This window comes from Ceratotherium simum, chromosome 2 (assembly GCF_057802395.1).
Source record: "Ceratotherium simum simum isolate JZ-2026a chromosome 2, ASM5780239v1, whole genome shotgun sequence".
Taxonomy (NCBI): Eukaryota; Metazoa; Chordata; class Mammalia; order Perissodactyla; family Rhinocerotidae; genus Ceratotherium; species Ceratotherium simum.
In genome coordinates this window covers 46,841,467-46,902,414 of record NC_141901.1, presented here as the reverse complement: position 1 = coordinate 46,902,414, position 60,948 = coordinate 46,841,467, and the positions used below count along the sequence as shown (strand labels likewise).

The 60,948-nt window shown below is 42.6% G+C and overlaps 9 non-coding genes across 9 annotated transcripts; 6 read left to right on the top strand and 3 right to left on the bottom strand.

Moving 5' to 3' along the window:
* The first annotated feature begins 12,511 nt into the window (after positions 1–12,511).
* TRNAE-CUC (transfer RNA glutamic acid (anticodon CUC)) lies at positions 12,512–12,583 on the top strand. The gene has a single exon. It is a non-coding gene; the product is annotated as a tRNA-Glu (tRNA).
* Positions 12,584–14,559: 1,976 nt separating this feature from the next.
* Positions 14,560–14,631, top strand: TRNAG-UCC (transfer RNA glycine (anticodon UCC)). The gene has a single exon. It is a non-coding gene; the product is annotated as a tRNA-Gly (tRNA).
* Positions 14,632–15,554: 923 nt separating this feature from the next.
* On the top strand, positions 15,555–15,626 carry TRNAH-GUG (transfer RNA histidin (anticodon GUG)). Its single transcript has one exon. It is a non-coding gene; the product is annotated as a tRNA-His (tRNA).
* A 999-nt stretch (positions 15,627–16,625) lies between these two features.
* Positions 16,626–16,698, top strand: TRNAK-CUU (transfer RNA lysine (anticodon CUU)). Its single transcript has one exon. It is a non-coding gene; the product is annotated as a tRNA-Lys (tRNA).
* Positions 16,699–27,147: 10,449 nt separating this feature from the next.
* Positions 27,148–27,221, bottom strand: TRNAN-GUU (transfer RNA asparagine (anticodon GUU)). Its single transcript has one exon. It is a non-coding gene; the product is annotated as a tRNA-Asn (tRNA).
* A 5,775-nt stretch (positions 27,222–32,996) lies between these two features.
* On the top strand, positions 32,997–33,067 carry TRNAG-CCC (transfer RNA glycine (anticodon CCC)). The gene has a single exon. It is a non-coding gene; the product is annotated as a tRNA-Gly (tRNA).
* An 8,704-nt stretch (positions 33,068–41,771) lies between these two features.
* TRNAE-UUC (transfer RNA glutamic acid (anticodon UUC)) lies at positions 41,772–41,843 on the bottom strand. The gene has a single exon. It is a non-coding gene; the product is annotated as a tRNA-Glu (tRNA).
* A 4,498-nt stretch (positions 41,844–46,341) lies between these two features.
* TRNAN-GUU (transfer RNA asparagine (anticodon GUU)) lies at positions 46,342–46,415 on the top strand. The gene has a single exon. It is a non-coding gene; the product is annotated as a tRNA-Asn (tRNA).
* Positions 46,416–52,840: 6,425 nt separating this feature from the next.
* On the bottom strand, positions 52,841–52,913 carry TRNAV-CAC (transfer RNA valine (anticodon CAC)). Its single transcript has one exon. It is a non-coding gene; the product is annotated as a tRNA-Val (tRNA).
* Between the last annotated feature and the right edge of the window lie 8,035 nt (positions 52,914–60,948).

Here is a 60,948-nt window from a genome sequence, read left to right as displayed (position 1 = left end):
GGCCAATTGTATACTTTTCGTTCACCCTCATCCCTGCTATATTGAATATCGCATTTAGTTTCTATAGAACGTATCTAGGAGGTAGCTGACTTTAAGTAAGATCCATAGCAGAGGTGGTTCACAGCCCCTCCCCTATTTTTGCAGAGTATTTCAGGAGGACTAAAAAAGCCAGCTGTCCAGAGAAGAAATCTGAGCTCTGAGTTGTTTAGGATGAGGGTTTGTTTCAGTCTACCAGGTCAGATCCTTGCAGCTGTCTATCACCCTACCTCCTCCATTTTCATTCCCTTAGTTTATACAGCAATTCCCCTTCCCTCCCTCTCACCAATAAACAAAAAAATAAAAAGCTCCTAAGTTGCTGGGAGAGGAGGCTAGCAAAGGCGAAGAAGTGAAGAAAGAGTAGAGATAGAATGTTTTGATGATTACTAATCTACAGGGGAGGGGGACTTGGAGAGACAAACTGAGAGAAAAAGAGACTCAGAAAGGTAATTTTGTGGAGTAACATAATCTTGTGACCTTTTAAGATGTTGCAACCAAGGAATTTAGCTATGTCATATTTTTGCAGCCATAAGCATCTGGGATCATCTCTTAGTACTTGCCAAGTGAAATTAACACAAGGGCTGATTCCAAATAGTGTCAGTGAGGCATCTGCTTTAATTGGCTCTACATTTAATTCAAAATCTAGAGGCCCACACAGTACTCTTCTCGTTATTATACATATGTATTGGACAAATTTAGTTTTTTTCTCTACCACATGAGGCCATATCACAAGGGCTTTTATTACAAAAATGTAAAATGCCCCCAACCAAACTTCAAGTGACTTTAAAGCACAATAATTTGACTATGGCATCCCAAGTGGGATATACTCTAAGGACAAAAAGAAGTGTAAAAATATTGTAAAGTAGTCATGTTGTTGGTGGTTGTGTTGGTATTGTTATTCTGAAACTATTGTGAGTGTATTGTGGGATAAAACAAATGAATAATAATGTTAGTGTCTTTGTGAACCAGGATTTTTGGTGTAGAATAAAGAGATACAGATTTGTGATGGAAGAAGTTAACTAAAAACTGTATAATTCTGGATTTAAATTGGAAGTATAACTGTGAGCTCATGGTGCATTTTATCCTAAAACATTTTCTATCTTTATCCTGAAAAGGCCTAGAAATGATAACTCAGTAGCAATGAACACCCCTAGTGTCCAAATTGAGCTATCTAAATGCCATTTCCCACTAAAAGGAATTCCTTGGAGAAATTTCAGGTATGGGGCAGAAATTGTCCAAGATAAGCAAGGAAGCTTTCAAAGGCTATTAGGAGTGTACCAAAAGGACTCAGAAGCAACTAGAATAGTTCCCACTGGCCAAAGATGGGACAATTTGAATGTGAAAATGGATACTCTCTGCGATGGATTTAAACATATCAAATATATTCAAATCTATGTGTTCACATTGATGCTTAAAAATACAAACTCGTTGGTCATTGTTGGAGAATGCTAGAGGATCAACTCATTATTTTGAAGACTGCTAGTAATTGGAAGGAATCGGGCATTTATCCTGTTTTTCCTGTGGTAATTCAAGACAAGAGGAAAATTTCTCTTTGTAGAAGTTTTCCAGCAAATGAATGAAGAAGGAATGGCATAATTAGAATATCAACATTTCGTAACTCCTAATGAATTAAGGTATCTGGGCAATGATCAACAGCGACTGTTATCCATTACAAAAGGAGATACAAACATTATGTTCTTCTGATCATAAGTAGAGTACACAATTCCACCTATGAAGTAGCCTTGCATTCTGAATCTGATCAACCTCTAGACTAGAGCTAACTACTAATTTGGAGGAAACACAGGAGACATCAAGTGATACCTCAGAGATGCAAATCCAGAGTGTGGGAATATGCTACAGGACAAATGCCCTGGGTTCTTCAACAAATAAACTGGAAAAAAAAGATGGAGAGGGAACCTATAAACTAAAAGAGACAAGAGACATCAAACAGTTGTAGAGTATGGACTTTATTGGATCCTAAATCAAGAAAAAAAATTATGAGACAATTAGGGAAATTTGAATGCTGATGAACACTCACTGAATACTTGGTGATTTATAAGGAATTATTGTTAAAGTTGTTGGTGTCATAAATGGTACTTTTTTTTTTGTGAGGAAGATTGGCAACAAGATTGGCCCTGAGCTAACACCCCATAAATTGTACTTTTTAAAAAACAAGTGCTTATCTTTTAGAGCTACATCTTGAAATATCTGCAGATAAAAAGATAGGATAGGGGGCTGGCCCCATGGCCTAGTGATTAAGTTCCGTGCGCTCCGCTTCAGCGGCCCAGGTTCGGTTCCAAGGCGCAGACTTATACCACTGGGCGGCAGCCATGCTGTAGCAGCGACCTACATGCAAAAGAGAGGAAGATTGGCACAGATGTTAGCTCAGGGTGAATCTTCCTCAGCAAAAAAAAAAAAAAAAAAAAAGCATACCTAGGATTTGCTTTCAAATAATCCAAGATGGGGGAGAAGTGAGTGGGAGTAATGATAAAACATGATTGAAACATGAATTGATAATTGTTGAAACTGGATGATGGATACACAGGGATTCATTATACTAGTCTCTTTCTTTTTGTAAATGTTTGAAAATTTCCGTAATAACATTTTAAAGTCAGAAGTCATCTATGTTTCCTTTGAGATTATTGGAGAAATTTGACCGTCATCCTTGTCAAAGCCCATGGACCAAACACCACTGGGAACAAACCTCTAGTCAAAAAAGTAGGGTTTATTGGGCTTGCTACAGCAAGGGAGAGAATGCTGCAGTGGAATTATGGGACCATTTCAGTGAGGGTGAGCTAGGAGGAGCCTCTTACAGAGTTTGGGTTTCTGTTGGATGATTCTGAACTCTAGTTCAGAATCATGAGGGCCAATTTTGGATTGAACACCATCAGGAAGTGGGGGCATTTCAATGATGGGGTATCTAAATTTTTATCTGGGAGGTGGGAGGATTAAAGAGAGATTGGAGCTGAAATTGGTTAAAACAACAACAAAAAAGCAGCAATTACTCATGTTAAAAGAGGGGATGTTTGCTTATTTTTGTGGCTTCAGAGTGATCTTGTCTCTGTTTTATTCCAGTTTTTGTGTGGGTCTGATAAGCTAAGAGAGAATAATTGTCAACCTTGACTTCTATACTCAGCTAAAATATTATTCCAAAATTAAAAATAAATAAAATATTTCAAACAAACCAAAACCTGAGAGATGTTACCACCAATAAATCCTCATCAAAAGAACTGTTAAAAAGATTTACTATAGAGAGAATGATTTTGAGCAAAGAAGGATATATTAAGATGGGAGAAGGAATGGTAAACAAAGAAATGTGTGGCTAAATCTGAAAAAACAATTACTGTATTTTAAAAATGACTGCTCCTGTCAGTAAAAAATACAATAATAACACATAAAACAGGATGGGAATTATAATTAAAACTATCTGAGATTCCATATTGTTTGGGAGAAATATGTCAAAATTGATTGGATTTGTACTAATTTAATTAAGATTTAAGTGTGCATTGTAAGAGTAGGTACCAAAATAATAGAAAAAAAGTGTGTTATTTCTGAACCAAAAGAAGAGAAAAAGAGAATTAAAGTAACAAAACAAGACAAAAACTTGATTAATCAAAAAGAAGACAAGACAGCAGGAGAAAAAAAGAAAAGTATAAATAAAAACACAATAATAATATCATAATATAAAATTTAAAACCAGGTAATTCTCACTGCTCTATAGAAAATGATTTTGGAGAGAGGGAAGAGTGAAAGTGGAGTCAGCCATTCAGGATTATGACTGTGGCCATGGAAACGTTGAGAAGTGGTCAGCTTCGGGATATATTTTGCAAGTAAATCTATAGGACTTGCTGATGCTCAGATACTGTTCTTGAGACTAATTTTTACTACTTTTGACAATGTCTATTTTTCTGAAGTAGATGAGATCATTTCTCTTACAATTCTCTTCCTTATGAGGCCTTAAACTAGTTTGTTTTCTATAAGACCATGGCCCTTGATAGGAAAAGTTTCCCTACTCTTCTAGAAGATGGTCGCTAACTCTTTGTTGCACCACTCAGGATGATTTGGAGCATGGTTCAGGTCATTAAATCTTTCCCATCCCGTTTACAGACTTGTCTCCTTTACCCCTTTGGAGTCATGTATATTGTAATCTTAAGTTACTGCATGCTCAGTCAGTGTTATGAAACTGTAAAGAAGCTGTGACAGGAAAGTTAGTAGAATGAGCTGGATAATGGCTATAATTTGTATACTGTTTGTACTAGGATAAAAAATCCCACCTGTGGCTGAGGGTAGAACCACCATTGAAAGAATAGACAAGGTTAACTGATAGAAGAAACACAGTAAGAGGGTATTATGTTGGTTTTACAATAAGAGAGAAATGGGTAGGGAGCATTGCCATGAGACATAATAAAATAGATCTACCTAGACAAGAGTAATCATAATAATAGAAGTAGCTTAAAGAATAGCGTTGTGGAATATCTGCTGGTGCCAGATGCTATGGTTAGTGATCTGTATGAGATTTCTAACCCTTACAACAATCCTGAAAGGTAGATTTTATGCCCATTTTACAGATAAGGAAGCTAAAGCTCAGAGACCATCTTGCCCAAGGTTGTCTATTTATCTGAGTCAGATAATTGACTCATGACAGATTTATCTGACTCAGAAGCCAATACTCTTTGCATTATAGTGTCTTTTATAGGTTCATAGGTGGCTGAGTTTAGATGACGAAAAGGAAAACAGAAAAGATACAGATTTAGACAAGGATATCAGAGACAGAACAGAGGAAACAGTCCCTAGGTCTTCAAATTAGAAGGCTGGCTGGCTAAGAGGATGGGCCTATCACTAAGTGGTGAAAAGAGAGACAGGCTGGCATCCAGCTTTTATATACCTAAGGAGTTCAACAAAATTCTAATGTATTTCAGCTCATTTAAACTATATTACTAAACCCCTAACTTCTAGCAGTATGCTGAAAAAATAGAAGATAATCATTTGATTATCTCTTTTGTTTTGTGTTAAATGAAAAACCAACAAGGAAACAAGATGATTTTTCAAAATTTATTGAAGGTAAACCTAATGACAGTCATTGCCATGTTCATTGTTACAGAAATAAGGGCCTACTTGATAACTTCACCATGTAAGAAAAGTGTGCCTTTTTTGGCAGCTTGATATGTTTCCTTTTAAGAAGCAATGAGAATTATATAACTCATTTTCTTTCTCTTTTTAACTGCTTAGAAATTCAGAGGAAAATATAATGCTCAATTTTGGTGTTTATATTAGCTTGGGTTTTTGCTATATATTTTGTATTTTCTATAGCTTTTGAATTTTCTATTTTTATGTTTTTGTTATATTTGTTTTTGTTTACATGTAAGGTGTTAATTTTCTGAAAGTCACTTCAAATCTGTTTTGGAAAAATTAAAGTTCAAATAAAAGCAAATAAAATATTTTTGAAAGTGTGAATTTAAATTTAAATTGAATTAAATAAAAAGACATTCATTTTTCCTAGCTTGAAGTTTTGCCATTTTACTCATTTGCAGCTATTACGTAAATACACATTCTTTGTGCCACCTTTACCCACACATTTGATGTTTTTATCAATTCCTGGAAAGGTGAAGAAAGCAGTGCTTGCATTTTCTTATATTTCTTATATTTCACATATTTCGTATATGACAGTTCCAAAAATAAAGTGTTTCTAAAATCAAAGACTGCTGATGCAGTGAAAGATGGGTTTCCTTTTGTTGAACTGATTAGGATGTTGGCAGAGTGAGATTACTTGGGACTGAGAGTTTATAAATCAATGATTCTTAACTTTTTTGGATCACAAACGCCTTTCGAAAATCTAATGAGATATGAGCCCTGTCCTCAGAAAAATGCTCAAGTATGTGCAGTCGATATTTTAACCATTATTTCTTTGGGGTACATATGCCTCTTATTAGAGGGCTAGAATAGATAAGATGTGACTTCTCTCTACTGTGAAAGCGCCGAATCCTAGCCTCGGGACCACCAGGGAGCCACTTTTCTGTGGATAGGAGTAAGAGCAAGGTAGACGCTTGCTCAATCAACCTTGAGTAAGTCAGTCAATACTCAGCTCAAAGCAGTGATAGAACCGTAGGCAAACGTTCTGCTCTTCCAGCTCCAAGGGTATTTCATGTTGCCTTTGAAGCAATTCTATTCTGGCCATCAAATAGTTCTAAAAAATATTTGAGTTGCTGAAGACTACCCTCTGGAGTATATACCCTCATAGATTTAGTTTTGTTTATTTGGTTTATATTAATCTCTATCTTGAGGTCTTGTAGAGGGGAAAACTATTAACTATTTGGGTAGAACTCAGTTCTGTCGTGTTGCCATAAAGTGTTTTTATGTTCGTTGTTTCCTTTGTGGTCTGTTCAACATCCTGATCATGTGAAGAATTAGGCACACTATTAAAAAGACATTATTATTTTTCATTGTGGTTTTGATTATGTTCATGAAGCCAGCCACCAGAGGCTCCTGGCCTCCATGGGAGCTGCAGATCTCTTGATTGTGAAGGTAAATGTGAGTAACTGATAAGGGTGGAGCAGAGGCAGTAAAAGTAATGAGAGAGAGAGATTAGGGTTCAGAACACATTGAGGTGTGTCATAGGGACCTTGAACGTAAAGTAACTCAAATCTTTCAGGCTTCCATTGCCTTCAGTGTTTCTAAATGGGGCCCTATTGGCATTATGAGAGGGACAATTCTTTGTTTTGTGCGCAGGACATTTAGCATTCTTGTCTCCCTTCTCCTCTCAAGTGCCATCTGCATTCCCAGTCAATGTAAATTTTATTTTATTTATTTTTTTGTAAGGAAGATCAGCCCTGTGCTAACATCTGCCAATCCTCTTTTTTTTGCTGAGGAAGACTGGCCCTGGGCTAACATCCATGCCCATCTTCCTCCACTTTATATAGGACGCTGCCACAGCATGTGCATTGGTACGTGCCCGGGATCCGAACCGGCGAACCCCTGGGTGCTGCAGTGGAGTGTGCAGTGGAGTAAGCGCACTTAACCACTTGTGCCACTAAACGCGCACTTAACCACTTGTGCCACCGGCCGGCCCTGTTTGTTTGTTTGTTTGTTTGTTTGTTTTAATAAACTGCCAAACTGTTTTCCAGAGTGGCTATACCATTTTACATTCCCATGAACAATGTATGAGTGAACCAATTTCTTTGCATTGTTCTCACTAGCATTTGATGTTGTCATTATTTTGAATTTTAGCCATTCTCATAGGTATGTATTGATATCTAATTGTGGTTTTAATTTGTATTTCCAAAATGGCTAATGATGCTGAACATCTTTTCATGTGTTTATTTGCTATCTGTATATCCTCTTTGGTGAAATGTCCCTTCGTATCTTTTGACCATTTTCTCATTGGATGTTTTCTTTCACTGTTGAATTTGAAAGTTCTTTATACAGTCCAGATAATAGTCCTTCATTGGGTGTGTGGTTTATACATATTTCTCCCAATCTTGTTTTTTCATCCTCATAACAGGGTCTTTTGCAGAGTAAATGTGTTTAATTTTGATGACGTCTACTTTATCAGTTTTTCCTTTTATAGATCATGCTTTTGGTGTCAAATCTTTGTGTAGCCCTAGATCATGAAGAATTTCTTCTATTTTTTTCCTAAAAGTTTTACACTTCACATTTAAGTTGGTGATCCACTTTGAGTTAGTTTTCATAAGATATGAGACTTAGGTTGAGGATTTTTTTGTTTGTTTGTTTGCTTTTTATTTGTTTGTTTGCCTAAGGATGTCCAATTTCTTCAGCAATGTATATTGAAAAAGCTATTCTTCCTTCATTAAATTGATTTGAACCTTAGTAAAAAAATCAATTGGGCATATTTGTGTAGGTCTACTGCTGGGTTCTCTATTCGGTTTCATTGATCTGTGTATTTATCCTTCTGCCAATACCACACCATCTTGACTACTGTAGTCTTTCAATAAGTCTTGAAAATGGGTAAGCTGATTCCTCCCACTTAATTCTTCTTTTTCAAAATTTGTTTTAGCTATTCTAGTTCCTTTGCCTGTCCGTATAACTTTTAGAATAATTTTGTCTATATCTACAAAAAATCTTGCTAGGATTTCCCCTTCACTAATTTTTTATTGTGGTAAAATACACATAACATAAAGTTCACAATTTTAACCACTTTACAGTGTGCAATTCAGTGGCATTTAGTACATTCAAAATGTTGTGCAACCATCACCACTATCTAGTTCCAGAACAGTTTCATCACTCCAAAAGGAAACACTGTACCTATTATGCAGTCACTCCCCACCCTCTAGCGATGCCCAATCTGCTTTCTCTTTCTGTAGATTTGCCCATTCTGGACATTTCATATAAATGTAATTATACAATTTGTGACACGTGTCTGGCTTCTTTTATTTAGCATAACGTTTTTGAGGTTCATCCCAGGTGTAGCATGTCAGTACTTCATTCCTTCTCATGTCCAAATAATATGCCATTGTATGTATGTACCACAATTTGTTTAACCATTTCTTTCTACTTTTTGTCTTTTGTGAATAGCATGCTGCTGTGAATGTGCATGTACAAGTATTTGAGTACCTGTTTTAAGTCCTTTGGGATTTATACCTAGGAGTAAAATTACTGGGTTGTATTCTATGTTTAACTGATTGAGGAACTGCCAAACTGTTCTCCCCAGCACCTACAACATTTTACATTCACACCAGCAATCTACAAGTGTTTCAGTTTCTCCTCATCCTTACCAACACTTGTTATTTTCCATTTTTTAAAAGTATAGCCATGCTGGAAAGTGTGAAGTGGTATCTTATTGTGGTATTGATTTGTTGCATTTCCCTTATAACTAATGACGTTGAGCATCTTTTCATGTGCCTGTTGGTGATTTGAATATCTTCTTTGGGGAAATTCTGTTCATATCATTTACTCATTTGTTAATTGAGTTGTCTTTTTGTTGTTGAGTTGTATTCCCTTCATTCTTGAAGGATTCTTTCGCTGGGTATAGGAATCTAGGTTAAGAATCTTTTCTTTCAGTGCTTGAAAAATTTTGTGTCACTTCTGGCCTCCATGGTTTCTGATGAGAAATCTGCTTTCATTCAAATTGTTTTTCCCCTACAGGTAAGGTGTCATTCTTCACTGCTTTCAAGACTTTTTTCTTTGTTGTTAGCTTTCAGCAATTTGACTATGATGCGTCTTGGCATGACTTTGTTTGGGTTTATCCTCTTTGGGGTTTGCTCAGCTTCTTGAATCTGTAGGTTTACCCCTCTGCCAAATTTGGGGAGTTTTCAGCCATTATTTCTTTTAGTACTTTTTTCAATCCTGTTCTTTCTCTCTTCTCCTTCTGGGAATTCAATGACACAAATGTTAGATCTTTTGTTATAATCCCACATGTCCCTGTTACTCTGCTCTTTTTTCTTTCCATTCTGTTTTCTCTGTTGTTCCGATTGAGTAATTTCTATTGTTTTAACTTCCGGTTCACTGATTCTTTCCTCTGTCCCCTCCATTCTGCGGTTGAGCCCACCCATTGAGGGTTTTTGTGTTGTCTTTTTTAGTTCTAAAATTTCCATTTCTTCTTTATATCTTCTATTTCTTTGCTGAAACTTTTAATTTCTTTGCTGGGACCTTCTATTTTTTCATTTGTTTCAGGCATATTTGTAATTGCTTGTTGAAACATTTTTATGATAACTGCTTTAAAATCCTTGTCAGATAATTCTAACATCTCTGTCATCTAGGTGTTGTCTGTTTTCATTTAGTTTGAGATCTTCCTCATTTTTGGTCTGACGAGTGCTTTTTTATTAAAGCCTGGACATTTTGGACTCAATCTTATTTAAACCTTCTGTTTTTGTTGGCTTTCTCTGATACTACTCTGGAAAAGGAAGTTGGGATGGTTGGTGCCTTATTACAGGTAGGCACAGGAGTCCAGGTTCCTCACTTGGGCTCCATTGACACCTGAGGGGAGGGGCTCCTTATTACTGCTAGATGGGAGTAGGAGTTCCAGCTCCCCACTAGGCTTCCACTAATACCAACCTGGCTGGGATAGGTTGGAGTGCCTCCTTCTGCTCCCCACATGGCCTCCACTGACACTAGGGGATGGGGGTGGCCTTGTTATCAATGGGTGTTGCTGAAAGTACTGACTCTCTATTAAGTCTCCTCTGATACCAATCCAGCTGGGAAGGGGAGGGACATCTCCTTACAGGCCTGGTGAGGGTGGAAGTCTAGGCACCCCATTCAGCCGTTGCTGGTGTGGCTAGAGATGAGCCACAGTTCTTTCTGTGGTGTTTGGCTGGAGTAGAGCTGTTATTATCTAAAGTTTTCTATTTGCTGCCTCTTGCCTGGTTCTTTGGCTAGAGAGAGCAGGCTTTTGTTTGTTTGTTTGTTTTGGCTACACCGGTTGGCATTTCCAGGTTTGCTGACTTCTTCAGCTCCAAGTCTGGGATATATGAGGCAAAAAGAAAACCCAGGGAAATCACCATTGTGTGGTTCCTTGGGTTCTGAGGCCCCTAGCTGGTCTGCCTTTTTCTGTCCATCTTTCAGAGTCTCTTATGTTTGTTTTATATGCAGTATCCAGGAGTTTTAGTTGTATTTGCAGGGGGAATAGAGAAAAGTACATCTACTCAATCTTCCCTGATCCACTGTCTTTTATTCACTTTTTTATTTGGTTTTCCATTAGATTGTGAGCTCTTTAAGTATATTTCTGTATCTTTAATACCTAGGGTGGCACATAATCTGTAAATGTTAGAAAAAAAGAAAAAGAAAATAGAATACAGAATGAAGTGAATGAAAAGCACTCCTCCCCTATCCATCCTTAGGTTGTGGTGTCAGGAAGCAGAGGAGGCTTAATCCTGTCCTGAGGATGAGATTTCTCCTGGTGCTTTGATGTTGAGAAAGGTGGCTAAACTTGCAGAGCTCATACTCTCCTCCTAGGTTCTCATGTGTTATGGAAAATTACCAGCAGGTGGCAGAATAATAAAAAAATGGAATGTTGACCAAAACATAAAGAGGCTGATTTCCTCTGTGACATAGAGAAATAAATTCTATTACCTTGTACCCACCCCCAGGTACAATCCCAAAATGTTGCTCTGAAGATTAGATACTTTTTTTCAGCCTCAGGGTACAGGTAGCTGTCCTGTGGGATCAGAGCTGGAGTAAATAAAAAGGAAGTGGGCTCTGTTAGGCTCCTTGGTGACATGTGACAACAGGATTACTTGTTTTCTGTGAAAATAAATGTCTAGTATTTAGTTACTCTTCTCCCTAATTTTTGGCATTTAAACTCATAGGAAGGTGGAGATTGGATGACTGGAGGATTAATACTTTTCTTAAACAACATTTTAACATTGATTTTAACATCTTAACAAAAGCAAAACAAAACAACAAAAAACTCCCATAAATACCCCATATCCTACCACCCATTTTTTGTCAGGTGCTGCTGATATGTACACATCATTGATGATTCAATTTTTGAATTCTCTATTTCATTTATTATCACAAGTATTTTCTGGTGGTTAGTGTCTGTGACGGGGGTGCTTTTAAAAATTTCTGTTTGAACTCATGTGCAGAGAGTTAATCACACTGCAGTCATCTGACCAAAAAAGGCCTGAGGGGGGAGGCTTTTTGTTTCATTTTTGTTTTTCTCAACTTTTTATTTTTAAAAATTTCAAACCAACAGAAAAGTTGAAAGAATGAAATAATGAACACTCAATTACCTTTTGCCCAGATTCATTGTTAATATTTTGCCACCTTTGCTTTCTTTTCTCTCTCCTATAAAGTTAGTTTGCATACATTGATGGGTATAGTTTTAAAAGTTCCGTCAGTCAAGGCATGCACCCTAGTTTTCATTATTTTCTCCTGCCTCTCTCTTTCTTCTTTATATTTAAAAATTTTAAAGCTCCAAAACCCTGCCCTTCTCTTAGTCTCCCATCACTGCCTTATGCTCAGATCCTGCTGACCACCAAGCACCCGTAAACTAAGTGACTTTCTCTTGTCTGTAATATTCGTTTTGGCCAACAGAGCTTGGTCTAAATTCACACGAGATTAAAAAAAAGCTGCTATAGGACCAGGATCTCCTAGTGTTACTCACTCGACGACCTTTATATTCCTTAAGGAAAACTTCGTGGTCAATTTGGCAAAGCCCCAGCTGGAGACCTTTACTTTTCTGCTGATCACAATTCAGGAAATCACTGCAACTACTTGAAGCTGAGAGCTTCCTTACTCAGTCTCTCGCTTTTTACTCCTGACATTCGTCTCTGGTCTTAGGGACTGTGATCGTGTGTACACTATCCTTGCTCAGCTCTGGGAGCCAGGCATGGAAGTTCTCTCGCGGGTTTTCTACTCCAAAAACGAAATACGGGGAAGAAGTAGTTTTGATGTGGGGAAGGCCCAGTGTTCAAGAATCTCAAAACCTAGGTAGTTGAAATATCATGCACAACAGAAAGAGTAAGCGTAAATACACATTCAGTTAGAATCATATATTCTCTACTGCAACACATTGCTAGCTTCCCTGGTGGTCTAGTGGTTAGGATTCGGCGCTCTCACCGCCGCGGCCCGGGTTCGATTCCCGGTCAGGGAAAGGGTTTTTTTTTCCTTTTTCCGTTTGCAACTATTAACGTTTCTTGTAGTCACTCTATCCACCCAAAGCCAAAATATAGGAAATGCAGAAAAACGCAAAGAAAAAAATCGCTCACAATTCTAGCACCCAACGATGTCTGTTAACATCCAATTTTTGAAACAGAAAACGTAATCATGCTATACATATATTTTATAACCAGCTATTTTTAAATATATTTCAAACACTTTTCAGTGGAAATAAACATTCTTAAGCAACATATTTTCTTTCACTTTAATTATTTAATATTTGAAAAGGTAATGTATTTACGTGGTTTAGGATTCAAATATGCAAAAAAGGCATAAGCCTAATTTTCACCTCTGCAGTCTAGTTTTCCTCTAGTAAGGCAACCAGTGTTAAGTTTCTTAACTATAATGTCGTAAGTTTTTTATGCAAATACAAGTACATGCATACATACGTATATATTTAGATATGCTTCCCCCTTGCACAAATCATAGCAATCTAAACACACTTTTCTGCACTTTGCCCTTTTCACTTAACAATATATTTTAGAAATAGTTCCAGATTAGACATGCAGAGCTTCCCTATTCTGTTTTATGGCATATAGTATTCCATTGTATTGATGTTCCATGTTTAATTGAACCAGCTTCCTATTGATGGACACTTAGGTTATTTCTAATCCTTTGCTGTTACAAACAATGCTGCCATAAATAATCTTGTACATATGTCATTTTGCACATGTGTGGACCAAATGTCCAGGAATTGAAATGCTGGTTCAAAGGGTATGTGCATTTGTGGACAGATATTGCTAATATGCTTTTCTTAGAGGTTTTTACGCTCCCACTAGCAACGTACAATGTAAATATAATTAAAAAAAAAATCATGTGGGTTTTCATCAAAATGCATTTAATCAATCTTTTTTCTGGACTTTTAGTATTCCCCCCACCAAAAAAAATTTTGGTTTTACAAATAACGCTTTGAGGAATATTTGTGTAGATACATCTTTGTGTATATCCTTAGATATTTCCTTAGGATAAATTCATAGAAATGGAATCACTACCTCTTACCATATATTAAATGGATTGGAGAACTAAATGCACAAACTGAAACAATGAAAAAGCTAGGGCAAAAAATAGTGGATAATTATCTTAATGTTGGGCTGGAGAAGACTTTTCTATGATAAAAGCAAAGACAGAAATCATACAAGATAATACTGACAGATTAGACTACATAAAAACAGAAAACTTCTGCCTGTCTAAAAAATTCTATAAATAATACTAAAAGACAAATGACAAACTGGTATAAATCAGTAATAGAAATATAATATAAATACCCAATATAAAAATAGACAAAGCATATGACTTAGTAAGTCTCATAAGTAATACAAACAATTGGTAAGTTTATGAAAAATGATCAACCTCAATAGTGATAGAATAAATGCGAATTAAAATTAGCCTCCATATTTTTATCCTGCACTTTCTTAAAGGTGAAAAGAATGACGATATCTAGTTGACTGATGTAATTTGGTAGTACTCATTGAATAGTGATAATTGATGATCTCTCTCTCTCACACAGCAATTTGGCAATATGTATCCAAAGCTTAAAAATGTGCATATCTTTTCAATTGCAATTTTATTACCTTTATGCATTTGCACTAAGGAAACACTCTCAAATGCGTAACGATATGTGTAGAGATAATTCCCGCAATAAAGCCTTAACTCTTCCACTGGATTTCAAGGCCCTCTTCAAACGACGGTCGATAAACTAGAATTGACTTTCCTTAAACCTGTGAAACAGTATGAAACTACCATAGAATTTTCGGTATAAATATAAGAGAAAACCTAGAGAGCCTCTCTTCCTCCCTTGACTGTGTGTTGAAAATTCTCTTAATATGAATCTGAAAATAGGGGAGAAATTGTAGGACCAAAACTTAGCGCGCTAATCCTCCTAAGAAAATAGACGGAAAAGTCATCTCGTGTGCGTTGGTGGTATAGTGGTGAGCATAGCTGCCTTCCAAGCAGTTGACCCGGGTTCGATTCCCGGCCAACGCATTGTGAAGTTTTACTTTTCTCCGAAACTTGAAGTAGACCAGTAATCCGAAACTTGAAGTAGACCAGTAAAGCCCAGCAAAGCAGAGATTAAAAGAAAAAAAAAAAAAAAAAAAAAAGGAGGGGGTGCCTTTGACCACCCTTGCGTCCTAAGACTCCGAGCCCTCGGGTAAGTCTCTCCCCAAAGCGAACATCCAGGTCTTTTGTAGCTCCACAAGCCAAACCTGTCCTCTGGGTTTGGCCTCTGGCTTCGCACCAGTTTACGATAATTATTCTTTAGGGGGTCTTTAAGGAAGTTTCTGAAATAAAGGCTGGTCGGATTTGTTTTCCTGAATTCTCGGAGGCGGCTCTGATTTACTGAGGAGTCAGAATAAGGAAGTCAGCCCAAACGCCAGCAGTTCCCGAGAGAGAGCGCGCGAAGTTGCTTGGAGCAGTGACGAAAGCAAGAAAAAATAAAGGAGGGGGGCCCTCACCCCATTTGGCAGCTCAATGGCTCCGCTGCTCTTCCGGTTCCACCATTCCGGGGACAGAAACCTCAATTCCAGGGTACAAACTGGAGATGTAAATAGGAAAATCCTGTGGGGCTGCCTCTCTAACCCCTGGGCGGGGCGGCTTGACTCTTCGGAGGGGAAAGAGAGAAGTGACAAGAGGAGGGGCTACTGGGGACACGGTCCCCGGGGTGTAGCCGCCGCTCTCAGACATCAAGTCAGGACCTGGGGGCGCCGCGTTGGCGCCGGCACCGCGGGATCTAGGGTCTAGGTTTAGAACTAGATTCAGGTGTCAGAGCTTGGAGGTTGAGGAATGGAATAATTTGTTTGGGATTTTGGCCTTTGTGGGTCACCCAAACAAAACAGCGGCACAAGGTAGACATTCCTGTTTCAAAAGGCATTAAATCGAGCCGCCGTGCGCCGCCTGACTGGTGGCGCGCCGTGATCGTATAGTGGTTAGTACTCTGCGTTGTGGCCGCAGCAACCTCGGTTCGAATCCGAGTCACGGCAAGTGGTGATAGCTTTTTCTCGGCGGTCTCACCTTTTAAAGGGAAAAAGCTTATATAATTCCGCCTTTGCTTGATGCAGGGTCGCACAAGTGCAGTCAGCGAATTGGGTGAATAATTATCTCCACACAGCTCACTCCGCGGCTCGCCGACCTAGGGGCACCTAACCAACCCAGGCAGAGACGCTTCCGGGCGGTATGGAGAGCGTCGGAGCTGCGACCAAGGCTGCAGAGGGAGCCTCCTTCGGCCTTCACCTGAGCAGAGGAGAGAACCCTTCGCTGTCACTCCGTAACTCAGCGCCTCTTCCAGAAGTTGGGGAAATGAACGCTTAGGAGAGTGGAGTGAAATCTCCCGCGAGCGCTGACGCCTGAGGCTCTGAATCCCGTCCGAGTTTAAATCTCGGTGGGACATTTACACTTATTGAATATGGTCTTTTACTCAGGCTACACGAAATTTTAGTATTTAAAAACAAACTCGTGCCCCAAATAAATAGTGAATTGGACCTATTTTCCCAGTGAAGAGTCCCTCACCCTCACCCTCACCCTCCCACCCCCTGCTCTTCATGGTTTAGGGGAGAAAAAGGTTTCCGGCCACGGAGGAAATAGAGGCTGCAGCCGCAAGGTCCCGAGAGTACAACTCCTCTCGCCCCTCCTACTCGCCGTGGCTGTTTGCGGATCTCATCCCCGTTCTCTCGCGCCCTTTCCCCTCCTCCTTAGAAGTCCGAGTCCCAGACACCGGGTTCTGAAAGTGACAAGGTCCAAAAGAAATTTGCAGAAACATCTAGAGGTTTCAGCGATTTCTGCTTCCTCGGCAAGCCCGCCTGGCCCTGCTGAGTCCACATTATGCTCTCGAAGCTTCGGGTTCCTCGGTGGTAAAAGGTTACTATTGCGCCAGCAAAATCCTAGACTCGGAGATTTCTTTCACACTACTAGTATGTAGCTGGATCACATACCCTGTCCCCACAAGAAATTTATACCTATATTGGAAGAGTATAGTTACGGGAGCCCGGCTAGCTCAGTCGGTAGAGCATGAGACTCTTAATCTCAGGGTCGTGGGTTCGAGCCCCACGTTGGGCGCACTCCTTTTCCCTGAGGTGTGCTTTTATTGAATTCTATCAGCTACCAACTGAATCAACAGCTTTTAATACTCCTTTTCCCTAAGGTGTGCTTTTATTGAATTCTATTGAATTCTACCAGCTACCAACAGAATCAACAGCTTTTAAATAGCTATTGTGGCCACTGTTGTTTTCAACTTCGGTAAAGGATTCCAGGAACGCCTCTATTTGCCCCACATTCAGCAAAAAAGAGGAATCCGGGCCAGGGATTCCAGCGCCTCAGGTTGTTGAGGCCAGGGGTCCCTGTCCGACCGTCGCCCGGGTCTGGGCCCCTCCCGGGGCCGAGTCTGGGGCTCTCCCTCCGTCCCGCCCCGACTCTGCTCCACAGAGAAGACGCCTGAGGAGGTGACCAGATTTGAACATGTTCGTTTTCTTCTCGTCGGTGGGAAATTTTGGATGAGGTATTGAAGGGCCTTCTTAGCTAGTTAAAATGCTCTCCGCTAGGTTTTGAAACATTCATCAGCTGCAAAGGGCTGTAAAACACAACTCGTTTAAGAAGGTCCCGAAACGAAAAAGAGAAGGGGGACCTGGAAAAGGAGCTGGGGAGGCGGAGGCGGGACGCGGATGAGCAAAGAGAAAGGGAAAGAGAGGGAGGAGCAAGGCCGGGAGCCGGCGAGTGGGGCGTGCACAGTGGCAGTCTTATTCGATGAGTAGGAGGGGCCTCCCTGGAGCGCTGCGCCCACATGTTTTGAGTTAGTTATTGATCCACTGGAGAACCTTGTTCTACCCCAAAGCCTGAAGTTGTTTGCCTTACATTTGTTCCTGCTAAATCTCCTTTCAGTGTTGGGATGGGTGGTGTGAGTTAAGTTGGTTTGCAAGGTGAGTGGAAGCCAAGTTTGGCATCGATCAACAGGCTTCTCCACAACAATGCGGGCATTCCTTTTCAACTCATACAGGTCGTCCTCCTCCTCTCCCTAAGGATCGTTTACCAGTCCTACTTTTTTTTAAGTTTGTAAATATGCTTTAGTCTCCCTTATATATCCAGCCAACCATCTCCAAGATGATTAGTACACCAGCCAATTATTCTCAAAGTGTGGTGCCAGGACAAACATCATCAGCATCACCTGGAAACTTTTGAGAAATGCAAATTCTCAAGCCCCACCTCAGACCTACTGAATAAGAAACTCTGGGAGTGGGCCCAACAATCCGTGGCTTAAGCTCTCCAGGTGATTTGAATAAATGCTGACGTTTGGGAACCACTGCGTTAGGGTAGCCAGGATACACCTATCAACCAAGATATACCATGTTTTTGGGTAGGAGACTACACGTCATAAAGATAGCACCTCTCCTTAACTTGGTGTCTGAATTTAACATCGGTTTCATAAAAATATCAAAAAAGTTATTTCCCTATTTATTCAAACTGAGCAGTTTAAATGGAAAAATAACAAGCAGTAATATTCAGGGAAATTCTTTTTTAAAGAGCAAAAAGGAAGGATTAACTCTATGTAGTTAATTAACTCTATGGCAAGTTTCAAATGCCATAAATTATAATAATTAAAACAGTAAAATATCATGTATGAATAGACACCAATCAATAGGATAGCATAGAGTCCAGATATAGACCAAAATAAGTAAATAAATGTAATATATTAGAAAGAAAGACTCAAATCAATAATTCTAATGAATAGTTTTTGAATAACTAGGTTGCTGTCTGGAAAAAAATAATGGTCAATGAATATCATACCTTTTACCTAAGAGTAAATTCCAAATTAACCACAGATTTAAATAATAATAGAAAGAAACATAAAAGTTTTTGTAGAGATATGAAACAATTATTTTATTATTTTGGTGTGTGTAACAAAAAGGTTGTTCTAACTGACACAAACTCAGAAGTCTGAGAGAAAATATTGATGAACTTGACTACATAAATCAAATGGAATGTGCATAAGCAAAGTCCAAAAACAAACGACAGTTTGGGGAAATATTTGTAACTCACATTGTGTTAAAAATCCTCCATTTTGAGTTCATGTTGTGCATCAACATCCTTCTCACTGCCCTAATTGTGAACTCACACTCAAGAACAGCTGAAACCCTTGATAACCAACCCAGCGGGTGGACTCTACCATTCCCTTTCCTCCCTCCTCTTCTTCCCCCTTCTCCCTCTTCCTCCCTCTTCCCTTCCCCTGTCTCCTCCTCTTGGTTTGCTTTCCCTAGACCCCACTTAGGACCCCAGTAAAGGCTTCTGCCCACAGGTCCTCACTATCTCTGCTCCCCACCTGTTCCATGGAGCACCCTGCTGGTAATGCTCTTGTGTGGCCCCGCACAGAGTGTGGTGACTTCCTCTCTGGGACCTGTGAGTATAATAAACTTTTCAAGCCTGGTTCTCTTCCTGTGGCCACACCAATTCTACCATACCGTATCCAACATCTCCATTCTTAGAACACACATTATATACAAAAGGCTAATTTCCTTAATTTACAGAACTATAAACCAATAAGACATAAACCAACAACCCAATAAAAATAGCAAACACATAAAGAATAGAAAATATAAAAGGCTATGCCCATATGAAAAGATACTCAACATTCAACATTGCTATTAATGAAAGTAATATAACTTAAAACTACAGTGATAACATTTTTCACTTATAAGAAGCGGTAAAATTTTAAAAAGTTTAATATGTTGGAGAGTTAATAAATATTGTTAATGAGAGGGTAGATTGATATAAGTTCTACAGGGTGCTTTTTGAACAATATCTATCAAAAATTTGAATAAACTTTTTTTTCAGCAATCCACATTTAGAAATTTATCCTGAGATGTACCTACACATGCGTGAAATTAAACATGCACAGAGTTATTCATGGAACATTTTTTATTAAGCAAAAGATTGGAAACTCTCTAAATGTCCATCACTTTTGGGGGTGACTAAATAAATGACAGTACAACCATACAATTAAATACAATTCAGCTAGTTGTAAAAAAGAATGAGGAAGCTCTTGGTATTCCAATATGGTGTGATAGATGGAAGAAAATGGTTGTAATATTTTGCACCTCCTCCCATCAAAAGGTGGAGCTTATTTCTCCTCCATTTGAATCTGGGATTGGCTATGCGACTTATTTTGGCCAAATGTTGGTGCCTTAACAATATGACACAAGCAGAGGCTTTAAAAATGCTTGCATATTGGGGCTTACCCCCTTTTTGCTGCACTTGGAATCCTAAGACAATGATCTGAAGAAACCCAAGTTAGTTTGCTGGAGAGATCACATAGAGAAAAAGATCTGTCCCTCCCAGCTCTTCTAGTTAATTCAGCTGTGCCCCAGACATATGATTGAGGCTATCCTACACCATCTAGCCCCAAATGAGTCAGTTCATTTCAGAAAAACTTCCAAGACAACTCACAGAATCACTAAAAAATAATAAATTATTGTTGTTCTAAGTCAATACGTTTGGGATGGTTTGTTATACAGCAAAAGCTAACTTTGATTCACTAAGACATAAAATTAAATGAAGATTCCAAAGCAAGGAACAATCTTATAATATGCAATAATTTGTATCAAAAGGGTAATGGTAGTTGCAGGAAATAAATATACACCTTTACTTGTACATACATAAACATCTCTAGAATGATACACAAGACATATAAATTCCCATATTGAAAGGGCCCATTGAGTGCCCAGTACAATGGATGAAAATAGATCATCAAATTTCAAATAGTAAGGATAAACAGAAGATCCTATAAGCTTTTAGGAGGGGAGATGAGAGAACAATTTAATGCAAATAATCAAGAATCAGAATGGCATCTGCCTTCTCTACAGTGTTGGTGCCCTCCAGTCTATAACCATCAACAACAAGCCTGTAGTTGAACAAAGTCTGGTTTATTGGCTCGTTGCAACAAAGGAGACGGCATACACCACGGGGAACTGCGGGGCAGTTACACTTTTTTTTGTTTTAATCTAGAAAGTGGGAGGAATGGAACAGGGCTAAATATGAAATTGGTAATTAAGCAGCAGTCACTATTAGTAGCTGGGAAGGGGGATGTTTGTTCGTTTTTGTGGTTTGGATAGTGTTATGTCTGTGCTCAGACATGATCATGAAGTAGTCTTTTTTTTTTTTTTTTTTGCTTCATTGTGATCATAGAGTGACTTTGTCTGATGTTGGTATTCTGTGAAATATTTTAGTTTTAACAGGAGAATATCACGGCTTAGGTGTTTGAGTTAGGCCAGCTCTAAGCTGACAACAGTCAATGGCTATTTTTTCTTTCCCAACAACAGCTCTAGAAAATAGAAAACAACGGAGCAATGCCTTAAAAATAACTGAGGGAAAATTACTTCAACCTAAAATTCTCTATCTAGTAAAATATCAATTAAATATATGGATATAATAGACACTTTCAGACATACAACGTCTCAAAAAGTTTAGTTCTCCGGCAGCCTCTCTACAGAAGTTATTGGAGGATATACACAATCAAAAGGAAGGAATGAATGAAGAAAGAAGACCACTGCAATCTATGAAGCAGGAGATCTAACAAAAGAGAGAGGCAATAGAAATCCCAAGATGATGGTGAAGTAAAAGGAGGTATTATGAAGACAGCTGTGGGGAAGGCCTGAAGATCAAGTAGACCCGACTGGAGGAGATAGGAATGTGCCAGGAGAGAGTTCTTGAAAAAAACTGGGTTTCAATGTGTTGAGGCGAGATTTACAGAACTGGGGAGAAATTGGTTATAATTCAGTAATAAATACATGGAAAACTAAGAAAATGGAAAAATAAGATAATTGTTACTGCCAGAGGAGAAACATTATACAAAAAGCGATCACATTAAATTATGTGGCTTGTCTGTTCACAGTTGATGTGTTTAAAATAATAGTCATTGATCTCGTCAAAATTATGATACAAGTATATTGATGTATTAGGGTTCTCGAGAGAAACAGAATGAATAGGAGATATATATATATGTATATGTGTGTATATATATGTATATGTAATGTGTGTGCATGTAATATATGTGTGTGTATATATATATATAGAGAGAGAGAGAAATATATTTTAAGGAATTGGCTAATGTGATTGTGGAGGTTGGAAATCCAAAATCTTCAGGGTAGGCCAATAGGCTGGAGACCCAGAGAAGAGTTGATGTTGTAGCTGTAATCAGAAGGCAGAGTCTGGAGGCAGAATTCCCCCTTCCTCTGGGGAACCTCAGTCTTTTTCTCCTAAGGCCTTCAACTGATTGGATGAGGCCTACCCACATTATGGAGAGTAATCTGCTTTAGTCAAAGTCTATTGATTTACATGTTAATCTCATCTAAAAAAATACCTTCAGGGGCCAGCCCAATGGCATAGTGGTTAAGTTTGTGGGCTCTGCTTTGGGGGCCTGGGGTTTGCCGGTTTGGATCTCGGGTTTGGGCATACACACCGCTTATCAAGCCATGCTGTGGCGGGTGTCCCACATATAAAATAGAGGAAGATCGGCACAGTTATTAGCTCAGGGCCAGTCTTTCTCAGGAAAAAGAGGAGGGAGGATCGGCAGCAACAGAGCTTAGCTCAGGGCTAATCTTCCTCACCAAAAAAAAAAAACCCAACCAAAAATCTTCACAGGAACATCTAGACTGATGTTTGACAAATATCTGGGTACCATGGTCTAGCCAAGTTGACGCATAAAATTAACCATCACAATTGGGAAGATGGAGTGGGAAGTGTGTGTGTGTGTGTGTATGTAGTGGTAATTGTAGAGGGAGTGTGTAAAAGAGAGATAAAGAGCCTAAAACTAGAAAATCAAGAATTAACAATATTTGTTTACAGAGATGGAAATAAACAACCAATCACTGATTAAAAGAATTTAAAGTGGTTACCTCTAGGAAGTGGGTAGTGGGGGAGGGGGTCAGGGGAGTGTTTGTTTTCATTATAAGCTTTGTAAGAGTGTTTGACTTTCTAAACTATGTGCATATATAAGCTTGATAAAAATAAATACTAAATAAAATGAGCTTTTTGTATGTTGTAGTTTTTCAATTTGTTGTCTTTTGAATTTCATAGGGGAATGGCTCAGTTACGGCGCCCAGGTGACCTTGTACATATTCATAAAGGCCATGCAAGCAAAAGCTTGAACTGAAGCTATTCTGAATCTTATCGCAAGGTGCTCTGTGTCTCAGAGCAAGAGAGGATGGGAGGCTTGTGAAAAGCTGCCACGAGACTGTCTCCATTCACTTCCCCATCTTCCCTGGGAGGCTGTGCTGGGACAGTTTCTCATTGCCTTCCAGGTTCTAATGACATATGAGGCTTTCTGCTCACTTCCCCACCCCTCCCCTGGGTATAGCTGCAGACTAAAAAACCCCTTAGCTGCAGTCTAGAATTGGCTCCTCAGTTACAGGGTATCCCACAACTTGCATTGCAGTTACTGACCCCTTTTGTTTCAGTGTCATCCCTTTTGATGTGTGGGATAAGAACCTAGGAAGTCTGCACCTTCAGCTACTCTTCCTTTTGTTGTCTATGTAAATAATAAAACTGTCTGAACCCAAAAGTGACTTGTATCTTTATGGGCTGAATCACTCAGGCCTTGGCTTTGCCTGATGCCGAGTGTTCAATTTGTTTATGATTTTTTTTTTAGCCATGCAAATTCTTAAACTTTTTATGTAGTTAAATGTATTAATCTTTTCCCTTAGGGATTTTGAGTTTTATGTCATGCTTAGAAAGGATTTTCCCTACAAGACTGTAAAATTTTTATTAGGAGTATTTTTGAAGGAAGAAAGTTGTAATTATTCTGCTAATGAGCTGAACAGAGATGCAGTGAGCTCCCAGATGATTTTGTGGCACACTCCCTGAGGCTCTCTGAAGGCTAGACCTGCTGAAGATTGAGGGGTTTTCCTGGGAACTTGCAGCTCCAGGATTCCTGGGCTCTAAGACGGGAAGGTAGCCGCTAAAAAGATGGTGCAGTATCCCGGTGCTAGCAACAGTGGAGAGCAATTACCAGGCCTGATTGGGCAAGTGGAGAGAGCTGTTCCCAGAACCTGGAAAACTGGTAGTTGTAGCTAGGGCTGTAGTGTAGTCCAGTGCCACTGAACGATAGCTGTAGCCTGGGGGTGTGGGTGGGGGTGGTGGCGAACACAACCACTGCCAGCTTGCAGAAAATAATTACTCTGACCTCATATTCCCACCCTCCCATCCGCAATTAAGCATTCCATTGGCTGTAGCCAACAGGAAGCTAGTGGGCAGAGAAGTCCTTTTGTGCAGTTCAAAAAGATTAACTTTCTGGGGCATATAATAGGGTGGATAATGGTGAAAAGGGATCCGGTGGGACAAATGCAGAATACCCAGCAAATACGGTCTTTTCATTCTCGAGATTTAAAAAAAAAGTTAATAGATTTCATTTCTTAGAGCAGTTTTGGGTTTACAGAAAGTACAGAGAGTTCCCATATATTCTCTTTCCTCCACCCCCACTGTTTCCCCCTACTATTAACATTATGCATGGTGTAGTACATTTCTTACAAATGATAAACCAGTATTGATACATTATTATTAACTAAAGTCCATAGTGTACCTCAGGGTTCATGCTTTGTGTTGTACAGTTCTGTCATTCCTGAGATTTTCGTTGTGAAATCATTTCCTCATTAGCTGCGTTTTGGTGTCAAATAGGTTTTTCAAAAAGGTTTTGTATTTCCTAAATTCTTTCATTTATTTGAGAGTATCTGTTTGTTGACTTTAGAACCATATGATGTCTGGCCTGGAGATATGTAGATATGTATTTGGTTCAATCTTTCTTTCCCTTAGATCATTCTAAACCCTAGGTTAAATTTTCCTCCAAAAATTGTTTGTCAGGACATTATCTTCTTGTCAGAGCTTTCCAACTTCATTAAAACAAAGTTCTATAACTGGCGTATGTTTTTCCTACTGTAGCTGGATTCTCTTTTCCACAAAGATATTGGTAATGTGACTGGAATTTCAAAATGCAGGATTTTTTTAAAGGTTTTTTTTTTTTTTTATATTAGTATCTGTGAGCTTCTAGCTCAGAGCAGACGAGCAGACAAGAGAAGAAAGGAAAGAAAATCATGCGGAACTTCTGGATCATGATGCTTTAAGTTCATAGAAATTGTTATTTGCCCGAGCTCTCCGAGGAAAGGCTGTGATTGTGGGTTAACGGCCTGACCTGTGGCTTCAGCAGCCTGTAGTCAAGTTTGAGTTTCAGCAGATGAATGTAGCCTGGTTTGTCTGAGGTTTTTAATATATACTTATAAAGTATGTTATAAAAGTAATAAAGTCATGCTTGTTGACTTCATTAAAAAATAAAATTGTTTTATTTTATTAAAAATGAAATTGTTTATTAAGAACAATGAGGTTAGTATTTGGCCTTTGGGAGCTAGGAGCTTGAGTAGAGGAGGTGAGAATTTTCTCACTGCATGTACCTTTCTATAATCCCTTGATTTTCTGTTGTCAGGCACACACACACACACACACACACACACATGCACAATCCCTCTAGGAGGAAAAGATCAAAGAACTACAGACAACTTCTGCTCCCGCCTTCACGTGACTGTTCTCAAGCCTGTGCAATCTGGTCACTATGAAGGGCATTTTAGACACTCAAGGAATGTCTCTTTATGTTACCACCTGTTATGGACTGAATGCTTGTGTCCCTCCCATTCTTATGTTGAAGCCCTAATCCCCAATGTGATGGTGTTAGGAAGTGGAGCCTTTGGGAAGTAATTAGGTTGAGATGGGGGTGAAGCCCCCATGATGGGATTAGTGTCTTTACAAAAACAGAAGAGATACTAGAGCTTCCTCCCTCTGCCATGTGAGGATACAGTGAGAAGGCAGCTTCTGCGAGTCAGGAAGAGGGCCTTCCCCAAGAACTAAGTCGGCTAGCACCTTGATTTTGGGCTTTTCAGCTGCCAGAACTTGGAGAAATAAATGTCTGTTATTTACGCCACCCAGTCTATGGCATTTTTTTTTTTTATAGCAACCTAAGCTAGGACACCACCCAAACCTCTGAAAGGATCAAAGTAAGACTTTACTCTGGGCAAATCTATTTGAGAATGCATCCTCTGTTTCTATTTTCTATGAGAAGTTTTCTTTAGCTACTTGTCTACCTCAGCTCACCAGGTTTTATAGCAAATATCACATACCAGCACAGACCAGACAATTCCACAAGAGCAATAGAACGGCCACCATTATTCACTTCCCCCAAATAAAGTCCTAAGAATGCAATCTCTCCTCTCGTTGCCACAGAAAATCAGAAACGATCCATTATATAGAGTCTCAATCTGATGAAAAATTGAAAAGTCTCCTCTTTCAAATTTTTATTTGGCTCAGGATCAACCATGAAGTTCCCACTCTGGAGAGTGAGTTCCGAGTTCTTCCTTAGCAGCAGAAGCCTGGGCTCTCTATCACAGAAACACTGGGAACAGCAACTCTACAGTCAGGTGAATCCAACCTTGTGAACCACATCCCCAGAATTCCCAGGGATCAGGAGAACAAAGGAGACCATCATAGCACCAGCTTCTCACCTACAAGATTCAGAGCAACAAGCAATAACATTCCCCAAGCAAAAGTGATGGGTTTGTACTGCTATTAATGCCAGACAGGGTTGCTGAGGAAAGAGCGTTCTCTTAGAATATGGGACGATGACTACGTACAACTTATTTGGAGGATAATTAGCCAGGAATTAGCAAAATTAGAACTGCACAAATGCTTTGATCAGGCAAGTCCACTTCCAGGACTGTATTTTAGGAAAATTCTTGCACAAGTGAGAAGGATATTTGTATAAGGATGTTCTCTGAAGAATTATTTATAACAATAAACATTAGAACCAATGTTGTGCCCATCAACTGAAGAAAGTTTAAATATGATGATCCACCCATACCATAAAAGGATATGCAGTTGTTTAAAAGGATGAGGTAAATAATGAAAATGACGATGAGATCCCACTGAAAGGAATTATAGTAGGTAATGTTTAATGAACATTTATTAAGTCTTCAAATGCTTTATGTGCATATCTCTTTAAAGTTTAGATTAACTGATGAGGGAAGTACTCCTATTTGCCCCCTTTTATAGATGAAGAAATTGAGGCACAGAAAATTCAGTAACTTGTTCAAAGTCACATCGTGGAGGAAGGAACACTTCCACCCAGAACTTGAGGCTTTGCCACAAGTGAAGACTGGGGTTTTGTTGTTCTCAGTTCTTGGGATTTTCAGGTTCCAGGATGTGCAGTTGTAAAAACCCAGCTTCAGAAAGTGAAAGAATCTGTGCAGCGGCTCTGGGGTAAGTGAGTTCTGAAGCCCCAGTCGTGGGCTCCATTGACAAAATACCTGAAAAATTCTTTCTTTTAGGCACTTTCATGGAACTTGAGTCTTGAGTCTTCAGGTAGCATATTTCGGAGTCTGATTTAAAGTAGAGAGAGGTCCAGAAGCCTCTGGGGATAAGGTTGCTAACCGGTAATCTAAAGTTGTAAGTAGCTAGAAAGGATTTCGATGAGGTAAAACACAGCGTCCCTGGGTGGGCTCGAACCACCAACCTTTCGGTTAACAGCCGAACGCGCTAACCAATTGCGCCACAGAGACACGAAAGGTCCTTCTGCTTAACTTATTTCCTGATCCCAGAAATTGCTTTTCAACCTCTGGCTGGGGACATCAGATTCTCGAATTCCAAAAACTGGGGTCACCGGAGACGCTGAGGCCAAGAGTCGTGTTGTTGGGCGTATTTGGACATCGATACCGGGCCAGAGTCAGCTGGGGAACTCCGACGGCCAAACGCCAGATCCACGGCCTTCCCACCTGCTTCTCGCCGCCACGATAGCCGCCTGGCTCGAGGTGACGACTGGAGCCTCTCTGGCGGAAGTCATCCGCTGTCCCATTCTTAGCTCCCTTCACCCGCCGCGTTCACAGTGAGTCCCGCAGGACCCGGCGGGCGCGCGTTCGTGGGACACGAACCGGCTGTGCTCCCACCGCGCTGCCCATCCTTGATGCCTCTGGATGTGGACTCCACCCGGCGGGACCTGAGAATTGCTTATGATGCAGCCAGTCCCCCAGAGCAGGGCCTGACACGTAGTAGGCACCCAATAAATGCTCGGTGAAGGAATGCATTCCTCCGCAGGGTCCTAGGGGAACCAAGAATTCCAGCATGGGCTTTAACCTTTTAGTCCTAAGAGGGACTCTGGAATGGGAAGACGGGAAAGGTTTATCAAAGCAGACGCGTTTTTGTTCCTGGAGCTGATTGAGAACACTGCAAAGGTCCTGACTTTGGACACGTGCGAACTGGGACTGAACTGAGCTCCCTACCCTGAACGGCGACGCACCCTCAGCCTGGGGTCGTCGGTCCTGCGGGGTGGGATTGGGGGTGGGGGTGGGAAAGCTGAAGAAGAGAAGAAAGCGAGTGGGAGTGGGGGCAGCTTAGTGAGGGGCGGGGAGAGAGCGAGCGAGCCCTCTAGCCACTGAAGAAAAAGGCCAACAGGAAACAGAAAATGCCTATTTTCGTTTAATACCTTCGATCGCCCTCCCCCTGCCTCCTGTCGGCGAAAGTGAAGACCGTGATCGTGTACTTTGATGCTCTAGAATCCGAACGACAGATGTTCATCTTTGCAATGCTTAGTTACAGACAGCAACGCCTCGAGATGTCACCCTTTGGACCTGGCGACTTCCCGAGTCCAGACCTCGCAGCAGGTGGGCGAGGTGGGCGAGGCGCCGGCAGCCCCGCGCGGTGGGGGGGCCACAATCTCTGCGCACCGCAAGAGGGCAGCAAACGCGACAAACGGTCACCCTGAGAGGTCTCCGACTCTGCCCCAGCCCTCCGCCGCCGGGAGTCGGCTGTTTGCCACCTTTCTCCCCGCCCCTGCGCCCTGTGCCCTGTGCCTTGCAGAGGAATATTGAAGAATGTGACGAATCATTTGTCCTGTCCAGTAGATGTACTGTCAGAGGAAACCGTAGGAGATACTGATAAAGAATTCTGAAGAACAAGACGTCAGAATAAGCTTCATATCATTGCTGGAACAAATTGAGTAATGCTGTTTACTAAGTGTAGGACAATGACAACTGTAGATTTAATTCAGTAAATATGGCTGAAAGCCCACTATAGTTTTGTAGCGATTTGCGGGCTACCTTCAAACATGCACTCAGATATTTTTTTTCGCAGTAGTAAACTTAGCTAATACTCTATCAATATGCGTGTTCCTTTGAGTTTCAATTTATTTCCCCAACAGCCCGCAGAGGAGAGGCGGAGAACGCGCGGGGCTGAGGCACAGAAAGTGCGCTTGGCGCCGCGTGAACTTTCACTTGTGCCTAAAGACCTTGGAGAAAAGCACCCACGATTGTCCAGGAAAGTTGGAAAATTTCAGTAACAGGACTAAGGAGGTGGATCTGTGGTAAGTCTTGGTGGGACCTCTTGGGATGGATTGAAAAAGACCCTTGTATCCTGGTCGTCCTTTTCATCGAAGTCTGGAGTTGCGTTTGGGCGGAAACGAGCGCTAGGAGAGGCGGTTCTAAAAGGCCCAGGGAGGGTAGAGTCGCTCCCTCAGCCCGATGATACCTCCGCGCAGCAGTTTCTATTCACTACCCAGGGGCCCTCCTTGAGCTTAGAAGGAGGACGATCATAGATAGGCCTGCACGGTGCCGCTCAGCCCTGGGCCGGAGGAAATCCATCAAACTTTCTACAAACCTATTTTCTCGTCAGCAACGCGCCGAGGTTGCCTTCGGTCTTGGCTTAGATATTTTACATTTGGGCAACTGATCCCAAATTGCAAGGGAGAAGAGAAGCTCGTGGCTTTGCGTCATCCTGCTAGCTCGTTTGTAGCGCGCAAGACTTCTAATTTGAAGATCTCCGGCATCGCCCAGCGTCCAGTGCGTTTTATTTGGTTTTCTTTGGATTGGGTACCCGCGGTTGCCGGGCTGTAGGGATCCCCGAGGCGGCCACGAGGGGGCGCGTGGTCCTTTCCCTTGGAACTCGGCTAACGAGTTCGTTTTACGCACGGCAAAAGGCAGGGGAAAGCGCGAACGCAGTCCTCCACCATCACAAATTAATGTACTCGAATCTTTCACATTTGGGGAAATCGCAGGAGGTAACACACTCAGACGGCAATGAATAAACCTCACTCTGGGAACAGAACACCCTTTCCTCTCAACCTTGAGACAAACACCAGCTCTTTCCCAGAACAGGCATTCAGGACCCAGTGACTGTTGGGGAGGCTCGCATTTGGAGATGCGCCTGAGTTACTCCAGAAGATCTGGGCGGTAATTGAGCTTCTCTCCTCCTATGCCTCTTTTGAGTCCTTGGAAAAGGCCAGGGATCAAAGGGTCCTGCTTTTAAACTCTTGCGTTTGAGAGAGACCTACAAAAGTGTGAATAAGTGAAAATTTCACTCCAAGATTTCTTCCCTTTAACCACCCTCATTGGCCACTCGAGGAGACCATGCCAGGGAAAAACACTTCAATTAGAAAATTCTGGGTAGATACTAGAACGTTACTTTTCTATCCAATATAAAGCTTTTTTGCCCTTTGCTTTTGTCTGATATTCATATTTTCACTTCTTGGTTCTTTTGTTTATGATTAGCCTGGTACAGGCCAAGCACTAACCAGATCTTGCTACCTTCTTTGGATATGCTCTCTCATCATGCACAATCACGCCAGGGCCCCCGAGCTTCTCTCCTCTGATGCCTCTTTTGAGTCCCTAGAATAATACAAGAATGAAAATAATCAGCTTTCAAAGTCTGATATCTTACAGAGACCTACACAAGAATGTAAGTATAATTTGCACTCCAGGATTTATTCCCTTCACCACACCACACCACACCCTTCCTCTCTTCTTTCTGGCTATTGACTTATCTTCAACTCTGAAGATCCACCCAAGATCCTGTCACTACCTTACACTCAAGCAAAACCTTATTCTTGATCACTGTGTTCTCTACCCTTTCCAACTGCTCTGCTGGAGTTACTCTACTTTGTAGACTAACCATTCTGCTGCCAATCTTGCTTAATTTGTTTTCTTGTTTGTCTATCTGTGTGTATATATGTGTGTGTGTGTTTGAGAGAGAGAGAGAGAAAGTTTCCTCATTTGCTTCTCTCTCTCTCTCTGTCTCTTTCCTTCACTGTTTAACAACCTTGGACTACAGAGTATGCTAGGCACTGTGCTACATCTTCAAAATATTTTATTTACATACACAACCTTGGTTTCCCAGGAAATATGAATCTTCTTCATATGAAAATATATCTTTGGAAGACAGAGTCAAGTAAAATGTGATCTCATTAGAGCACAATTAATGCCAAAATAAAAGTGGACACATCGCATACTCAATTCAGACAGTCAGGAAAGTCTTTCCAGAGGAAAAGTCTTCTGAACTGAGACTTGAAGAATGAGAATGATTTTGAAGAAGAGGAAGTTGTGAGAGACCATCCCTTGTGGAAAGAAGCAGGTACCTGAAAGTGAGAGTGTTCCTGACATGTCCAGTATTTCACTGTTGCTGGACTTGAGAATTGGCAAGAGATATTCAGATGATGAGGATGGGGGAAGCCAGAGTACATGTCATGAAGGTATTAAGACATATTAGTGAAGGAATAGGGGGACAGTAGGTGGTTTTAGGCTACATATATGTCCATATTTAGGCTGTGGAAGGGTCACTCACGATGCAGTGTGGCAAGTGGATTGGAGAAGACTAGACTGGCTTTAGGGAGGCTGGCTCTTTATCTGGTTGTATTAATGGAGGTAAGAGTTGATGGATGGAAGAGTGCAGTCATAAAGCGGCAGTAAGGCAGTGGTGCAGACGACAAAGTTAAACACTATCTGTTGATTATACTGGACATGAATTTCTGTGCTGGGAAGATGAGAGAATATATTCAAAGAGGGTAGCAAGATGTGGTTTGGGCAGCAGGGTGGTTGGTGGTGAGGGTAAGGATACCGGGCAGGGGTAGGAGCAGATTTGGATGTTGTTTTGGTGATTGACTGAAACACTCAGGACAGTGCACTACCATTTGGGAGACACTGTGCCTGGGTCTGATCGTAGAGTATTTGAGGTAGAGGGTGGTGTGTGATGCTGACAGGCAACTCACTGGTGTGTTGAGTTTTAGCATTCGTGACTCTCAGACACGTATGAGGCATTGACTTGTGAATTAGGAGTTGTGAGTTGGAAGTGCGGGTTTGTAGTTTAGAAAGAGATGTGGGAATTGATGTAGATCTGGTTGATGTGGGTGGTGACTGGAAAGCACGTTGACCAGAGCTGGTGTGTGTCTTGGGTGCTGGGCAGAGGGCAGATAGAACCAGAGCTCTTCCAGGTCAAGGCGATGGTCTTTTTCCTTGTTGAGCCCAAGTTTATGACTCTGCCTCCGCCTTGCTTGGCTTCTCAGCAAGAGAAGCATGATTGCATGTCTGCACCTCGGGTCTTCAAAAAGTCATAATGATTCCCAGTCTCAATATGTTGGAGAGCTCTCCGGGTTCCTTTCTTCAGTTTAATTTCCCCAGGTTTAATTGGGGAAAGAAATCTCTCTATATTTCAATTTCACCAAAGGACCGATATGTTAACATTTCAACCATCAATATTTTTTGAAAACTTAGTCTGCTGCTTATATAACAAATACACTAAAGCCTAGGCTTCACATGCATCTCAGAGTCACAAATGCTAAAACTCAGCGCAACAGGGAGTCCAGTTTAGGAGATTAGATCCTCCCAAACAATTAAACATTGAGTGCAAACTTAATATGAATTAATCTTTTAATAATTATGATCTATCACACATCCATCCAAATGCTTTGAGCACCTTAAAAATCAGACACATACTACTGTTATCGTGATTACAAGACCGAGTCATTATTATTGTACAAAAAAAATTTACAAAGAACTAATTCCATTGACCAAAATGTATTTATCATCTCTATTTTGATTCTGGCCCTTTCTTCTAATTTCAATCTAATTCTGCTTCTGCTTCGTATTTCTTCCCTGGATTAGAATTTTACTTACCTAACCTAGCAAGTTAGATTACTTTCTCAGACTCTCTAAGGCAACAGTTTGAGGTTGACAGTTGGTGGTTCAGGATTATAAACAAGGTATCTGGATGAATTTCCAATGTTTTTCTGCAGGGGTCTGTTATACAGTTGGAAAGAGCCTTTTTCAGAGTTGTGGGGTGTGAGCTGACAAAAACAGATATTTTGATATTTTAGTTTGAATGTCCTCACTTTATGCTGTTGCCTTATGTAAGTCAGTCTCCTCCCCAAGCCTTTGCTTCCAGTGCCTGTTTGTTAGCTCTGTCCAAAGACAACTGTGTAAGCCTATTGTAGCAATTTTTGTTTCCCCACCTCTCAGCCTTCAGTCTCTGTAGAGATCTTTCTGGAGATCCAGCCTGAACGTTAGCAGCAGGAAGCATTGGTGGTTCAGTGGTAGAATTCTCGCCTCCCACGCGGGTGACCCGGGTTCGATTCCCGGCCAATGCACTGAGGCTAATACTGTTTTATCCACCGTGTCCTTTCATGCCTCCTCCTTGCTTGCCTGTAGCACGAGCAAGTTTGGTTATTTCGTGGTTCTGGCCACCAGGAGTAGGAATAGGAGAACTAGTAAGCCATAATTCAGTTCTGAGCAGAGCACAGTAAGGCGTCGATCTAGACTGGGACTCCCCTGGGGCCATGAGGCTCTCGCGTATGCGGAGTAGGTTTTGGTTTGCAGCATAGTAACCACCTTGCTTGCAAATTCGTATCTTTCAACCCAAAAGTATTTCCGGTGGGTCTGCGATTTTGAATATTTGGACCTAAGACCATTGTTACTTTCAGCCTGTCTCCTGGAAGATCTCAGGAACACAAAGAGCCATCAGGTCACTGAATCGCGTCCGGGGCCTTGGGCTCACCGCCGGACCACGTCTCACCGTGGAGCGAGGATCAAGAGATGAAGGTCCTGGAAGGAGAACAGCCGCGGGCCCCGGAGGACACCCCAGTGGCGGGGAAGGCGTCGGAGGCCCAAGGAAGGGGGAGGCGCGTGGAGAGGAACCCGTGTGGACAGGAAGGGAGCTGCGGAGAGGGGACCTCGCGCAGAGGTGGCGAGAGGCTCCTGGGGTCTGTACACCAGACACCGTCAACCGAATTTATTCACTTGGTCAGCCACCGCGCCTCCGCGTGTCCCGTGGGCCCATCGATGTTCAGGGAAGGATTCCGTGCAGCTGGCAACGTGTGTCAACAGGTGTGAGCCCGAAAATTGTATTTTTAAGAAGGGAAAACGAACTACAGAATCTGGGAGCTGTTTATCCGGTTTTGTTTTATGCCACTTGGACGCTCCTTCGAAAGCATTGCGATTTGGGGGGGGGGGGGCGGCTGGGATGACGACGTTAGAGACACTACGGGTGATTAATTTTCATCCAAAAATCGTGGGAGGATTCCCCTACCGAACTGTAGTTTCAAATCGAACATCAGTGACATTTTGCGAGTTTTTATTCTTTCTGTTTTAAAAATACACTTGATTTATTCAATTTCAAGAGTTTCCCTCTTCTGAGATTGTCTTTCTGCATTTTGAGTATGAAACAATGGCGTACGGTACTATGTTGGAACCGTCGAAGTTGTTTTATTCATTTCTTTATTTTTAAATTCTCTTGGAAATCTGAAATTTTAGTGAATAAATTCTGAACTGTGATACGCAATTTCTTGTTTTTGAATATTTCTCTCTAAACACAGAAATCAGGATTTAGATGGCGGTGGTTGGGAGGAGTAGTTCTATCTATGTAAAGGAAAATGCTGGATTACTTACGCGATAGAGTCAAGTTTTCAAAGACTGTAATGTCCCCCAATTTCCCCTTTACTGTTTGCTGAAAATAAAATCTGCCTCTGACGCTATTCCTTACCCACTCCTGGCCTGTGAGAAGCTTCCTGCATACTCAGGTCATCTTCTTCTCCTCCTTCCCCTCCTCCTCCTCCTTTTTCTCCTCCTCCTCTTTCTCCTTCAATGAAAAAGCTGGAGGAAGGTGAGATGGGGGAGACGACCCGCAAGGCAAGGACGGTGGGAGAATTTTGTTGGAGAGCTTGGAGGAGAGGAAGGAAGGAGGAGCTGTGGGTTATGAAATCAGCAGTGGCGAACCAAAGGGGAGATTTGAATAGTTATGGTTTGGCCTATAGCCTTTTCAGAGCATTCCAATAATGAAAATAAAGGAATTTAGCTTTTATTTTCAGTTACAGGTTGGTTCCCAGAGAGTATTCTTTGAGCTCACATCATCCTAAAGCTCAGCTCCATGGGCCTGTCTCCGTAGGGTTGTCTTTGGCTGTAGTAAAGAGTAATCTCCACACTTTTTTCTTGAAACTAAACCTTGGAATCGCAACAACATTCTCTCTGCCAGAAGATTCATTGTGTGTGGTGAGAAAGTTGGAAAAATGTGTAATATATATAAAGTAAAATGCACAGAACCTATTATACAATATAACAAATGATTATAATGCACACACCTGTGTAGCTTACACACAGATGAAGAAGTAAGATAGTATTAGTCCTTTAATCAATTCCTGCCATGATTTACCAGATCATAACTTTCTACCTCATCCCACACTCTCACTTAATTCTTCTCCTTTTTTTTTTTGGTCCATCTATAATGTTCTCTCACTGGGGTTTCATTTTTAATATCCCTTGTTGGTAATGAATTTGAACACCATTACATGTTTGTTAGCCACTTGGATTTTATCTTGTAAGATTTTATTTTTTCCCCAAGACCTTGGTGATTTTCTATAGGCCTTTCTGTCTTTTTCTTCTTGTTTTGTAAGAATTCATTAAGTGTCTTCAGTACCAATTGATTATGCCAACTACAAATACATTCACCCAAATTGTGACTTGTCTTTTTACTCTTTATTCTGTGTTTTGATGAACAGGGATTCTTGATATAATCAAATTGATCAGTCTCTTCGTTAAGAATTAGTCTTTTTGTCTTATTTTTAAAATCCCTGCTTACCCTTGAGATGATGGAAATACTCTGCTATATGATACCAACTAAAATCACTTTACGTTTCATTTCACATTTAGGTGCTTAATCTACATTGAAATGATTTTGGTTACAGTGAATGTAGGGATCATGTTTCATTCCCCCTTATCCCTGCCCAGTACATGTGATTGAACTATATGCTATAATTGTTGAATGTTTATAATGTTTTAAATAACTTTTGTTTTTTGATTCCTCAATTTAGCTCACTTTCTCTGATTTTTTGATTTTTGTATATACCAAATAAACTCAATTCTCTTAAGAATTTTGGTAGTTTACCTTTCATATATGTAAATATTTATAGTATTTATTTTTAATTTTCACTTCTTAAACCTTTTCTAGGTTTTCTTGCCTTCCCTCACTGGCTAAGCTCTCCAGCACAGTGGTGAAGAGAAGTGGTCACAGTAGACCTATTTGCCTGATTCTTGATGGTTCCTGATTGGTAAGGGTAGGGGGAAAGTCAGTATTTTATCACCAACTATAATGTATGCTGAAGGGTTTTTGTTTGCTTTTGTTTTGCAAGCTACCCTTTAGCAGATTAGAGCTATTCTCTTCTATTCCTATTATGCTAAGAGGTTTTTTAAAATCATAAGCTGATGGTGAATTTTTTCAAACACCCTGTCTGTGTTTTAATGATTATGATTTTCCTCCTTTAAGATGTTAATATGGTGAATTAGATTAATTTATTTTCTAATGATAATCAACTGTTTTCCCAGTATAAGACCAATTTTGTCATGATATATTTTTAACATATTGCTGGATTCAGTATTTACAGGAATTTTTGCAGCTATATTCAGCAATAAAACAGGTCTGTCATTTCTGTTTTTCACATTGCCTTTTTTGGGTTTTTGGTTTCAATCTAAACGCATAAAATAAGTTGGAGAAATGTGCTATCTTTTAATTCTTTTAGAATTTGCTTGGGAGTCATCTCTTCTAATGAACTTTTTTGGTCCTTGAGCTTTTTTTGCAGGAAGATTTTTGAATTCTGATTTAAAAAATTTAATGCTTTTAGGACTAGTCCATTTTCCCCCCCCTAAAATCATGATTAGAATATGTTCATGTCCTCTACAATTTTTAATTGGTTGGGATATATGTATTTATGATGTTCATTTATTGTTTCCTTATATCTACGAGTTCAGTAGTAACGACTTCCTTCTTCCCTCTTACTAGTTTTATCAGTTTTAGTAGTCTTCAAAAAGCCAACCACCTACTTTTTCTTGTTTTAAATTTATTTCTAATTTTCAAATTTCTGCTTTTATATATCATTTCTGCCCCTATCTGCTTTTGTGGTGGTTGTTATCTTTTTGTAACTTTTTGAGATGGAGATTTAGCTCATTAGCCATCAGCCCTAATTTTCATAATTTACATTTAAAGCTGTGTATTGTCCTCTAAAGAATGTTTTAGCTTGTTGAGGCAAATGATATTTATTGAGCTGAGGACTAGCCTAGAAGTACTCTCTTCGGAAGACAGCACTCCAGGGAAGCGTGGTTTACAGCATGATTATATACCATTTCAGAGCAAAGAACATACATAAAGCATGACAGGAGTACAATTTCCCCCCCCTAAAGTCACAAGGAGATGTTTTGCCAAAGTTTAGCGCATACAGAGTAGGTCAACTTGATCTTAGTTTTCTGGGAAGAAAAGCTTATCTTCAAAGAAGTTCTGGTATTGGCATCAGAAAGAGGGAGACATTACATCCCTATCTTTAAAGAGTGCGTTTTTTGCTTTGGGAAAATGGTTGAAGCAGACGTACAATGCATGTTCGGTGGGCCATAAGTCAGGCTGCTCTGGGAAAAACAAGTTTTATGCTGAATCAGATTTAAAGCAGAATCGCTTCCCCATACACCTCAATGTGTGAAAACTTCTTATTATTCTTATTTTTTCCATCAAGCTGCACCTTATGAAGTATATGTAGTATTTTCAGTTTTGTTTGATTCAGAATATTTTCTAATTTCCATTTTCATGTGTGCTTTGATACAAGGATTGATCCAGATCCAGATTCCAGATCCATGAGATTTTGTTCTTATGTTTTATAACTGAATTCTAGATACCAGTTGATTTTCTTGAAATGTTATTTGTGGGCACCTCTACAGCCCTAGGATGAACATACTCTCCTCTGACAGGCTCTTGGGGTTCGTTACCATTTGGGGAACACTACACTAAGTTAGTGTCTTAAGGTTTCCCAGACTACTCAGGCTATGTGTACTCAAGGCTAAATCCACTAGAGGTCATGTCTGTGGCCACAATTTCTCATGGACTTTTTAAACTTTCCGTTTCCTTATACTGTTTGTATTGCCAAGTTGCCATCTCCAAAGAGTCCTGGGATTTGAAGGGGCAGGACTAGATCAGATCACCCTTACCCCTGAGGGCTTAGGACTTTGGGGTCCCACCTTAATGTGGTGAGGATCTCCTATAAGACTTCGCAAGTTAGCTTGGGACTAAAACTCAGCATCTGTGTTCCTGGTATTCAAGGATCCTGAACAGATGATGAAATAAGTGATCTTCACAATCTACCTCAGAGTGTAAGAAGCTTTGATGCCTCTGTTTTTGTTTTTTGCACTGGCACATGCAAATATTAGTGGCAAGGTTCCCATATACCTTTAGTCTATATTTTTAAAGCTACCAATCAAGCTTAGGGGAAAAAAACCTCTTAAATTGAAATAGATTGTATTCTCTTACTTTGAAAACGGTACCTTTATAATCATTTGGATGGCAAGGATGAATTTAGAATTCCTGGACTTCTTGGAGTGACACACCAGAGAAATGAAGCATGGAGAGAACATCTCTTTAAGCTTGCCCTCTGGCCTGCTGGAACCAGGTTGTGTTCTGCACCTCCAACATATCCATGCTTTATCCACTAGATCGCTCTGAAAAGCAGCCTCTTGATGCCACACTGCCCACAAGCCCTAGGTCTGAGTACAAAAAAAGGGTACATTTTCCCCTCAGTTTGATAATGCAAGGAAGAAAGATCCAGAAACCTTACACATGGGCTAAAAGACACTTGGGTAAGGGGTTCTGGGATTCTTTGTACAATGGACAGGCCTATGGGGGAGGGAGGACATGGGCTTCATGTGGGATTGTTCTCTTGGCTCCGCATAATCCTTGCCTAATGGAAGAAGGCATTGCCAGAAGAGGGCCAGAGTGGGGCACAAAGCAGATCTCTTCTTCCCTGGCTCCAAGCACAATATTGGGTAGATCAGCATGTGAACAATGGAAGCACTAACATTTCCCAAGCAACAGTGATGTACTTACATTGTGTTGCCAACCATTTTATTAGGAAGTTGTGACCTAAGAACAGAAGAAAACAGACAAAGAAAATAGAATAGAGAGAAAAAAAATGTCTCAGTTTCAGCTAATCCAGGATATTGTGCCAATTGTCCAGAATCTTTGAACTGAGATGGTAACAAGCTAAGGAAATTTGCCCTCGAGGGTTTGATTGTTGGCAAAATTTTGTTAAAGGTATTTAACATTGATAGGTTGGCTACAGGATGGATAAGAGGACAGTATTTATCCCACAGAATTGCCAAGAATATATGTGTAATATATCTCTGCAGTACAGAATATTCTCTTGCAGTACTATTTTTAATAATAAAATAGCCCAACCAATTTATTACTCAAAGATTGTGTAATGTTTAAATGTGTATTAATATATTCAGACAAGAAAGTGCAATTGTTAAAAAAGAGTTAGACAATCTGATGATTCAGATGACATTACTGATAAAAATAATAAATCACAATTATTGAGCATTTGTGACACCTTACATACATTTCCTTATTTGAAGTTCAGCACAACCCATGGAAATGTGTAATCTGTGGTGGAAAGTGAGAGGTTCTGAGGTGCAAGAGGAAGATAGGCACTCAAGGGACACCAGAAAGAAGACCAGGAGGAGGATGAGAAGGAGGAGGAGGAGACCTCAGCCAAGTGAGATGTCCAAAGCAGCTGGATAACCCTGGCAGAGAGAGGGCGCTCTTGCTCCACAAGCCTTTCTGCCACCACAGACGTTCAGGCCGCCTTCTGGGAAGACGCACCCTCTTTCTTCTTGCCTCAAATGAGGTGCTGAAGAGTACATCTTAGATCATTTCTCCTCTCTCCAAGGCCCTTCAAGGGAAGGATGGACTGACAGAAGCGTCGCTCCGAAGTGGTCCAGTGAGCAGAGTTCGAGCTTCTGCTGGAGCATTTCCCAGGTGTCTCTTCTAAGAGCAAACCCCACAGGATATTGCTGCTGGTCCCTGAGGAGCAATGAGAGAGAAGCCAGCTTGGCCAGCAACATGGGCCTCGTGCAACACAGGCCCCTCGTGGAGGAGCAAGGATTCCAGGCCCTTGAGCCAGGCCCCTCAATGGGCTGAGGGAAGAGGACCAGCTGGGGAACCGGTTGCCTCTACCGCCGTGGGTTCTCTCTCCTCCTGTTGCTCGAGAACATGGATCCAACTACCTCCCCAAGCACTTGAGAGGCGGGCCGGTCATTTTTGTGGGCTGGGGGGCCTCACTGTCCCTGAGAACCTACCTGGGGTGGAAGAGAAGGAGGGAGAGGAGAAGCCGGATGAGAGATGAGAAGTGGCTGGCTAGTCCAGGCAGGGAGAGGGTGTGCTGGGCCCAGGAGCTTCCATGAGAAGCCAGGCCTCGGTCCTCCTTGTTCCAGGAAGGGGTGCCTCCTTCCATCCTGTCCCCAAAGAGACTGTGGAGATGCCTTCTCAACCCATGGGAATGAGCCTGAAGGATCTTCCCTGCCCTACACCACTTGGCCTGGAGAGCAAAGAGCCCCACTCCGTGGCGGCAATGGTGCGCAGACATGGAGAGCCAGGACTTTCTGCCAAGAACCAAACTTGACATGTAAAGACAAAGATCTCAGTGAGGCTTGGTGAGGCTCAGTAGGAGTACCATTCAGGCGTTCTCCATGTCCCAAGGAGAGTTGGAAACAACACTCAAGTCTGTGGTGAGCTAGGGCATGTGAGGGGAGAGCGTGAGCACAGTTCCCCACTAACACAAATTCTGGAGTCGAGTTTCCCACGTGTGGGGAAAGTGCAGGGGTCAATGGAGAAGCCTCACCCTGAGTAACCCACCAATGGCAATCAAGGTATCTCCCCTGCCAGGTAAGTAGGAGCTCATGCCCCGCAAGCACAGTGCAGCGCATTATCTCTCCAGCGTTCCTTCAGGGTCGTGTGTCCCCCCCCCCCCCCCGCTGTTCCTCCAAACCGCTCTCTGCAGAGGAATTCAAGTGATGTCCCCCACGCCACACACACAGAGAATCCATGCTCGGGGCCCACTAGACTGACTGCCTTCAGCAGCAGCTCCAGACCGACTGACCCACCGACCTACCGGCAGCCGCTACGCTGTGTCATCTCCATACTCCAAGCTCCACCTGCTGCCTCTGTAGCTGGGTCCACATCACCGCCAGGCTCTCGCTCTCCTTTTGCCTTACACTGGACACGACATTTATCCCAATAGGCTTTCGGAGCGAGTGTGGAAGGGAAAAGGGAGAACGTGCGCAGTGTCTGGTGGAGTCTACACAGTTTAAATGCAACAGCCGTTGTAGAAATTGTGGGATTTGACTGTGGTACCATTGTTTTGACATTCTGGCGCCGATTTTGACCCCTGCGTTCTGCTTACGGCAGCAGCGACAGTTTTCCCTTTTGTGCATACTTCACGTGCTGCCTTTGTTGGGTGAGTGAATACCAGCTCCCTCCACCGTTTGATCTACAAACGGGACAGCCCTCGCCTTCCCCACAACCCTCGTGGGTATCGCCTCCAGCCACCTCTTTCCGAAGGCCTTGTAAGCGTTTTACCTGCGAACTGGGTTGGGGAGGCTCAGGCAACCGGCCCATTTGCGGGGTCCGAACCAACAGCCCGGCTCGGCTCGGCCTCGTCTCCGTTACAGAGAACTCAGCCTGATCCGCGTCGCTGGGGCAGCAAGGAGCGCGGGCTCAGGTGCAGCCCCGCGGGGATTTGACCCTCTGCAGGCTGTGTAAACCTGAGCAGGTTGCTTAGCAGCCCTGTGAAGCCGCTGCTGCGGGCGGCTGACGTGGAGATGAGCGAGAGCGGTGTGCCCTGAGAAGCGGCCCGCCATTGCCTCCCTTCCCAGAGCTAGCTCCTCGGTGGGAGTGGAAGACTCGATGCGAGGAGCTCAGGGCACCACACGTCAGCAGTTGAGAGGAAGATTCGTGCGTGGGGACAGAAGACAGATGGCGCAAAATGATTCCCTGGCCGGGAATCGAACCCGGGCCGCGGCGGTGAAAGCGCCGAATCCTAGCCACTAGACCACCAGGGAACTGAACGCTTTCGCTTCTTTTCCTCACTTCTGACGAGTGACATTTTTATCTGCGCTCGGGGAGGCCTTGGGCCTCTGGGAGGGGTCACCCGTTTTACCAGAAATTCTTTCGTAAAGCCATTCCCTCTCTGTTTTCTCCAAAAAAGGAGCTCATGGGCGACGCACCGGGCGCCCCCGAGGCCGCCAGGTCCACCAGTCCCGGAGCGAGCTGCCTCGTCCAGGCGGCACCTCAGAACTGCCTCTGGAGACCCGAGGGAAGGTCGCCAGAGCCGGGGAGTGGACGAGGTTGGCGGGGAGGAGGTGGGAGGGCAGGCGCCCAGGGTGAGAAGGGGCCGAGCACCGAGACCCCGGCATCTCCGGCCTCCGAAAGGACTCAGGTGGATGCAGGGAGGGAGACAGACGACTGGAGGGAAAACGCTTTCGAGCAAGTCTCCTTTCAAGACGGCCCTCAGCTGCATTCCGGATCTTCCCGCTGCAACCTGCTGCACCCGCAGTTTTCCCACCTTAGTTGATGCCAGCTCGGCCCTTCCATACGCTCAGGCCAAAAAACTAGGCGTTCTCTCCGTCGCAGGAGTTTCCCTCAGACCCCACATCCAATCAGTCAGGAATTCGCGTTTTCTCGTCTGTCAGGTGTGGGACGTCGATCTACACCGGGTTCTCTCAACCTCGGCAGTGTTGATAAGTAGGGTCGGATCATTTTTTGTGCGGGAGGGCTCCCCCCGTGGACTGCAGGATGTTTAGTGACATCCCTGGTTTGATAATTAGATGGCAGGGGAAAACCCTCCGTCTCTCCTGCCCCCAAGCGTGGCCATCAAAAATCTCCAGACAAGGCCTAGTGTCACACTAGGGGGCTGGGGGCTCGGGACCGGGGGCCCAAATCGCCCTGGGGTGAGAACCAGCGATGTGCACAGTCGCTCCTGTTCCTGGTCTCTGATCAGGAGACCAGGAGATCAGATCAGGAACAAGAGAGTGCAGACGACTCTCTTGATCAGGGTGCAGGGGCCGATTCAACTCTCGGCCCTGGCTCAATTGGACGTTAGGAATTGAGACTTCCATTTCGAGATCGCGGGGTTTCTGTCGGTAGGCCTTTTCTTTGGTTCTGTCCAACGAAATCAGCCTCTTTTGAGCCTGTCTACGAGGGCCGGGCAGGCAGAGGGCTGGTTCCGCTCCGTGAGGTTCCTCTTGCCCCTTCTGGAACTTCACACCTCTTTCGGTTCAGCCTGCAGAGAAGCTTTAGGGGTCACTTTATTTGGCTTCTCCCGGCATCCCCGAGGAGCAGGTGCGCGGTTCCACCGGGAAGAATGAGGTTTGATTGTGGCGCCCCACCCGCGGTGCCCGTCCTCCACCCCCACACGCAGCTTTCCGGGCTCCCCGCCCCGCCCCCCCACCCCCGGTCCCGCCCGCCGGGGCTTACGCCCTGGGAGACGACCAGGCCCGGAGGGACACCTAGGGGAAACCAGGTGCCCACTTCAGTTCTGTAGAGGGAGCCAGAAAGGGTGCTGACCTGAGAGAAAGGCGGTGGAGCCTCTCTTATTGCGTAGGCGGAGGAGGGACTAAAGGGAAGAGAAGAAAAATCCTACGAGGTTTCGGGATTTACAGTTGCGAGAAGCCGACCTCCTCCGGAACCGCGGTCCCCCGTGACTGCTGACGGTGAGTGGAGTCCCGTCTCCAGCTTGCCAAAGTAGTCAAAGCGGACGACTATAGCCCGGTACCGGTGAGGAGGCAATCCCCAGTCCGCCCACTCGCTCCTAGTACTTGAACTTCCCTACCCAAGATTTCTGTGGATGCAACTGAGTACTTTTTTATTTTCCCAATTGCTCTCATTTGAAGAAAGGATCCATCCAGCGTGAAGCATGTGCAAAAACCTCTGCAGTAAGGAAAGCAACTAGTGTTGAGAGCGTCACATTCCTCTCTCACCCCCTTAATTTTAATGGCACTTTTCCAGGTAGAGTCCCCACGTTGGGCCCATTCTACTCTTAATGCACAGCTGGTGGAATCTAAGAGAAGTCTAGTAGGTTCCTGGATGAATATTTGAAACACGGTAGGCATTTTTATTTAAGTGGGCATTCCAAAAACCCACAACAAACATATCAAGCTCATCTGTGTCTTTTCTACAAAGAGGGGGAAGAAGAATTATACATAAACAAATGGAAAAGGTCATAGAATGGCCTTAAGTGTCCGCTGTTTCCACTGAAGTTCCTCTTCCCTGGACACGCTCATCAGTGTCTTCTCTTTCTCTAAAATATGACATCCAGTGCCAGATGCTAAAATCGGTTTTCTGGTTCCAGCCTATTTTTCCCCTCTCTGTATCTCTGCCTCTTCCTCCTCTTCTTTCATAAGCAGAAAAAGTCAGCTCTCCCTCAGCCTCGGATTTGCAACATGGCACTGGAAGATCAGTGTAGCAAGTTGGGGACCCTCGGTGGGACTCTATGACAAAAACAGTATGAAGTGGAGTTCTCTGGTTTGCCCAATCTGGCGGATGAAAATGTTAAGGCACTGCCAAAAGTTCAGAACTAGCAGAAGTAAAACCACTGGGTCACTGAAATAGTAATTAGTAAAAGTTTATTGTGCACAAAAAGACAGTTTGGGAACTGGGAGCACTCAAACCGAATATGGAATGAGGCTCAGAGGTATACCGTTATAAAGCAGCTCACACCGTGAGGAGGCAGTGGCTGTTCATTCTTCACAGTGACTGGTTATAACACAAGCATTTTACTACTTACAGAGTTGGTTAAAAGTGATTACCTTATATCAATTTTGGGGGTCAGTTTAAGTTTCATTTATGATTTTCAGAGGCATTAACAAGAAGTGGCCCTAGTTAAGTTCCACTTGTTTTGCAAAATAATCTAAATTAACTTGTTTGTATGTCTAAACTGGTTTGTCTGCTCAGGAAATTTTCAAGTCTGATCTCGATTTCTGGTTGATTTTAACAATTTTCCCCTTTTGGTCTTGTTCTCAGCCTGCTCCACCGGTTTAATGTTACTCTCAGTTACCAATGTCGATGTCATCAGGCTGAAGAATCACACATTGGTTGTTTCCCCTAGCTGAGTCAGCAGGATTGAGGGTCCTGTAGTCACCATTATCATAATTTATGCAGGTTATTGTCTAGTTCTTCCAGTTGTTTGATCCTGATGGATACCATTTGGCCTGTGAGGGGCTGCCGACAGGCATTTAAAATCCTTGAGAGGATATGCGGCACCAGAGAGGTTAATATGATGACTCTGAGGAGAACAATAGCCAAGGATTGAAAAAGTCCCCAGAGCAAAGATTCCCAGGATCCAAGGTTTAACCAGCTAAACAGGTCTACGGAAGAGGTGTTACCTGATGAAAAATTTTATCTGGTCTTTAAGACCATTTAGATTCTGAGTAACACAGAAGCAACATTTTTCACCACTTGTACCACATAAGCCTCTTTGCTGAGCAGTTAGGGCATCAAGGAAGCTCCTATTTTGGAGTATCACTGAAGATAAACCATTTACTTCAGTTTACTTCTGTTCAGACACAGTAATGGAGAACGTCCCCGTGCCCAGGTTAGCGCGCGGTAGGGTTTCCTTCCCTTCTCCTGACCTCTTCGGACCTGGTGGCCGGTGGAAAGAGCTGCTCTCTGGCACCCAGGTAGGGGGCGCACCCCCGTGTGGGTTTCAACAGAAAGTAAAAGCAAAATACTAGGTATGACCGACAACAGTGCCAAGACTCGGATTCAAACCGAGGTTGCAGGGGCCACAACACAGAGTACCAACCACTATACAATCACGGTGCGCCACAGTACCAGGGACAACCTCCGCTCTTGCCCTATGCATTTTCACGTATCATTTCAATTACATTGCTTAGTTCTTGCACAACTGGAGGAACTCCTATTCTTCTCTCCTCCATGTACACTCTCCGTTTTTCCCTCCCTTCGTTCCTCTCAATTCTGATACATGATAAAAACAAACAAACAAAAAACCCAACCAAATAAAAAAACAATTCTCATCTCCCCAAATCCGGCCCGAGCCTTTGCATAGGCCTCCTGGGAAGTCACATTGTCTTGGTCCACGCTTCCCCCTTTTCTTTCCCTCCTCTTCCCGTTTTCTCCTTTCCACAACCCCCACCCTCTCTTTCCGGCTCCCTCCCCCCACCGACCGCAGCCAAGCCGAGTGGAGTGAGGGGAGCGCCAGCGGCGCAAACAGTTGGGTGAAGGCGGATCAAAGGGGAAGAGCCATCACCGGAGCCCATGGGACGCTCAGCTTCCCTTGGGCCCCACCCGGCTCAGGCCCGGGGGGTCGCGGCCCCAGGCGTCTCCGCCGCGCTGGCATCTGAGGCAGGTGTGGAGCAAGGCGGGGCCTTCGGAATCACCCAACGCACGGGTTTCCAAGGCGATGGACACGGTGAGTCGACTCCACCTGTCCGGTTTCCCAAGCTCTGGAGCCTGCGCCGCTGTCCTGCAAAGGCGGGTGGCTCCGCCTAGCGTTGGAGAAACGCTTGCTCTCTGTTGGGGGCGAGAAGAGGGCTTCTGTGTGTCTCTGTGGCGCAATCGGTTAGCGCGTTCGGCTGTTAACCGAAAGGTTGGTGGTTCGAGCCCACCCAGGGACGATTCTTGTCTTTTTGGATTATAGAAGTGTTTGCAATTGTTGCTACTCCGCACATCCTCTCATGTAAAGGCGGAGAGAGGCCTCCTCCACTAACACCCTCCTGTTCTCTGTGTCTTGTGCACAAAAGGGGGACCTAAGTCAAGATCATAAATAAGATCACCACGGATCCTCGCAGAGAGCTTGGGAGGAAAACAGGTCTCTGGGAATACGGAAATCTTTATGAGAGTAGATACATCGTCGTTCTTCTGAATTCTTTTTAACGATGGAGTTTCTTCCATCATTTGGACTAGTATTTATTTAACCCTTTCCATATACTTTTAAAATTGTGTTGGTTCTATGACTTTATGGTTACAAACAATGCTGTAGTCAGCACTCCTGTACACATATCTTTGGCCACTTGTGCTAGTATTTCTATAGGGTAGAGTCCTGGAAGAGCAATTGCTCTATCATGGTGTTTACATGGTTCCTCTATGATGCCGTTTTCTCTCCTTTGTTGGCTTATTACCTATAACTCTTTGTTATTTCAGCAACTCCTTTAGGACTTACAGCATACATGGGCAACTGACCACAGTCTGCCTTCAAGTGCTATCATACCTCTTCACATTTCTCCCCTGCCTGCCTTTATGATATTGTTGTCCCACATTTTACTTTACATATGTTGTAAACCCCACAATCCATCGTTATTACTTTTGTTTAATCTGTCTCATGTTTTTAAAGAGATTTAAATACTAAGAAAAATCTTGCATATTTTCCCATGCAGATACCATTTCCCTTGTCCTTCATCCCTTGTGTACATCCAGATTTCCATCTGGTAACAGTGTCCTTCTTCCTGGAGGACTCTTTGAACATTTCTTGTAGCGTGGATCTGCTAGTGATGAAGTCTTTCAGCCTTTGTGTGTCCATAAATGTCATTATTTACCTTCATGTTTGAAAGACTTTTTGGGGGGTGGAGGCATAGAATTCCATGTTGACTTTTTGCCCTCAGTCGTTTAAAGATATTGCTCCACCCTCTTCTCACTTGCACTGCTTCTTATGAGAAATCTGATATAATCCTTATTTTTGCTTTTTGTATGTACTGTGTCATTTTCCTGTGGCTGCTTTGGAGATTTTTTCCTTTTCAATGGATTTAAGCAACTTAATTATAATGTGACTAAATGTAGTTTTCTTCGTGTTTCTTGTGCTCATTCATTGTGTTCATTTGGCTCCTTGGATTGGTGGGTTTATAATTTTTATTACAATTGGAAATTTTTCTGTCATTATTTCTTCTAAAATTGTTTCTTCATCCCTAGTCTTTTCAGGACTCAATTACTTGTAGATTAGGCCTTTTAAAGTTGCCCTACTGTTCACTGATATGTGTTCATTAAAATAATTCTTTTTATTCTGAGTTTCATTTTGTATATTTTCAATTGTTCATGGCTTTGTATTCCCTAATTTTTTTTTTATGCAAAGTCTAATCTGGTGTTAATTCCATCTGGTGAATTTATTATCTCAGATGTTATAGTTTCCATCTCTAAAGTTTGATCCTTCCGTTTGTATATGCTCCACATTTCTACTTAACTCCTTGGACATATGTAACACATTCAAAATACCTGTTTTAAAGTCCTCTCTGCTAATTTTAACATCATGTCAGCTCTCGTTTAGTTTCAATTGATTTATTCTTCTCATGAAGGATCATGTTTTCCTGCCTCTTTGCACGCCTGGCATTCTTTGATTGGATGCCAGACATTGTGAAAGTTTACCTTCATGGGTCCCTGCTATTTTGGTATTCCTATAAACCTTCTTGAGTTATGTTCAGGGGTACAGTTAAGTGACTTGTAAATAGTTTGATCCCTTTGGATGTTGCTTTTTTGATTTTTTAGGTAGATCAGTCTAGGGCTGATTATTCCCACTGCTGAAACAAGACCTTCCTGAGTGTTCTTCCCAATGGCCCGTGAATTATGAGTAGTCCAGTCTGGCTGGTGGGAGCAAGTGCTGTTCCCTGTGCTGTGTGTACACCAGGCACTGTTCCATGATCTTTTCAGAAGTGGCTTCCCTTGGCCTCAGGCAGTTTCTTCATAAGCATGCCCTGATCAGTATTTGCTGAGACCCTTTCCATATGCCTGGGTTCTCTCTCTGTCCATCTCTCTCATCACTGGATCTTTATCCTATGAACTTTAGCTGACTTGCTCTCTGTGGATACTCAGCTTCATGCCCACAATCCAAAGAGTTGGCCTCAGATTCCCCTCCGCGTGCTTAGCCTGGAAACTCTCTGAAAGCAGTAATCATCCCATTTGAGACAAATTATAGAAAACAACAGAATCCTGCACCTGACTATGCACCTTGTGCAGACCTGGACTCTTAGAGTTGTTGGCTCACCTTCCCTTAGTTCGTCTGTTGAATTTCTTGAGCAAAAAGACCTCTTTGGCTTTTACACACTAAATCTGGTTCTTGGACATTCTCTCTCTCTTTCTCTCCACATGGGGTCTGTGTCTGTCTGTCTGTCTGTCTGTCTTTCTGGCCCTCATACTCTAGGCTGCCCCCAACCTTACCCACTTTCTTCTCCTTTTCAGCTTTCCAGGACCTTGCATTAGAATGCCCTCAATCATCAAGCATTTATTAGGTGTTTACTAGGTGCGAGGCCCTGCTCTGGGAGAGATGCTGCATCATGAGCAAATTGAAGGTCCCTGCCCTGTGGTGCCTACATTTGAAGGCATCAAAAAGGGGCAGGTACATGGGAGTACAACTGGTTCATGTCCTTTCTAAGTGCTTCTGCCAGCCTGGGCCTAGGGGCACTAGAGGTGAGTACCACCAGAGAAGCACAGCAAAGAATGGAAAAATGGATGACTCTAGATCTAGAAGGTGTAACTAAGAACCAGCATTATTATTATTTTTTTAAATAAACAAGCACCTCAGGAAAACAGCAGGTGTCCAGTGACAGCTCCTTACTTCCTGGAGCAGACATTGCATGTGTTTACACTTCTTAAAGTGACAGTCATGGCCAAGCTCATCAACATCCCCTAAGGGTTCCCACAGATCCTCTTAACCTGTTAACATATGGTCACTCTATAATCTATAAAAATATGCAGTAGCATTATATTAACACAGTGTTTTGTTATTTCTATCTTTTTATTTTACAGGGAAAGATTCACTCTGAGCTAACATCTGTTGCCAATATCCCTCTTTTTTCTTTTTTCCTCCCCAGAGTCCCGGTGCATAGTTGTATGTCCTAGTTGTAAGTCCTTCTAGTTATTCTATGTGAGCCGCTACCACAGCATGGCAAATGACAGACGGGTGGTGTGGTTCCGAGACCTGGAAATGAACCTGGGCTGCAGAAGCAGTGAGAGTGCCAAACTTTAACCACTAGGCCTTCAGGGCTGACTCTGTTATTTCTATCTTAATTAGAAAATATCTAGGTAAAGATTATACATTAATTAACTTAATCTAGCATCAGTCAGAGAGCTTAGAGTTGTAGAGCTTAAAATCTCAAATTGAGCTGAAACATAATAAAGAAATACATGTTGGAACCATGTATTAGATACCTAAAAATGTTTACTCAAAGATTGCAAGTGGTGCGGCCGGCTCCGTGGCCTAGCGGTTAAGTGCACGCGCTCCGCTGCTGGCGGCCTGGGTTCAGATCCCAGGCACGCACAGATGAACCGCTTGTCAGGCCGTGCTGTGGTGCCCTCCCATATAAAAGTGGAGGAAGATGGGCACAGATGTTAGCCCAGGGCCAGTCTTCCTCAGCAAAAAGAGGAGGATTGGCATGGATGTTAGCTCAGGGCTGATCTTCCTCACAGGGGAAAAAACATTTCAAGTGGAATAATTGAGTGACTATGATTTGTAGAATTATAAGTCTTAATCTCCATTTAGAAGATATTATATGGTATATTTAATTTACTACACATATAATTTTACGTTTCATAAATTTAAATATTTGTTGGAATTAAAGTTCACTTATTTGACCAGTAAACCAATACAGGAAATTTAGGCAGTTCAGTGCCATTAGGATTTTGAAGAGAAAATAAATCCAAGATTTGTATAAACTAGAATACTGTGCTACCACTATTTTCTATATTATTAGAAAATCTGGAAGACAACGTAAAGTAGTTTTTAGGCCAAAATTATTAAACCAGTCTGATGCGTATGAGGAATCATCTTTAGAAATGTGACATGACATAAACATTTTCTATTCCATTATATGTCATTTATTAAAATTCTTTAAAATGTTTAAAAGTATTTGAGATTCATCCTTACTATCAACTTGAATTTTTTTCTTGTACCCAGTACTGAGACCACTAATTTATCTATAGCTAAACCTTTTTTTCTGAGTCACAGGTTCAGCAAGAAAGGAAGTGCAAGAAAAAAACCCATCAATAGCAGCTTTGGACTCCACTGGGATCCTGGAAATAGAAGCTCAGTCACTACCCCACTTTGGGGAGAGGCACAGCTCAGTATGCAGCACAAATCAGGATGCCTCTGTCTGCTTGGACTCAGACTGAAGCCAGGACCAGGTCAAGACAAGACTAAGCACCATTGTCACAGGGCAGCGGCCTATCTGACAGTGCCAGATGCACAATTCTGGAAAACTCTTGAGAACTCTCCCCTTCCCTCTGATGCATTTTCCTCCTGCTCCCCTCATCCTCCCACTACCTTTTTGTTGGGTCAGAACCCTTTCAGATCCCAGCAGGGCATAGAGAGGCAGGCAGAAGCCAAGGGGACAGCTGCACTTCCCTGAAGGGTCTCCCTCAAGAGGCGGGCAGTTCTAGAGCTCAGACTGACCCAAGACTCCACTGCCTGCCAAAGCAACAGGGAGGGGTCTGGAGGGCAGCGGGTGCTTGGGGGATGACAACCTAATCTGTTCCTACAAGTGCAGGGCAGGCCTGGCCTGCACTATCCTTTAGGTGGAACAGGTGTCAGGTTCCTGAAAGGGCAAGAGGGGCCTCCTTCAGAGGACAAAGCCCTCCCCTGGCCTTGGAGGAAAAGTCCTCCAGCTGGTTTGAGGGACATTGCCAAAGGAAAGGAGCAACAGCAGTCCACTAAGGATCTTGAGATTTCTTTAATTACTCTCAAAGGATGTGGGAAATCATGTATGTGGAGAGAGAGTGAGCAAGCAAATGTGGGAAATTGTTAACCGGTGCATTTAGGTGAAGAAATAGGATGTTACTATTGCAACTTTTCTGAACGTTTGCATTTTTTTTTTTTTTTTTTTTTTTTTTAAGGAGAGAGTGGAACGCAAGTCTCTAGTTCTCTTTAGATGAAAACTCTGGAAGTGAGACATTAGGATTCTGAGATGAAGGGAGAAGGAGGGCAGGCTGCCCATCACATCTCACCTCTCGCAGCCTGGGAGATGCCTTCACGCCTGTGGCTTGGCTTCTGCACAGAGGCTCTTCTCTGCATCGGGACCTTGAGGCCCACCACACCTCTGGGGGTGAAGAGGAAGATTCCTGCGTGCAGAGAGAGTGCCAAGAGACTTCCCTGATCAGGAATCAATCCTGGAGTGGCAGTGAAAACGCCAAATCCTAGCCCCAGACCACCAGGGAATCACACCAAGACTCTAATTTGGCCTCTCCAGATGAAAATTCTTAAAGTAAAGGTTGGATTTCTGAGACCCAGAGAGCAGAAGTAGAGGCGACTGCCAGCGGCCCAGGGCTGAATGCAGCTGTGCGAGGCTCCCAGCTCTTACTCCGCAGCTCATCACCCCTCACCTCTCCCAGCCTGGGCGACGCTTTGGGCTCTGAGGCCTGACCACGAAGAAACTGGTCTGTGTTCCGTTCTAGTCCAGCTTCAGCACTGTGTGCGGCAGAGCCAAGGACATGCTCTCTTTGTGAACCTCGGTTTCCTTCTGAGTAAGGTGCGGACTCGGTTCTCAGGGAGTGAGGAGAAGCGCCCGTCTGCTCGCTGATCTCTGAACTGGCTCGAGGGGCTCTCCTGATAACGGCACGTGTACAGGCTCCTTTTGGTGCCCAGACCAGCTCAATCAGTGGGGCATGAGACTCCATCTACGTGTCTTTGGCTGGAGCCCCAAGTGCAGTCTTCGGTTCGTTTTCTTTTGCTCCGTCCCGCAAATCAGCCTGTTCCGCAAGTGTGCTGGGGTCGGGGAAAGCCAAGCGTGCTTCACAGGAAAGAAGTTCTTGGTTTTTAGAGACATGATAGCTGTCAGCCTGTAGAGAAGATTTAGGCGATAGACGAGAACGTTAGGGGATTTGTGGATCTAAAGGTAAGCTGAAGTCAGCCTAGTCCTGTGCTCTCCTTGGACTGACTGTGTACCGGTTTCCAGGCTGACTCAGAGCAGACCAAAAAATAAGGCCTGTTTTCTAGTGCTGAGTAGGCTTTCACGTTGTAATTGAAGTTCTACGTTTCTTGTGAAGGGGAAATATAGCTGCGCCTGCACACCCCGCCCCCCTTTCTTTTTTCAAACTTGAAGGTAGCTTTCAGGAAAAAACAGGTTGTTTCCGCCCGGTCTCGAACCGGGGACCTTTCGCGTGTGAGGCGAACGTGATAGCCACTACACTACGGAAACAGGACTGGTGTCGACAGTTGACGACATCCATGACAACCGTAGGTCCTGCCACAACCATTCTAGACACCCACTTTTTTGACTGAAAAAGGCCCGGGGAAGCACCAGCGACCCCTCAGGCAAGAAGACTGGGGCTCCTGAGAGGCCCTGGCTCAGGGTTCCGCGCCTACCCCCGAAGCGAGGGCCCTGGGACCCCACAGTTTGACTTCCGGGATCCCAGATCAAACGCAGGGTTTCCACTTCCAGAACGAGGCGCCCTTGTGCAGGAGCCGCCCCCGCTGATCCCGGCTCCCGGAAGCTGCAGCAGCCGGCGGTTAGGTTAGGTTAGGTTAGGCGTCTGAGCCCCAAGCGCCCCCTGCGGCCCAGCGGTGTAGACGCCGTCCCTCCTGGGCTGCGGATCCTTGCTTCGGCGGCCTTTTCACGGCCCCGGAGGTCAGTGCTCTCGGCTGTGGGCAAATGACCGGTGCTTCGAATCCACCCAGGAACGCTAGGACCCGCTCTCCTCGCCCTCCCCTCTGCTCCCATGCGCGGGACCTGAGCGCTCTTTCCTCGCAAGCTCTTTCGCCTTAGCGCTTCTCTGCTGTCCTCTCGACAAAAGGGGGTCTCTTTGGTATCCTCTGGGCAAAAGGGGTCCCACCAGTTCCTGCCTGAGTTGCTTTAAAGCCATCGAGAGAGGCCTGTGGGCATGACCATCTAACAGAGGCCGGTAAAATCTAGGCCATGGAATGGAGGGATGGAAAGCAAGCGCAAGAAACCGTTTTTAGTGGCACAGAGCGAAAGAGTGGCACAGCCATAACGGGGGAGAGAGGGATGGCCTGACCCTCCTCATTTCACGGGCATCTATTCCTGCCTGGCATTTGTGAGTCTGAGACTTGGCTGGGCTGCCTTGGAGTATCTCTCATGACTCTGCTGCCAGACTTGAGTAGGTTGGTGATGACACTTGGTGTGACCACAGCCACCTTCATAGCTGCCATTAAGTATCTGGAAACAAGGTGAAGAAGAGAAACCTCGAGAAATAGATTTTTAAAGTTGTTTTCTCTCTCCTCCCCCATCTGAGTGTGGATGACCTGACTGTGTGATAGTGGTTAGACTGTAATTTAGCGCAACCACTTTCCTAATATTTGGCAGTTTCTTGTGAAGTTGAAAATATACCTACCCTGTTACCAAATAATGTTACCTCTATTTACTTCCCAAGAAAAATGAATGCATACGTTCAAAACGTCTTCCACAAAAATGTTCATAGCAATATCAGTTACACCAGGCAAAAACTGGATAAAACTCAAATGTCCATGGACAGGAGAAATGATAAACAAACCGTGGTATATTCATATTAAGGGATTAACAATCGGCCGCAAATCAACCAAACTATAGATGAGGCAATCACATGGATAACCCCCCCCAAACAGTACGTTCAGCAAAAGATGCCTATCAAAAAAATGCTTTTCAACGCCTAAAACATCTGTTATTAATGTAACTTTCTGATACTCCTGTGTAAGTTGACTTCCAGGAAGTATCAGAACAGAAGAGTGGTTCACTCTTTGAGAAAATTTGAAGGGAACCTTCCTGGGTTGAGGGAAATGTTCTGTACATTCGTCCGGCTGATAGTTACAGAAGTTTATACGTTTATCACATTTCACTGTATACTTTTTACATTTACATTTGTAAACATCAAAAATAGTTTATTTTTTTGAAACTAGAGAATTCTCAAAAAGAATAATTGTTTTAATTCTTGGTTTTACTTTGATATACACATATATATTATTACTTGTATGTATTCTGTAAAATCTGTGCAAAAATCTCTGATATAAATTAGAACTTTTTACATCTCCTAGACAATGCTAGAACTTCAGAACATCTTAATTCCATTTACTCTCCTCCTGATTTTTGAGTTATTGGCATTAATTTTACTTCAACATATATTTTAAATCACACAGACATTATTATTATTGTTTGAATAGTAATATTTTATTTGGCTTAACCACATATTTAACCTATCCATTGCTCTTCATTCCGTCCTTCATTTTCCACGTTTCCCTCGGGATCATTTAAGTTCTGCCTAAAGAGTTACCTTTTGCATTTCCTTTGGTTAGGGTCTGCTGCTTATCTGGTCAGGTCTTCAGCTCACTTTCCCTTGAGAGATATTCTGTCAGAGATTAGTAGTGGTTAGTGGGTTGGAAATTATATTGCTTTAGCCCTTTAATAATGTGATCTTTTTCATTGTTTTTGCTGAGAATTCAGCTCCCAACCTTTGGATGGCGTAAGAGGAATTTCCCCCCTCTGGGTGCTGCTATGATTTTTTTCGTCTGTCTATGGTGTTCAGCAGTTTTGGGTGTGGTTTGCTTGTCCTTACCTTGCTTGGAGTTCATAGATCTTCTTGCACAGGTGGTTTGATAGATCATCCTGGTTTTTCCTTAATTATCCACAATATCTTTCAATATTGTTTCTGTCCCATTTTCTGGCTCCTCCAACCTCTGAGACTTTAATTACATTTATGTTAGACCTTTATGATGTAACCGTGTCTTTCTTACACTCTTTTCTTAGTTTTTATTCCTTTTAGCTCTCTATGCTTAAACTCTACGGAGAGTTTCTTGCTACGTACATATTTTCAGGATAGTCATCTCTCTTCAGGTGGGTCCAAACTGCTATTACACTGATCTATTGACTTTTTCAAGTGCTAACTATTACATATTTTATTTCTATAATTTCCAATGATTTTTATTTTATTTTATTTATTTATATATTTTTTTTTGTGAGGAAGATCAGCCCTGAGCTAACATCCGTGCTAATTCTCCTCTTTTTTTTTTTTTGCTGGGGAAGACTGGTTCTGAGCTAACATCTATTGCCAAGCATCCTCCTTTTTTTCCCCAAAGCCCCAGTAGATAGTTGTATGTCATAGTTGCACATCCTTCTAGTTGCTGTATGTGGGACGCGGCCTCAGCATGGCCGGGATCTGAACCCCGGGCCGCCAGTAGCGGAGCACGCTCACTTAACCGCCAAGCCACGGGCCCTCCAATGAATTTTAAAATAGATTCTCTTTCTCTTGTGAAAATTTTTATCATGTTATCTATTTCCTGAAAAGCTAAAGCATATCATTTTATTCTTCTATCTGATAACTTCAATACCTCAATCACCTATGAGTCAATTTCTATGGTTTGCTTTTTTCCTCTTGCAACTGTTCCTTTATAGTCCTAGAATATAGTGATTGAATGGAGAACTTGTTGTGTGAAAAATGATGGGTAGTTTGAATGATGTCAGCTTTCTCGGAAGATTATTCACTCTCTCCCCCAGTAGACAGCAGATGAGCAGATCACCTCAGCCCAATCCAATCCTTGAATAAGCTGATTTGCAGCCTGTTTGCACTCATGGGAAGTGTCAGTTTACAGCGAGTTTGCTCACACTGCTATGCTGTACACCGCCAGGGTTCCTACCTGAGACCTTGGGGTGTTTCCTTGGCCCCTCCTCTTTATGAGTCCTGAAATTCAATTTTTATGCCCTGAGCACCGCGATACTGCTGAAAATTCCACTCTCTTTCAGCCACACTCTCCTTGCTTTTGTAGCCTCTTGCATGCACATTGTTTAATTTGCAAATGTCTTCAGGGGAAATCCTGTACCAAGCATCCAGCTCACTTACCAACTCACTCCAGGATCTCGACTCCTCAAGTCTGAATACTTGGACAGCTCCACATGTCTCTTTTCTTCTTCTTTTCTCTCCAGATCCATGAGATTACTTAAAGTGCTGCTGTTTTCTCTGACTCTTAGCGGGTGCCCTCTTCCCAGCTTCTCAGTCTCTTGTTCCTCACCAAGAACTGGCAAATGCCCTGAGGGGGAAAGGTAGAGAGGTAGTTTCATTCCAATGAGCTCCTCTCTCTCTCTGGAGCTGATCCTGTGGGTCCTAGCTGCATTGGTATTTCTCCAAAGACTTCAAACAGAATTCCTTTAACCCTGACCTTATCTAGTTGTCTTCAGGGTGAATGCTGGTTTGCTACAAACACTCCATCATAACTGAAAGAAGACATCTTCTACACTTCCAGGTAAATTATATTTCCCTCCTTTGGTTTCTTAAAAATAACACAAAACCAAAAAAAATAAAACGACAAAATGATGGGATCACTGGATGTACTTGGATGTTTCTTATGATACTCGTGGTAAGTGTGACAGGATATTAAAAGCTCTTGCTAGAAGCACGTGCAAAGGATTGTCTACTGTGTTTAAACAATCGTCATATCTGTCTAAGGTCCAAGAATTTGCTGAAGTTGGATCCAGTCCCCTGCTGCAGTGTCTCCACTGTCAATTAAATCACCATCAAAGTCATCAAGTAACCAGTTTTTCAGACGCTGGTCGCTAATATGGTCCTAATTTATTCTGGGGAATGTTGAAAGTCAGCAGCAGTGCAGTTAGAAGTAGAAACGAAGCACATAGTAATAACAATAATAACAGCTTCCTCGGAGCTCTACTGTGTGACCAGCATGGTTCCTCAGTGCTTTACTGTGTAATAACTTATTTAGTCCACGTAACAACCCTGAGAGAGTGTAGGTTATTAAGATCCCTTGTTGCAGAGGAGAACACTGAGGCACTGACAGACTGAGCTTACTTCCCAAGGGTCCCAGCCCTGTGAGGGTGAGAGCTAGCACTCAGACCCGGGCAGTGTGCCTCCAGAGCCCTTGCTCTTGGCCATCATGCTCAGTGGTAACTGGGAAGACTTCACTGAGATTGGCATCCTCCTTCTGGCTCTACCTCCAAGATTTTGAAGAGAAAAAGAAGATTAAAACTAGGGCCTGAAAAACACTCAGGACTAATTAATGAAATAGAGAAGAAGAGAAAGAGCAAACAAAACCGTTTAGTCCTCCCCAGAAACAGACTTCAGGCTCCAGGGATGATGCAATCACACCTCCTAACCAGAAGTGTTTGTGGGCCTGATTCTTCTTCTTTTTTTATAATTTTAACTTTTTTAATGTGTAGTTGACACACATAATTATATTAATTTCTGGTGTATGACATAATGATTCCATATTTGTATATATTGCAAAATGATCACCACAATAAGTCTAGTTAATATCTGTCACCGCACATAGTTACAGAATTCCTTTTCTCGTCGTGAGGACTTTTAAGATGTACTCTTTTACCAACTTTCAAATATGCAATACAGAATTATTAACTATAGTCACCATTCTGTACATTATGTCTTCATGACATTGATTTTGTAGCTAAGAGTTTGGACCTTTTGACTCTGGCAACCATCAATCTGTTCTCTGTATCTAAGAGCTTGAATTGGGGTTTTGTTTTTTCTTTTAGATTTCACATATAAGTGAGATCATATCTTTCTTTGTCTGACGTATTTCACTTAGTGTAATGTCCTCAAAGTCCATCCATGTTGTTGAAAATGGCGAGATTTCATTCCATTTTATGGCTGAATAATATTCCATCATATATATAAGCACATTTTCTTTATCCACTATCTGTCAATGGACACTTAGGTAGTTTCCCTATCTTGGCTATTCTAAATAATGCCTCAATGAATGTGGGGTTGCTTATATCTTTTCTACTTGTTGTTTTCATTTTCTTCAGATAAATGCCCAGAGGTGGAATTACTAGATCATATGATAGTTCCAGTTTTAATTTTTGAAGAACCTCCATACAGTTTTCCATAGTGGCTGCACCAATTTACATTCCCACCAACAGTGCACAAAGGTTCCCTTTTCTCCACATCCTCACCAACATTTGTTATTTCTTGTCTTTTTCATAATAGCCATTTTAACAGGGGTGAAGTGACAGCTCATAGTGATTTTGATTTGCATTTCCCTGATGATTAGTGATGTTGAGCATCCTTTCACATATCTTATTGGCCATCTGTATGTCTTCTTTGGAAAAATGGCTATTCAAATCCTCTGCCCATTTTTTAATGAGATTGTTTGTCTTTTTGTTGTTGAGTTGTATGAGTTCTTTATATATTTTGGATGTTGGCCCCTTATCAGAGTTATGATGTGCAAATATTTTCTCCCATTCAGTAGGTGGGCTTTTAATTTTGTTTATGGTTTCCTTTTCTGTACAGAAGCTTTGTAGTTTGATGTAGTCCCACTTGTTTATTTTTACTTTTGTTGCCTTTGCTTTAGGTGTTAAATCCAAAAAATTATCTCTAAGACCAACATCAAGGCCTTGACTCTTCTTAATGGTCTGAACAAGGGAGTTCCCGAGAGGGGCTCACAGAAAAAGGTGACAGTGCCTTTTGTGTTCAAAGTGTAGAGGGGATAACTGAGCACTCCCACCTTCTTGACTTAGAGCAAGACAGATTGCTCCTGGAGTAGCAAGGGGGAGGGTGGGAGTGTGCCATAAAAATGAGCCCAAATCATGTTTTTCAAAGTTCATTAATGAACATAGCACTTTCACATTTAGCCATATCCATGTGCCTATGTCATTAACTACCTAATATTTTCTGTGCATTGATTTACATTTTTATGTAGAAAATTTATTTTTAAAATTAATTATTTATCACTATTACAACAGAAACACCAGTATGAATTGCCACAAGCAGGATGCAACTATAAAATTAGGCAAAGGTGAAAAAACAGTGTTGATATAGTTAATAACAGAGCTAATAAGCAGAGCAGATGAGCTTCCACAAGAATTCCCTTGAGGGCCGGGCAGCGGCAGCCTTTGGAGTAACCTGGAGCAATTCCGGGGCTGGAGTGATCAATGTAAGAAAACCCTTCTTATGCCCAGTGTACCACGGTCCCAAAAAGCCAGGGCATGGAATAGTTCTTTACCCCGCAAGGGGAAACACTGAAGTCCTCCTCTCAATCAAAGCTCAGGGACCACCTAGAGATCACTACAGACCTAGGAGCTGCTGGCACTGGGGATCAAATAAATGGCCTACAAGGAATTTCATGCTGAGCAAGAAGTCAGGAACTTGAAATAAAACATCTCATGTTTAACTGACTGGATAGATGAATGAGCTAGATCTGCATCGTCTAAGACAGGGTCCGATGGACACATGTGGCAATTGAGTGCTTGAAATGTGGCCAGCACTGAGAAATTGAGTTTTTTATTTATTTATTTTTTACTTGATTTTAACTAATTTGGTTTTGAATGGCCACATTTAGCTAGTGGCTGCAGTATAGGACAGCACAGTCTAGAGAATAACCGTTTTACTATAAAATCATCTGCTTTATTTCCTTGTAGCAATAAACAAATTTAATAAGATCTCACACTTAATAACAATTCTGAATGGCTTTCTCCACCTGCTTAGATACAGGTGAATGTCAGTTCAGCCCCGGGGGCTGTCTCTCCTGCTGCCTTTGCCTCCTCATTAGATCCCCACACCTCCACCAAGGGCTTGGGAGCCTCAGCCAGTCCTGATCTCTCACAGATGTGGTCTCGGCTGTCTTGGCTGGTCACAGAGCTCTACCCAAGTGGTGGCCTCACACCTTCCCTCCCAAGTTTGACTGACATCGGTGTAGCACTGTCTTGGTCCAAATGTTGTGCACTGAGAAGTTTCTATGTTTTTGAAGACATGGGGCAAGTGAGTGTATCCAAGCTCTGGTTGTTGGGAGACCACAAAGAGCTATACAATCTTTGTGTGGATTGCGTGATGTAGGAGTAACATGGTCATGTCAGCAATTGCAGGACAGTGGTAGAAGTTTTGTCGTGTCCCCAGGGCACTGCGTTTGATTCGAGAACCACACTTTACTGAATTTTGCAAGGCTAATTTCTGTATTGCACAGACAGGACTGCAGGATAAGAATGGAAGTCACAGAAACAATGCCCTAGAGGACAAGAAAGGAAAAAGTTTTGAGGTAGAACTTGAACAGTGGTGGAGAGGTCTTGACCCTCAGTGGGAGGCAAATGGCCAAGCCCAGGAAAGCTGTGGTGCCTCAGGGGCTTCAACCTGGATGCCATTACCTTTCATTTCCAAGTCCTTCCTGAGAGCAGAAGAGCACCCTGGAGCAAAGCAAAAGCACAAGAGGTTTCCCAGATCCACCAGAAGCAGAGGGTGAGACACAAGGACCAGAATGATGAAGCAAAGAGGGTTAGACACAGAGAG